The sequence below is a fragment of the Camellia sinensis genome, chromosome 4, assembly GCF_055761805.1.
Source record: "Camellia sinensis isolate YWXY chromosome 4, ASM5576180v1, whole genome shotgun sequence".
In the NCBI taxonomy this organism is placed as follows: domain Eukaryota; kingdom Viridiplantae; phylum Streptophyta; class Magnoliopsida; order Ericales; family Theaceae; genus Camellia; species Camellia sinensis.
In genome coordinates this window covers 65,794,567-65,866,655 of record NC_138964.1, presented here as the reverse complement: position 1 = coordinate 65,866,655, position 72,089 = coordinate 65,794,567, and the positions used below count along the sequence as shown (strand labels likewise).

At 35.9% G+C, this 72,089-nt stretch overlaps 2 protein-coding genes and 1 long non-coding RNA gene across 4 annotated transcripts in view; 2 read left to right on the top strand and 1 right to left on the bottom strand.

The window, feature by feature from the left end:
• Positions 1-1,103, top strand: part of LOC114289369 (uncharacterized) — a 7,591-nt gene extending 6,488 nt beyond the window's left edge. For both annotated transcript variants that reach the window (XR_014366653.1, XR_014366654.1), the window contains one exon: positions 925-1,103. This is a non-coding gene — a long non-coding RNA (uncharacterized LOC114289369). The remainder of the gene's footprint in view (positions 1-924) is intronic.
• Positions 1,104-2,921: 1,818 nt separating this feature from the next.
• On the bottom strand, positions 2,922-8,053 carry LOC114289355 (receptor-like protein Cf-9). The gene is made up of 3 exons (XM_028233075.2): positions 6,894-8,053; positions 5,291-6,802; positions 2,922-3,173 (listed from the first exon to the last, which is right to left on the bottom strand). Exons 1-2 carry the CDS (start codon positions 7,936-7,938, stop codon positions 5,319-5,321), a joined length of 2,529 nt encoding a protein of 842 aa, XP_028088876.1. The 5' UTR covers positions 7,939-8,053; the 3' UTR covers positions 2,922-3,173; positions 5,291-5,318.
• Positions 8,054-47,437: 39,384 nt separating this feature from the next.
• LOC114289306 (uncharacterized) lies at positions 47,438-71,503 on the top strand. The gene is made up of 6 exons (XM_082923337.1): positions 47,438-47,445; positions 63,599-64,081; positions 64,255-64,326; positions 70,454-70,518; positions 71,015-71,049; positions 71,143-71,503. Exons 1-6 carry the CDS (start codon positions 47,438-47,440, stop codon positions 71,311-71,313), a joined length of 834 nt encoding a protein of 277 aa, XP_082779463.1. The 3' UTR covers positions 71,314-71,503.
• The last annotated feature ends 586 nt before the right edge of the window (positions 71,504-72,089 follow it).

Genomic DNA, 72,089 nt, shown 5'->3' with positions numbered 1-72,089 from the left:
TTTTCCCTTAATTTGTGCAGTAGCCTAGGATTAGAAACACTCAGGATTATGCAAAATCTCACACACATTATAGGTTTTTCCTTTAATTTGTGCAGTAGCATATGATAGCATGCTCAAAGTACTGATTGATATATTACACATTTTTATGTGCTTGGGAATTAGTCAATATGAGTGGAGTAGTGGTGCTAGTTAATGAGGTTTAATGAGTGGAGTAGTGGTGCTAGTTAATGAGGTTTAAACTAACTTGTACAAGTATTGCAAGTTCATTTCATAGTTACAGAACTATGTGACACATGCTTGAAGTACTGATATATTGCACATTTTATGTGCTTGACATTAAGTCAATATAAATAGAGTTGTGGCCTGTGAGTGCTATTCATGGATGATTGGGATTTGAATAGCCTGATGATGTATCACTTTCTTTTCTTTTTGCTAGTGTAAAACATAGGTTACCAGCTCCTCATTCATGTCATATTTTGCGTAATATGGCTTACTGTAATAATACGTGTGTTAATATGATAGGATTAGAAACACTCAGGTTTAAATCATACAGTTCCATGGCCTAGTCAATTCATGATCTTCAAGAAATATATGATCTTCAAGATGTAATAGGAAGTATAGTTTCATGGCCTAGTTAATTCATTCTTTTAGACTAAATATTAGACTAATTGATTTACGATTTGTAGTTATACTTTTTGGATGTTTAAAGTCGTATTTTAGAGATTAGTGAATCTTATAATTTGGGTACTTTTTTTGGTTTGTATGTTTGAGGTTGTTATGAGCTTGATATGATAGAAGTTGAGGATGAAAGTTAATATGCAGGTTGTTTGGTGTATGGATATTTGATTTTTTTGCTTATTTTATAGTTAGTTTATTCATATGCTTTTAGTGGTTTCTGAATTAATTTTTATTTTTATTTTTCAGGTTAGAAATTTCTTGGAGAGATGCAAAATATGGTCAAAGAATTCAAGAACTTAATTTTTCAAGTTTTTTAATTTTTTAATATATGTAAGCACAGTTAAATTTTTTATTTAATTCCTTTGTATATACTTTTGAAAATATTTAACTTTTATTTATAAAATATTTAACTTTTATTTATGAAATATATGACGTTATTTCATTTAATATGGTTGTGATTCAAAGTATAATATATAGTGTGTATTACATTATTGAATTGTGCATACAAAAATAATATTAATTATTTTTCAAATATGTCGAAGTTGAGCAATTAATTAGTATCTCCATTAAAATGGCAACAATGATTTAGACTACTAAAAAATACACCACTAATAGCACTAATGTATTGGGAATGGTAAAGAAAAAAAAAAGAAAAAAGGCATAGAAAGTAGGCGGGTCCTAGTGCTCCTTCTAATGCTCCATTTTTAGTGCTCCCAAGCATTTTTCTCAAAATAGCGGTAAATAGAAAGAAAACCTACCTAGAACCCAGAGCAAATAAGCTGAAGTGCAATTAGAAGTTGAGCATCAACACATTTTTAGCTCATGTTTTGACTTTCACTAATATGAATTTTCGTTTCTTTTCTTTTCTTTGTTTATTTATTTATTTTTGGTTTTCAGTAAAGTTTAATAATAAATTGTGAACATCTTAACTTAAATTCAGAGTATACATACTTGAAATAGAAAAACATTTAAGCTGAAGCCCCTTCAAAAATTATACACCATCTTAAAAGTATCATCACCAGCTTTCTCGAGTGTTAATTTGTGACCTTAAAAGAAATGGTAGACTTAAAACCTAATGTAATACCCAAGACATGCATATAACTAATATATGAAGAGGTTAACTTTGTAATTTCAAAAAAATTAGGTTAATAACTTCATTAGGTTTTACAGTTATTCTCAAAAAATCCAAAGAAGGGGATCTCTTGAGGGTTCCAACAAAAGAGGTTGAAGAATCAATTCTTGGTACTAGGTCAATCTATTTATTCTTTAAGCTAAGAACTCTAGTACAACCTCTCCTTTCTATTATTTATTGTATGTCAATTTGGGGCTAAATTTCTTTAGGGTTTGGCTAGAACCCACAGATTATGTATGATGTTTGGGTAGTTTTTTTGGCGATTAACCCGTGAGAAGTGCCTGAGGTAGCGGAGCATGGCAACATTTGTACCTTGCTTGGGTCGGTGCAGGAAGCAAGGAGCCAAGGTGTGTTGTGTGGGATTCATATCACTTGCATGCATATTTGGCTGGTTGGATATCATAGAAACCAGAGTTGAAAAAAAAAAAAAAGAAAGGAAGAAAAAAAGAAAAAGGAACTTATGAACGAAATTGCTTAACCAAACTGGTGTGTGTATGGGCATTAATATTAATCAGCAAAGGTGATTGGATTATTATAAGTGGGTATGAGTTAAGGACATTTGCAAGACCTGAAGTAGATAGGATAGATGACTGTTGTGGACAATGAACAATCCTAGACTTTGCACAAACACTTATTAGGCAATGTTTTCTTTGATAATTATTGGGGAAATTATATATAAGTGTAAATTTAGAAAAATAATTACGGATTAGTAGTCAAAGTTTATGAAAATTAATAATTAAAATTATAAATTTTTAATGTATTTATAATTTTTTTACTTATTTATTTATAAATACACTGGAGTGTAATCCTTCCATAATTATTTATGTGGTGTTATATTTATTAGGACAATGAGATTGAAGTGGATCGTGGTATTTTGAAGTTAGTTTTGGGATTCTTTTAGCACTTGAGGTAAGTGACCCCCTACCACTGTCAGTGTTTTAGCCTCAATGTTCTACCTGCAAAATGCTTCTTTGAGTGAGGTCGAGGCCAATTTCTTCACTTGTTTTTTTGTTGATAATAAAAAATATTTTTCATTAATTTTCGTTTTCCATTATTCCAAACACGAGAAAATACAAACTACGCAAAAGGTTCCAATCCTAGATCTTCAATATGGGAAACAATATCTTTACTACTTAATAATAGCACACAACATATTCATTTTTAAATCAAAATTAAAATTTATATTTTACAAATTTAACAGCACACTCATCAAGTAGACACACACTCACTAACATATATATACATTCTAATATTTGATATTGTATCTGCAACTTCCCAGCATTGTGTAATGCATCAGCTTGACCAAAATTCGCCCTAGCTCCAAAAAGCTATGCCACTTGGATCAAATTGAAATGCACCGCAACTACATGACACAAATCAAATATTGCTACAATTACTGAATTTCCTGAGCATATTGGACTTGACATGCATGTCACCCAAATATATTTTGAAAACCATGTATATGCTGATTAGATAGCTTCAATTAATGTATGATAACAATGAAAAAAAAATGAAAACAATGAAAACACATTCGGTGTTGCTCAATTTGAATGGGAAGGATTCTCTCCCATCCACAATTTTACGGGTGTTGTTGGGATTTATAGAGCCACCGCATATCCTATTTTGATAATTTAAAAAATAAAAAATAAAAAAATAGATTTATTATATTCATAACTATATGATTTCATTATATTTGTTTAAAAAAACGAATGACAAGTATAATTTTGAAATTGTCCATTCATTTTTTTAAAGACCAATATGAAAAAAATTATATGGATATAAATATTGCATTAATCTAAATTTTATCCTAAATGATCTACACAATTTTTTTTTTTTATACAAATTGTACGATTCAGATCATCAAAATAAGATCTATAATGTATCTTACGAACCGATTATCACACTTGTAATTCAACAGCAACTTAGACAGAACTCTTTCCCATATTAATAATAGAAAGCAAAACATAAAAGAGGGCTTGTTTTCTTCAAATATTAAGAGAGACCTATGTAATTTACTCTAAACTGTACAACCAAAAACATATTTGTTTTATTCATTATTTGAGATCAGAGGTAGAGAGGAATATAAGTGTTTAGTTGTAAAGGGTGAGCTGTCTAGTAAGTGTGAATAAGAAAAAAATAGGGGTTAGTTGTACCATTCAAATTTTTTAAATTCTTAAATTATTTTTTTTACCCATTAGATTAAATTTTCACTATTGCTGATTTGCGGATATCGTATCCAATATGAACTGAAATAAGAAACAATAAATGGATGCAACTAATAAATTAGGAATGAAGTAACAAAAACGTGACAATAGTTTACTGTATAACAAAATATGAAAATGTATTGAATTTTAATATATATATATATATATATATTTGTATTTGTATTTTTTTTTTTTGTGTTTGGTGAATTTTTTATTTTATATTTTATAAATATTATACTTTTTAAGTGTATCTAAATTAGATATATTTAATAAATAAAAATTTTGCGTAAAATATTAAAAAAAATTCACTAAAAAGGAAAAAAAAAAAAAACTCAATTTTTTGAAAAGTGAATTAAACCAAACAAGGTAAAAAATTTGGGAAATTTTCTCTACAAATAAGTTTTTAAAAGTAATCAAACCAAACAAATTTTCCCAAAAAAATTTCTCAAAACTTGTAAACCAAACAAGTTTTCCAAACAAATCTCTCTCTCACACACATCAAATCAATCACTTTTTCCAAAACTCTCTCTCAAAATAATTTTCCAAAACATCTTTTGAAAAAAACCAAACCAAACAACTTTTCGTACTTTTTATCTCTAAAACACATCTCTCAAACACAAACCAAACATACCCATTATTTTTTTATTCATATAACTAATGAATTACTAATAAAAATAAACTATGTGTTAACCCACTATAATTAGGAGAGGTTGGTGTAAATTTACCTAACCAAGCAGTCATTTTCTTATTCATTATTTGAAGTAGAGAGAAATCTGGGTTTTTGGTGGTCTAAATTGTAAAATTATTTTTTTTAACCATCAGATTAGATTTTTAGCATTAATGATTTGGACAAATAATTTAAAAATGAACTGAAATCATGAACAATAAAGACTAAATAGATGCAATTAATAATTTAAAAATGAAGTAGAAAAAGTGACTATAGTTTAGGGTATAAAAGTAAATTTAAAAAGAAAATGAAAAACTATTAAAAAAGTGTCCAAGTCTTGTTCCTTTTGTCAATTGCAGCCATTAGAGTCAATAACAAACCTTTATTTTCACCACTCATTTATTACGTCCATGATTTTATTTTTTAATTTTTCGCGTGATGATTTCCAATCAAGTGCTTTGTATAAACATCAAAGGAAATAAACTAGCTTTATTATGCATGATACAATAAACTGCTAAGAAACTAAAAATAGACTAGATAACAACCATAACCAAGCCATAATTTTTCATAATCAAGCAAAAGGATGCAGAAATTCATTGTGACACTTACCAAAGGACATCATTTGCATTGGCTAATTTCACCTTCCTCTGTTCTTGTGAGCATGCTTTTTAAATCTCTTTCTGCTTTCGTTTCGTTCACCTTCAATGATCCTCACAAGCAATTGAGGTTTTCCTCTAGAGAACATAAGATATCCCATAACAAGTCCCCACACAAGTCCACATATATAACCTGGTAATATGACTTCCCAATTGAATCCACTTGAAGTATTGTCTTCTTGTTGAAACATCAAGGGTGGTGGTTGTGGTGTCCTTGGATTGCATGTATTAAGCAATGGAGGTCCACATAATGCCAAGTTGCCAATGTAGGAGTCATTTAAAAATGTATTAAATTGGTTGCCTTGTGGTATTGGCCCTATTAGTTGATTCTGCGAAAGGTTCAAGACTTCAAGGGATATCAAATTCCTTAGTTGTTGAGGGATCTCCCCAGTGAGTTTGTTGGAAGAGAGATCTAACCACTCAAGCATTGTCAAATTAGCAAGAGATGCTAGTATATGACCTGTAAGGCTATTATGAGATAAATTGAGCCCTTGGATTGAATTTAGCCTTCCAATGATTTCTGGAATCTCACCTTCAAAATTGTTTTTTGATAAATCAATGGCAATGAAAATGGTTAAGACTTTTTCCATTTTAGTGGTTGATCCTTTGATTACCATAGTCAAAAAATCATGATAATAATATATAGCATCAGCCCCATGTATCTCTATGTATTGCAATTGAAAATTGGCTTCTTTGACATTCATCATTGCATTGAAATTCTTGAAATATGTTTTTGGAAGTGGACCAGTAAAATAATTGTCTGACAAATCCATAACTCGCAAGCTAAGGAAGGGAAATTTGGCTTTGGAAGTTGGCATAGGTCCATGGAATTTGTTAGATCTCAAAATTAGAACTTGCAACCAATGTAGTTTTTCCAACCAATATGGGAATTTGTCAGAGAACTTGTTACATCCAAGATCTAGCACTCGTAGCATTTTGCAATTGACTAAAGATTTTGGTACTGTACCCTCAAATCCATTTCCATTAAGGTTGATAGTTTTGAAGGAATTTCCCTTTACAAATGTATTAGGAATTGTGCCAGAAAAATTATTCTTCCGCAGATCGAGCACAAAGAAATATGTGCTGAAGTTTCCTAAACATTGTGGAATAGAACCATTAAAGCTATTGCTAGACAGGACAAGAAATCGAAGGGAAATTGCATGACAGAGCATGTCTAGGTCACCACTGAAGTTATTTGATGAAAGAAGGAGAGCAGTAAGGTTCACGAGTTTGAAGGTTGAACTTGGAAACCTACCATGGAAGTTGTTATTTCTCAAATCAATAGTAGTTAAATGAGTGGATTTGAACTGTTTTACATGGCCAGTCAATTTGTTATTACTGATGTTGAAGCAATGCAATGCTGGTAAGCTGAAGACCCAAGATGGAATTGTGCCGTTGATTAAGTTATCAGCTAAATCCAACCACCATAGATTTGGAAGTCCAATTATTTGTGATGGAAGAGGTCCTGTTAACTGAGTAAATTAATAAAGAAGAAATTGAACCAATATATAAATAAAGAAGACTTTTTACATTAGGTAAAAAATCTGCGATTTTACCTTCAAACTTATTACCCCGAGCTGCCAAGTAGACGAGATTTCCCAGGTTTGAAAGTGAAGATGGGAGCATGCCAGTGAAATTGTTTTGTCCGATTTCTAATTCAATCATTTCCGTAAGGTTTCCGAGCGACGTAGGGATGGATCCATAAAATTTACAACGACCGGCATACAACGCTGTCAAGGACTTCAAATTCCCAATTGAGTCGGGTAGTTCTCCAGAGAAATTAGTGACTGAAAGCGCCAAGTACTGGAGAGGACTGCTCGAGTTTATAAACTCGGGAAAATAACCAGTGAGAGCAGGATTATCCCCTATCCACAACTCATTCAGATGTGGTAAATGGAATATTCCGTCAGGAAATTTTCCAAGCAATCCACACGAACCAAGATCGAGAAGTGTTAAAGAAGTCAGATTGAGCAAGGAATTCGAAACCACTGAAGATATGTTTACACTATCAAGATTAAGATCTCTTACCTTGGTTAAGTTTTGAACAAGTAATTCAAATCCCGGTTCTTCCAACGTCAAACCATAATTGCAAGAGAGATCAAGCGAGACCAATTTGCTCGGAAAGGAGACTTCTATAGGGACTTTGCCAGAAAAACTAGAGCCAGAGAGGTTGAGGTGTGTCAATCTGGTGAATCGACTAAATTCAGATGAGATTCGAGACATACCAAAGTCATTGAAAGCGAGGTTGAGCCTGTGGAGATGAGGAAAGTAGTAGAAGATGGTGCTATTGGGGTGGATGGTGCCGTTGAGCCAGCTGCAACTGAGGTCGAGGCCAATTACTTGACTTGTGTTGTTGTCACACTCGACCCCATCCCATGAGCAACAATCAGAACCCTCCTTCCACGACTCCGTCTTCGGGTAAGAATGGATTCCGGAAAGATCACACTGAAAGTAGGAAGCATATTTATAGAAGGAAAATTGTTGCTTAAATTGGAGCAATGCAGAGGTCTGTTGTTGAGTGCAGAGTTGGGCATGCAAACAAGTAATCTGGAATAAACAAAGAAACAAAAAGAGGTGAAAGAGTTGATTGTTAGAGGCCATGTTTGCTCCTAGATTCAAAAACAAAGGTTGTAATGCTTGCTGACTGTTAACAGGGGAGAGGCCAAATGCTTTTATAGGCAAATGTAGGTGCAATGCAAAGCCTACAAACAAGTAAACTGACTTTGACTAGTCAGTCTTCATTGATGTTTACACAGCTGGACTCCATAACTTTTCACTCGTCAAGGAAGACTTGGCTTTATAAATGTTGAGCATAGCTGCAATTTACAATTTATTATAAGTTGAAAGTTAATAATTAAAAAGTTAAAATAAAAAGTATTCTTTCTCTAACTTTTAAATAATTAATTTTTTTAATTTATTTAAGTTATTATAAAAGTGTGACAAATTGTCATGTTTTTTACTTTTTATGTATTCTGAAATTACTCTCCTAAATTTATTAAACATTAATAAAATCACAGACAACCATAGACATCTTTTCAAATTCAAACAACTTCAAAAATCAAACACCTTAAAATAACCAAACACCTTGAAACATCACAATCTACTATCAATCAAACACCATGGATGTTTGGGATCGGTTACCTCATGGAATTTACATGATCCTTAACATCAGTAGATAAACTATTCTAATTTTTTTAGATGTTGATCTACTCTCCACCATGTTCTTGTCTTCTTCAGAGCTCTACTTGTTTTTCGGGTATGTATTGTTTTATCTTCTTTCTCATCTCTACCTCAAACCCTCCTCTTTCTGTTTTTATTTTTTTTTGTTTATATTATTTATACATTGTTTGGTTTTGATCATACAAAGATATATATATACACGCATATATCATGTTCTTGTAAAACAATTGATTTTATCTGATTTACTAGAACAATGCAAGTAAATTTTATATTATTACTAGCAGTGGGTGCAAACACGATGAGTTTGCAATTGTAGGTCTAAACTTTTCGATGGTTTGATTAATGAGGAAGATGTTTTAATAATTTCACTACCATGGCCTGTTCAATATTTGTTTCATTCACTACCTTCTCATTTTTTTTTTTTTGATCAGCCAAAAAAGAATTTTATTGATGAATATTCAAGCAACTAGAGAAGATATATCAATAAAGAGGACAAATGCAAAAAGCGTCACAGCAGACCCATGTCATCCCAACAAGGTTGGCACCGCGAGGGCTACCCGGTCATATGCTAGCACCCCTTAAATGTTTGTGAGAAACCAACAAACACAGAAAACGGAGAAACAAGTTGAACACACATTCAGATCAAAACTCTATTGTGACCACCCCAACTTCAAATCAAAACTCTACTCCCCAAACACATCCTGATCTGCCTCAGATTGAAAATAAAATCTTGAACTGAAAAGTTGAACACCTTTAAGAATGGTTTCATCCACAAAGGAGTCCTAATCTTGATCAACTCATATAGCTTTGTCAGATTCAAATCAAGAAAAATCATGAAAATATATCAAGAAAATAAATATTTTTGCAATGATATACTCATCTGTAAGAGTTTCAGCTTTTAATGTTAAAAATACTTAAAGTTCTCATTATTACTACTCTTTGTTTAATTTTTTTAATCTAACTACAAAAAAAAAAAAAAAAAAAAATCTAACTGCTCTCCTATGCAACAACAAAATTATCAAAATTGTTCATCAAAAAATATTTCTCATATCACTAAAAATCATTAATTCACTTAATAATTTATTTACAAAAAAAAAAATGAATTATTAATATTGTATAAAAAAATTTAATTATTAATATTGCATACAAATCAAAAAATAAATTTTAAATTAAAATATTAAGATGTATAAAATTTATAATCATCCTTCATTTAAATATCAAGATGTATAAAGTGATAGTTTGAAAGAAGTTTTGTATCACAATTTTGGAACCACGTGAAATAAAATTTATTTTGAGATTTCAACGAAAATAATAGTTTAAAAGAAGTTTAATACTCCAATTTTGGAATCACACGAAAGTGAATTTTTGGGGCTAGCGAATGATTACATTACTATGATGTAATGGAAGTTGCGTATAAATCAATCCAAAAAATTGAAAGGTTTACATTTTTTATTTATTTTTTAATAGAGAGGACATAATTTATAAATAAAGAAAAACAAAATATAAAACGGTAGTAAGATTTAAAAGATTAAATTAATTTTTTATTAGATTTATAAGATGTAATTTGTTAGATTAAATTATTATTTTAAGTGAATTTAAATAGAATTGAAATGAATTTAATTAGATGAATTTATAATTTTGAGTTGAGTCTATCACATTTAATAATTGGTCAAGTTATTGCTATGACGAAGGGCAAGAAGTTTCACATGGTGATTCCATGAAGTTTCTTGTCCAACTAATCCACATATTAATAACTTAAAATTTAACATTGCTTCCTATTCAACTGATTTAAATAAAAATGAAAACTTCTAGCTGTATAGAATTAGTTATAGAATCAGATACAATATTATGGGGGAAAAAAATAGTTTAAATTTTATTAGCATTATTTTTACATTTTTCCTTCTCTTTTTCAAATTCTTATCCAAATTTATAATTTAAACCCAAAATATTTAAATATCACCTAATGTAAAAGAGTTGTGTCCAATCCTATAATCATGTAACAAAGTTAAAAAAAAACATATACAATTCAACAACTTTATTAAATGCCGTATTGGTTGCATAGATAAGAGGTGCTAAGTGTTATTTTTTTTTTTTTTTCTTCTAATACATTGTCAACCATAGTTTGGAAGAGAATGAATTGAACACTTAACTTGAGTGTAATTTTAAGCCTTATAAAAAGAAGATTTGACATTGGTTTTCTATATATATATATATATATATTTAGAGAAAATTGGTGAAAGTCCAACCCAAAGGGGTATAAATTATTAAATTCAAAGTAAAATTTTCATCATCATCATCATCATTCCAATTCCATAAAACCTAATATCATTTCCATTTCCTTTGTTAGATTATATTTTAGTGATTGTCCAAATTATTATGGTGTGTGCAGCTAAGTAGTTTGTAATGTTTTAGAGGTGGGATAGTTTTGGTATTACGTTGGGTCCCTAGAAACTTTATTAATGTTTAAATTTTATTAATGCGGATTCAAACAAATGGAATTCCATTAAAAAAAAAATAATAATAAAATTAATAATAATAATAATAATGATAAGCAGGGACTGTAAGCGCCACCCTAATATAATACTACTATACTAGTTTTCTCCATTATGGAGTGTGAAATGCTCTATGAAAAAAAAAACAAATCCAATAATCATATTTAAATAATTTTTTCATATGTATTTATTTTTTTAAAATGAATGACAACTGTTTTTTAAGTTAAATATAAAGAAATTATATGATTATAATTATCAAATCAATTTCAAATTTAAAAAATGTTATGGTGCGAGACATTCACCCAGAATTTTTTGAGTGAGTGATTATGTGGTGAAGATTAAATTTGTGTAGTGTGAGATTTATGTGTAGAATGAATATGAACCACAAGATAATAATTGTAAATAATTTTTGAGTATTTAATATTAAATTTATAATATTACTGTTAAAATTTTAACTAAATATAACTTAATAGATAAACCATCCAAATAATTAAAATTAGATCCGTAGCAAACATCACATATTCAAATAACATTCTCCAATATAAAAAGAAGACTGAAGAGGATCTTTCCACCCTAGAGCTTTTCATAAAGTATGAAGAGGATCTTTCCTGCTCCAATTTTCCATAAAATGTGTTTTACATGTCATATCTCGCTCAATGCCGGCCTTATTGGTGAAGTGCTCCTTGATGAGTGAAGCACGTTTTGGTTAATAATAAAATTATATATATCAATTGATATATTAATAGATGATTTAATATAATTTTAGAAATTTTAAATTTTTATAGTTTGAATAATGGATGAAATCTATAATTTTTAAATGACAATGTCTTAGTATGCGCTGGTACATAAATTGATATACTAATTGATATATGTAACACTATTGGTTAGTTAACTCGGTAGACCAACGTTGTTAAAATCAAATCATTGTGAGAGGCTCTTGGATTGAATCATAAAATTATATTGCGAATTGTAAGATTCTGTTTTCAGTGTAAAATAAAACAAAAATTTATCAATAATAATATGCCTGTTTGGTAATGTTTATGTTTTCAGTTTATATTTACAAAAATTTTATAAACTGGTTTTTGTTTATTTTTAGAAAAACATAAACTACAAACGCGTTTGGTTTAGACAAAATGTTTAAAAAAAATTTAAAAATATAAAAAAGAGTGAGAGATGACAAGTGGTGGTGGGTGAGACGAGTGGTAGTGGCGGAAGACAGTGGTGGAAAATGACGGCAGGTGGTGGTGGCGGAAGACGGTGGTGAAAATGGCAGCGAGTGGGTGGTATTGGTGGTGGTGGTTGGTGGGTGGCGGGTGGTAGCAAGTGGGTGGTGGTGGTGGTGGCGGCGGGTGATGGGTGGTGGTGGCAGGTGGGTGGCGGATAACGGGTGGTGGCGGGTGGTGGTGGTGGTGGCGAGTGGTGGCAGGTGGGGGGCGGATGGCGGTCGGTGGTGGGTAGGTGGCGGGTGGTAGTGGTGGGTGGGTGGGTAACGGTGGCAAGTGGGGGGTGGTAGCGAGTGGGTGGTGGTGGTGGTGGTTGCAGGTGGGTGGCGGTGGGTGGTGGGTGATGGTGGTGGTGGTGGTGACAGGTGGGTGGCAGGTGGGTGGTGGGTGGTGGCTAGTGGTGGCGCTGCTGGATGGTGGTGGCAGGTGGGTGGTGAGTGGTGGTGGCGGGTGGTGGCGGCGGCGGGCGGTGGATGGTAGTAGTGGGTGGTGGTGGGTGGGTGGCAGGTAGGTGGTGGGTGGTGGTGGTGGCGGCGGCGAGAGGTGGGTGGTGGTGGCGAGTGAGTGGGTGGTGGATGGCTGGTGGGTGGTGGTGGCAGGTGGTGGGTGGTGGTGACAGGTGGTTGGTGAGTGGTGGTGGTCGGTGGTGGTGGGGGGTGGATGGCGGGTGGTGGTGGCGAAAGACGGTGGTGGAAAATGATGGCGGGTGGTGGCTAGTGTTGGGTGGTAAAAAAAAAAAAAACTCAAAACTCAAAGCGTAAACTCATTTTTTTAGTTTACATTTTTTGGCTCAATTTATAAACCGAGACCATTGATTTATAAATCAAAAATTTACCAAATAAGTTTTTATTTGAGTTTTTAAAATTTTTGTAAATATAAACTAAAAACTGAAAACGTAAGTGTTATCAAAAGGCACAAATAATTGAAAATTTTACCCATAAATCACATATGGGAGAATGGTAATCCATTAAATACTAAGAGTTTTCTTATGAACCAATTAGCCATTTTTGTTTTAGAAAGTAATATCTATTTGATTTAGTGCCATTTGAGTTTAAGGAAATGTCCTTTTGTGATTCATTTATCAAATTAGTTCATTCTGTGATGACCGGTTATGTTGTGCGCCTCTTCCCTCATTGTGTACATTGGGTTTGCCCTTGTTAGAGTGGCGGGTGTAACTTGGAACCTTGTTAACCATTTGGGTTTGTTGTGTTCGAAATTTTTTCTCAAATTCTTGTTCTTGTTTATTTCGGTGTTGAGTTTCACTTGTTTCATAGGGTGCGGGGTCGGTTCCAGAGTGTTTGGGATTGAGCCGAGAAAATTCTGGGTTGAAGGACCACCACACGGGGGGCCTTGGGCCGCACATGCTGGAGAGGGGCGACACGTGGGGGAAGTGAGGCCACATATGCGGAAAACATGGGAGGGTTGAAAAGCACACTGCAATATATGTAGGTGCGGGAGTGGAAGTGCGAGGGAAAGGGCCGTACGTGCGGGGATGAAGGCCGCACGTGCGGAAGGCACGCTCGACACGTGAGGGCATAGGTGCCACACATGTGGTGGTAGGTGAAGTCCGAAAATTTCTCTATTTCTCCTCTTTGGGCTGAATGTTCCTTACTTTTGATATATATCTCTCTCTCTAAAAAACTATTTTCTCTCCCTTCTCTCTATATTTCTCTACACCAAATTGGATCAAAATTTTGATTTCTCTAGATCCATTAGAGTTTTGCCCTTAGTCCCTTTGTCAAAGTTGAAGAACTCCTCAAGGGCTACATTGTGTACGGTGAAGATCGGGTTTTGTCACCGTTGATTTTGGGGTTTTCATCTCTTTTTCCTCCAAAAAACTTGAGGTAGGGAGTTTCTTTGAGTTATATATATGTTTTAACAAGATTATGTTGATTTGGAACTCCTTTGGGTAGTATAGGAATTTGGTTTTGGTTTATGTGTTGTGGTGATTTCACAAATGGGTTTACCTCTTGTTTCTCTTACAATACTAAAGAACTTGACTATATTTATGGAAATGGGGGCTTTGGGAAAAAGGTTTCTCGTGAAAGATGAAGAAATGTTTAGTTTTGGACAAAAACCTAGAAATTTGAGACTTCGTGATAAATGTTGGAAATTTGTGGGTGTTTATATATCACCATGTTAAAATAAAAGAATTATTGGAAAATTTCTTGTTTTTACTTGGCAAAAGGTAAATTTTCTTTTTTGGAATATGAGAATTGGGGATTTTGGGAGGTTATTGACCAAAATGTAATGTAGCCATGAAATGGATAAATTATTGAGGATTGTAAGAAGCATGAGATTGTTGGCTAGTCATTGAAAAACTTAGATGAATCTATGGCTATGATGAGGAATAGCTTCAAAAAGGGAAATGAGTGTTGTGATTATTATGAGAACCTTGCCTGGAATAATTGAAAAATGGAAATTTTGATCACAAATGGAACATTTGTGTAGAAGTGTTGTGAATGGAAGCATGTTGCATCGCATGGTTAATTCTTTCATTGCGTGGATAATAATTCCATTAACCTTTCAATACTTTGTTTGTTATAAACATAGAATTGGGATTTGAAACTTGCATTGAAAATGAAATATTGTAAAAATGAAAATGAGATTTATTGAAATGTTTTGGGTAAATACGTTGGTAAATCCGGATATGAGGTGTAGATGAAATTGATTAAGTTGGCTGAGTGTCCGGGGTGAAAGACCGAAAACACACGTGGAGGATTCCTTTTCAATTAGCAACCGGTAAAGTGGGGTTTTGGTAGTGCTAGTTATGCCTACTTGTAGACACCAACCTTGGGATTATCTGAGTCGTATTTACTGCCCCTTGAATTAAATTGATAAACTTTGAATTTGTTGAAGATATCATGATATCATTGAGCATGATGGTTTTCAAAAGATGAGGAAATATGATTTTTTTAAAAAGAGCATAACATGGAATATGTATATCATACCTTGAGACTTGTATAAACGTATATACTTTGTTAAGAATTCTCTACTGGGCTTTATGCTCACCCTATGAGATTTTGGTGCAGGAAAAGACATGGTGATTCTGCCAAATTAGGGTGCGAACGTATGTGGTGGGAGCATAGGGCTCTTATTTTGTTGTGGTATATTTTGTTAGCCAAGGGCTATAACTATTTGGGTCCGAGAGACCATTTTTGCGTAACCGGGCATAAGCCTTAGAAGGTGTAAGCCCTTGAGGGCATTTTGTTTATTTCTTTTAACTTGATGTTCTACATGCTATATGTTCATGTATTTGAAGTCATTGAGTGTATAATTCGCATGTGGAACTACTTTTGTACAAACTTTAGTGATCGATGATGTAAAGGTTGTAGGATCACACCCTCTCTTACAATGAATATCGATTGATGTTAAAATTTTCTGGGCGTTACAGATTCGTTTTTGGGATGAGAATGGAAAGATGAGGTGTAAAAGATTCTTTTTGGTATTAACTGTCGAGTGTTGAAATCTACAATTCTATTAGTGTGATTTTCTAGTGTTACATTGGAGTGTTATGTTTGGAAAAAGTATATTAAGGAGTTTTTTGTATGTTACATTGATTGAAGTGTTATGTTTGAAAAAAAATATATTAAGCAGTTTTTTAATGCTGTAGGAGTTTGATTTTTGGGAAACGAGTAAATGTGTTGTGATTTTTGTCTTAGATTCAAGGTTTTTTTTGGTTGATGTAGAGGCTTGATCTCTCCTGCTAAATAATAAATATATTGATGGAGATTTGAAGTACTTTACCTTCAACTTATAAACATAGTTAATTCACAAGGTATTCCTCTAGCGAACCTTCAACCAGCGTGGAAGCGACAAAGAACAATAAGCTTCTCTCATGAATGCTAAAAGCAATTTATTTCTTGTTTTGTTTTATATTGAAGCGTGAACCATACCAGTCCCACACAACTTGATGACTTCATGATCATTTAATAGTTCAAGCCTTTTCTTGGGAGTATAAGGAACTTATCATTTTTTTTCCACACAAATGAGTACAGTTTTGCCTCATTTTAAGACAACGTGAAACACCAATGTGGGAAGATAAGACAAGCTGAAAATTTGGTAGCAAATGAAAACAAACCCTAAAACTAACATCATTTTATAAAGGATTCTACAACTAGGTAATATAATGATAATATTTCTAAAATTTCACTTGGATACACAATTATGATTTTGTTTCTAAACTCATAAGCTAGCAATTGCATTTAAAAAGTAGTGATGTGTTTCATATTTAATTATCGTTGAAAGTTTGAAACCTTTTGTAGCAAATATAGGAGAGAAATGAAACTCCTATTTATTTGTATTCTTTTTCAATATTTTTGTTGAGCCTACTACATATTGAGAAAAACATATTTCCTATGTATAATTGGTAATGGTAGTTAGTTGGACTTTTATGTTGCTTCAGGTATTGAGAGGGAAATCACTACCTTGCAATTGGAAGTATGTTAATGAGTTTATAGGTAATGTTTCTGTTGTAAGTTCTTGGTGTTTGATCTAATTATAAATTATTTGTTCAAACATAACAAACAATAGATCAAACAGAACATCAATATGCAATATATCTTCTCAAGTTAAATTTCAAGAGTAAATATAAGGATCCACACAAATAGAAGTAATCAGCCTTAAGTTTTTACTATCCAAACTTTGCTCTACTGCTGCTACTGTTATGGTCTAATAGTTTGGGGCAGGTGATCATTTGCTCTGCTGCTGCTGAGGGTCCTCTCTCTATTTTGGTTTGATCACTTCTATTTTGGTTTGTTTTTTATTTTGAAGGATGGCATTTGGGGGCAAAAATTGAAAACAACCCCTAAATAGCCCCGAGATCATCACGTTCATCTCGGACTAGATTAAACAAACTTGTGAGAGGAAGCGGCGCATCGATAGGACACACTGTTAGAGATTTAGACAAGAAAATGTGAGGAAAAAAAGGCAAAACTAGGCTGTTTGGGGGCAAAAATTGAAAACAGGCCTAAACAACCACGAGATCATAACAATCACTTCGGCCTAGATTAAACAAACTTGTAAGAGCAAGCAGCGCATTGATAGGACATACAGTTAGAGAATTAGAAAATAAAATGCGGAGAAAAAATGCAAAAACGAGCCATTTGGGGGTGAAAATTGAAAACGGCCCCCAAATAGTCCCGAGATCATCACAGTCACCTCGGCCTAGATTAAACAAAATTGTGAGAGCAAGCGTCACATTGCTAGGAAGCATTGTTAGAGAATTAGAGACAAAAATGTGAGGAAAAAAGGTGAAAAGTATCATTTTAATTACTTCATTTACTTTCTTGTTCATGTTACCTTTACTTTCCATGGAACTTTTTATTTTTTGTCCAATTTTACAATCATTTGATGTGCAAATATTTTCATAAAAACATTATTTGACAATTTTTTATCTTTTTCTTTTGTATAGATGGATGAACTCGTGTAACAACGTGAATTGTACAAGACTAGTTGGCACTTGTTATATTTTTTAAAGGATTATATATTTTTGGATAGATGTGTATAGAGAATATTTGGGTAGACTACTAGTTATATTTTGGTAAATTACCAATAGGTCCTAATAGTCAGACTTAATTCCTATCAAGTCCTATTGAAAATAAACCTTGGTAAAATTGTCGCTAAAAATATTTTTTTTGTGGCAATTTTTTACATACGTCGCTAAAAATTGACAATTAATGACTTTTTTTTGTCATGATTTTTATAAATTGTCGCTAAAACTTACAATTAGTGACTTTTTGTATGACAAATTTTTCTCATAAGACCTATTAAATAATAAGTCCACTTATTAGGACCTATTCTTTATATTTTTAGATAGATGTGCATGGATAAAAATTTAAAACATAATATATAGACTACTAGTTATGTTTAAAATTTTTACTCCCTTCGTCCCAAAATAATGAATCTAACTTTTTTTGGTAGTACAATTATTGCATTTGAAAAAAGTTGATTTTCCAAAATTACTCTTTTGATAGTGTACGGGAAAGAAATAAACCTTCTCGTATAATCCTGTTGATCAAATCTGCGCTCCTCCGTACGTCGTCGCTTTATCACCTGAAAACACAAATGTGAGCTAGCCGGCGGGTGTGTGCCGGAAACCTCTCCGATGCCTAAGTCAGTAAGCTTGACAAATAGACAAAAGCTCTGTGTATTCAGAAAACAAGGTTGTGTGTTACCTCTCCAAAGGTGATGTTTGTGAGCTTTTATAGGTTTCGTGTGGCACAATCCTAGTAGGACTTCTACTCCTCCATGCAGAGTCCTCCTAGGATTCATACTCCTGAAAGATAATGTTTATCCTTCAACACCTCCCTCACTGCTTAAACCAAGTGAGATGGTTTTTACCATGGTCGAACCACAACATGACCGAAATAAAACTGGCTATGTGTAGACACCCTATTTTTGACCGTCCTCAAGACTTGGACGTCACCGTTTGAACACTCGGTGATTATCCATGTTTGTGTTCGTTTGGAGTTCCCGGAGGTCTCGGCTCGCGCGCCTTGCCTCAGAATCTCCGAACTTGACCGTTTAGTGTCTGGTTTTGCACCAAACAGTTGCATCTTGCCTTTGAGAGGCAGGGTAGGGCTTGTAGACCATCCCCACCCACCACCGGCAGTGGCTAGAGGCCACCGGCTGGTGTTTGCTGCCACCGGCAATGTATATTGCCGGCCGGCACTATTTGTTGCCGGTCAGCACTTTTTAGTGCCGGCCGGCACTCTTTTTGGCCAAGATGGCATTTTTGGCCAGCCGATTGCTGTTCATCTGCTTTTGCAGATATTTTTAGACAGCTGTCTTGCTTTTGCATCCCTCCATACACGTGTATGGAGGGATCTCCCTCTTGTAAAGCTTGTCTTGTAAGCTTTACAAGACATATAGAGAGAGGCTCTCTCTTGGAGCAAAGAGAGGGACTTAGGTTAGAGACTTAGGATATTTTGAGAGCTTAGACAGCCATTGTTGAGCTCTGGTTCTAGGGTTTGAGTTACATACATTTTCTATCTCTCTTTCCCTCTCATTGGTGCACTAGGTGCTTTGTGTCTTACTATTGTACACAAACACCTAGTGTTTCACCTTCTTCTTGGAGCTGAGGTTCTAAGGGACTGATTTTGAAGTTTTTGTGTTGGATTCAAGCTAAAGGAGGCCATTGGAACACCATTTGTGAAGGGATCATCAAGGGTAAGAAACTTACACCTTTATTCCCCATTTTTGCATTGATTTTCCACCTATCTTAGAGCTGTTTTTGTGTTTATTGTATAACATAAAAAAGTTCTGTTTTTAGGCCCTCTTTGTTGTTTATTAAGGGTGTTTTGTTGTTTGAGGGTTGTTGACCACCCTTAGGCCTTAAAAGGCCTCATTTTGAGCCATTTTGTGCTAGCTCCGGGATTTTGGTGTTGAGGTCTCTTCACCACTGAAATCTTGAGGGATTTCAGTGGTGAAGATGATGCTTTGAAGTCCCAAGAAGGAGAGGGCCACCCCCTCTCCTTGTTGTCCTTAAAAAGGGCATGTTTTGGCCTCTTGAGAGAGCATTATGCTTGGATGTGTGTTGAGCATGTTTAGGTTATTTTTCATGCTTATATATCCATGATATAACATGATTTTAAGTTGGTTTTGGTACCCCATGCATGCTTAGCATAGTTGCCATGTAATGCCATGTTTATGCCTTGATATGCCTTAGGTTGTTAGCCTTAGTTCTAGCATGTTTTAGGCTTAGTCTTGTGAAGATTATGTGCTTATCTTGACATGTTTTAGGTCTGTCCATAAGTGTTTGGGTCGATTTCAGCATGCTTGGTATAGCCCCTTTGTATTTAGGCTTGTTGGCCTTGAGCATATGAATGTATAGCATGACATCTTTGCATTGATTTGGTGATTTGGGTCCACCCTACATGCTATTTCAGTCCCATTTTCATGCTTGCTAGATTGCCTTGCATGCCTCTTTGATGCTTTGAAAGTATGTGTTGCATGCTCTATGTTTTGACCATTGTGCATGCCTATGAATTTTGAGTCACTTAGATGCCATCTAAGTAGTCCTTTAGCTTTGTTTTAACATGCTAAACCTCTGATTTTGGTCCTTCCTTTCATGCCATGTTTGGTCTTGTTAAGTGTAGTTCAATGCCCCATTAGTTTACTTTGAACACTTGGACTATTTGTTGTATGTTTGGCTTGATTTTGTTGCTTGGTTTGACACCATCCTAACATGCATTTTCAGAGCTTATGTTGCATGTTAATAGTCCATGATTGTCCCTTTCAAGTGTGCTTGAGAGTTGTTCAATTTATGCCCAAGTGTTGGCCTTTCAATATGTGTATGTGTGCATGTGTATTTGGCCCCTCATTTTAGCATTTTGGCCACTGTTTTGGGCCTTATTAGAGCTGCCTAATTCATGTTTAAGTCCATCTTGCCATCCATTTGCATTGCCTCATGTTTGCTTGTATGCTTGCATAAGTTAGTTGCCATGCCATGTTGCATCCTTAGCTTGCATGCTTAGGTTGCATTGCATCTTGCATGCATGCCTTGTTCCTTGACTTGATGATAGGAATTGGGCCTTGTTTGGTTTGATTGGTTTGCATTGCATTTGAAATCAAAGTTGCATACTTGGTTCTTTGGGCCATCATGCATGGAAATGCGTGATTGGTGGTCCGAGAATCGAGGCACATCCTCCTTTGAGTCATTAACATGATAAGGAATGTGATAGGTGCATAAATTGCTTGAATTGCATTGCCATGCAAGATTTTGCCCTCTGCTGCTGTGAGTTGCAGGTTCTGCAGGAATTTATTGCCGGCCGGCAGTATTTAGTGCCGACCGACAGTCAATCGATGGCCGGTGGAATTATTTTGTGCCGGTGACTAAATGCTATTGCCGGTGGAAATTCTGCTCAGCCGATGATGTCTCCCAGTGTCCTGAGAGGCATCCCTGAGACTTTGGCAGTTTTCAGAGGAGCAGAGAAGGGAAAACAGAGGCGAACTATGCATGGCAGTGCGATTCCGAGCCAGTCCCGAGCATGTGTTGCATCTGGCCCTCGCTCCGAGGCGGTTTACTGTTTTTCTTTAATTTATTTAATTTGTTAATTAAATTAATTAATTTGTAATATTAATTAGCTTGCGTAGTTAATTAATTTGTAATATTTATTTGGTCCCTCCGAGTGAGGGTAAATATGTAATAAGTGTGCGTGAGTGTGTGCATGTCTTCCAACCCCCACTTCTTTCTTCCCTTTTATTTACCTGCTTATGATGGTAGATTATGGCACATTTATTTTAGCATACCTTATGCTATGCATGCGTGCATTCATGCATTTGTACTGCATGCATTAGGCTCGGTACATCACGCTAACTGCATTTGTATTTCAATTCGAAAATTGAATATGTGATAGTTGATCGCATTTCATATGCCATGCTTAGGTTAGCTGAGCCTATCTAATTGCATCCTGTATGCGTTGCATTAGGCAAATTAACATGAACTAGGACACGCATGTTTGCTAACTAGTTTACTGTTTTGGCACGGAGTACGATGTAAGTATTTATGCTTTAGCATCTCACATGTGTGTGAATGTTAACATGACAGTATGCTTGCCATGCGGCTAAATGCTTATGTGTTAAACTGTTTGAATGCCTGTGGATGGAGGTTGGATTGCTTAAGTTGGGAAAACTCGTTGAAATCCGTGTTTTAGCCTACTTACGAGTAGCAAATTCCAAAATATTTTCAAAACGAACGGATATGCAATGTTCATTTCCAAATTAGGCAATCTAGTCTATACTTGTTTGCTGCGCGCATAACATAGTAATTCTAGGCTAATAAATGGAGTAAGAACACATAGCGTTTTCAAAATCGGATATCATGGTTAGTAGAGGCCGGTTTTCGGACCGGGACCTTCCCCGATCGTACCCAAGCTCCCGAGCCGAGACAACTTCGGTGATGACGGACATGTGGCCTTCGGCACCGAGTCAGGGTTTCCTAAATTCCCCCGTAAAAAATATTTAGGTGGCGATTCTGTTATCTGGCAAAGCAGTCCATGTTTGGCACTACTTTTTCAAAAATCTGTTTTTCAAAACGATTTGCCAGATTTGGACTCTTTGGTTCAGATTAAGAACCGCGACAACAAAATCGCGAGTCCGAACTGTAGCATGAGGGCCCCCTCCGCGGGCGCGTCTACACTATGCTGAGCCACAGAGTAGGCCGAACTATACTTAGTTCGGTTCTTCCATTTACTCCTCCTTATCTCTGTTCTCTCTTGTACAACCCATGGTGTGTTCAGACCGAGCTACCGAGTAGCAAGGTTCTGACCGTTCTAACTACAATACTCCATGATCGGACTAATTCTGAGACTGGTCAAACTCCAAGTCGCTTTCGGACCGGAGTAACTTTACATTTCTCTTGGGCCGGAGTAATCTTTTACTTCTCTTGGGCCGGAGTAATTTTACGGCCTGTTTACCCAGCCCTTCGTATTTTGGGCCATAATGTCCATCTCATAGCTCGGCCCAATTTTCACCAAAATTACCTTCTCAATTGCCCCTTAATTCCATCTGCACAGCATGATTGGGATTACCTTTGCCAGTCAAGTCGAAGTTTTTAAGCCTTTCCAGCCGAGCTAATCTTATACCGGGCTCTGCTTGTCCAGTCAAAACGTCTCTTCAATCACAGTGACTGAATCGTTTCTCCTTCCCAGGACACGTGGCACGCTCTGATTGACTGAGGACGGCTGCCACGCCGTCTTCGTACTTCGTGAAATTTGAACAGTCCTGCCCTTTTTTCTTTTACCTAAAAACGAGCCTCTTCATTTTTGCCATATTTTGCAACTTCTCCCTCTCTGTGCCTCTACTACTTCTTCAGTCTTCTGAGCTCGTGTTCTTCATTATTCTTCGTCTTTTTGAAAGAGTTTGTGAACTGCTGTGTTTTGCTTCCATCTTCAGCTCCTGCTTCCTCATCTGGTTAGTATTGTACATCTCTCTTTGTTTTCATATTTTGCTTTCTGTATTTTTGCAAAACATATCTTTCCATTTCATTTTGCTCTGTACTTTTCTGGAAAAAACTTCATAAGAACCACTTGAATCTATGAAACCTGTAGAACACTGATTTTGATCCCAAAAACTTGTCCCAACCGAACTAGGACACTGTTTGTGCTATATATGTAGATCAATTCAGACAATAACCGAACTAGAACTCGTAGATATAACAGTAGTTTCAGTAAGTTACCAACTCCTGATTCACTTTAGCCGAGATAATCTCACCGAACGAAGTTCGAATTCAGTAAACTAGGAACCTCGGCCTTCAACCGAGCTAAGCCTTGGGGCTAAGCCAGCTTTCTTAGTTTCTAAACCAAACTCAGAAAGCTGCCCCTAGGGGCTCAACCGAAGTAACAAAGCCCATAGTTCAAACCGAGATAACCAACCTTATACAAAAACCGATCTCGCGAACCCTATGCTCAATCCGAGCTACCAAGCATTTTGCTGAACCGAGATATAGCATCCCCCATAGGCCGATGTAGGATTTTTTATCTTTTCTTTGATTTTGTAGCACGGTCTACGATCTGTGCTTAACACCTTTGTTTTCCACTTTGCAGACTTAGGTTGCCCAGGCACCCTTCTGCGCGCTCAACCGAACTACTGAGCTCATTCTTCCGACCGAACTAATTTATTAATAACTTATAAAACAAATTGGTAAATATAGATTTTTGGTAGAAACCCCTGGAGGCCTAGCCGAATTTCGTAAGGACTGCAATATCCCTGACGATGTCCACCTCAACCTAGCCAAACAAAATACCCTACCCTGGGGCAAAGCAGGCTTTGTACCCTTCACCCTTTTGTCCATAATAGAAACTGGACTACAATTTCCAGTCCAACCCTTGATTTGTGAGTTTCTTAGGCAAACCAGACTATGCCCGACCCAACTGTCCACCAACTCATATCGTATAATAATGGGGATAGCCGAACTCAACCGCCAAGCCGGTCTGAACCTCGGTTTAGCCGAAATTTTTCACCAATATTCCTTAGGATCAAAAGAAGACGGATGAGTTTACTATTTAAGAATACGCCGTCGTCGAGAGAAGATAATAAAAGATACACCGGATAAAGACTTAAATGACGATGACTTTTTCTGGGTGTCTGGAAATTTTGAAGATCAGCAAGCCCAGATCCCAGGCCGAAGTATAAATTGGAACAAAGGAGAACCTGGTATAATTACTTCGGTTTTAAGCATGCTTTTGTTTTATTTCGGTTTCCGATTTCGTAACCGATCTGACAGTCGTATCCTTCTTGCAGACTCAGCCCATCTTGCATCCTTGTATAGTTACCCCAACCTGAACACACTTCGAGCCGCATTACGTTTTGAAGAAAGGAGTTGGGCTAAGCTTCTAAATTTTGAGCTGACCTACAGATACAGCGGTCGCCGAAAAGCCAGAGTAACCGATTTCCTCCTTGAAGACGCACCAGAACCGGACCCAACCTTGCCCCAGATCAGACTAATCCCACTGATTGCCGAACAAGAAATGGCAAAGAGGAGCAGAGTAAGGGCCCTTCTGACCGAAACAAACCGGGCCGAAGTACCTGAAGCAAGCCAAGCATAAGAAACCGTTGTTGCCCTTCCCTCTCAACAGCCTTCTTTCTCTCACCGAGCTAAACGTGCCCGGACTACCCAGACCGGACAACGTTTGGTTGACGACGACGAGACTATCCTTCCACTGAGCCACCCTCCGAGTCCACAATCGGAGTCCTCTGACCGGGTTGACTCTTCAAAATGGGCTCCAATTCTCACCTTTCAAAACCAAAATATCGAGGAAAGTGACTTGGTTGTTGCTGAGAAGGATCACTTAATGGCTTTCAATCTAGCCAAGAGTGTTTGCCTTCCAAAAGATATGGAACACCACAACAAGCAACTCAACACCGAACTGAAGGCCATCCGGTCATCAACAAAGTCAATGATCCTGGTAAGTGGCTCTCCCTTTTCTTTGTCTAACTTTTCCCAACTGTTAGTCCGGCTAAAGAGAGTTATCACTCTTTTGCAGGCCATTCAGAAGAACAGTATTGCGCATAAGAAAGTGCTGGAGCTCCGCAAGACTACCAGGCAGGTCATGGCTGATGCCAAGGCAAAGACAGCCGAACTTGAGCAAGCCAAGAAGCAGATAGCCGAGCTACAGGTCGAGAACGGTCGCTTGACCGGACTTGTTAGCTCGGCTGAAGCTGAAAAACAAAAAATTGCAGCAACGGTGAAAGACAAATACTTGCGCGAGTTGGTCAAACTTGAGGGCAAAAAAGACGCCGAAATAGCCGATCTGAAGAAGAAGGCCGCTGCTGCCAATGCCCAAGGTTTCAAAGAAGCGGAGGGCCTCTACATTCCGCAGTGCGAGGGGGCGAAGGACTTATTCTTCAAGTGTGGCTGGAGGAGTGCTGTAGAGCAGCTCGGCTGTGGGCCTGAAACCGAGGTCTACAATGTTCCGCAGTACTTTATCCCGGCCTCACTAGTGGAATATGCTGCTTCGGTCCAAGAACAATTCTTGCAGGATTCAGATGATGAAGATGATGAAAACGAGCAAACTGTTACTCCGGTAGTCAACGAGCAAATCAACGATCAATCAGCTCGGTTGGAGGCAACGGTTGAAGACTTGACTATTGAGCCATCGACTGATATCGTTTTGCCAGTTGCTACTGAAACTGATCTTCCATCTGCAGCTGGCGTTCAAGTTAACATTGACGCCGAAATTGAAGACCTTTTTACTTGATTTTGTACTTTTCTTTTCTTGTTTTTTGCTCTTGTAACCGGGCTATGGCCCCCCTTTTGTAATTGCTCTTTTAATGAATGAAAATTTCCTTTTTCTTATTTCGGTTGATCTGTATGTTTGTACTGTAATATCTTCTATTACTCCAATTGCTATTTCGGTTTTCTGGTTGGTCAATCTATGCTTACCAGCCAACCACTCTTCAGCCTTAAACTTACTTCGGCTGAAGAGTAACAAGAGTTGGTTTAAACCAGCCAACCACTCTTCAGCCATACCCTTACTGCGGCTGAAGAGTAACAAGAGTTGGTTTAATCCAGCCAACCACTCCAGTCTTAAACTTACTTCGGCTGAAGAGTGACAAGAGTTGGTTTAATCCAGCCAACCACTCTTCAGCCTTAAACTTACTTCGGCTGAAGAGTAACAAGAGTTGGTTTAATCCAGCTAACCACTCTTCAGCCTTAAACTTACTTCGGCTGAAGAGTGACAAGAGTTGGTTTAATCCAGCCAACCACTTTTCAGCCATACCCTTACTTCGGCTGAAGAGTGACAACAGTTGGTTTAATCCAGCCAACCACTCTTCAGCCTTAAACTTACTTCAGCTGAAGAGTAACAAGAGTTGGTTTAATCCAGCCAACCACTCTTCAGCCATACCCTTACTTCGGCTGAAGAGTACAAAGAGTTTGTTTAATCCAGCCAACCACTCTTCAACCATACCCTTACTTCGGCTGAAGAGTAACAAGAGTTGGTTTAATCCAGCCAACCACTCTTCAGCCATGCCCTTACTTCGGCTGAAGAGTAACAAGAGTTAGTTTAATCCAGCCAACCACTCTTCAGTCTTAAACTTACTTCGGCTGAAGAGTGACAACAGTTGGTTTAATCCAGCCAACCACTCTTCAGCCATACACTTACTTCGGCTGAAGAGTAACAAGGGTTGGTTTAATCCAGCCAACCTCTAAGTTAGTTTTTCCAGCCAACTTAGAATAAAATGTTTGGTTATTTCGTCCAAACGTCCTGCAGCCTGGATTCTTATCCTGGGCTTAGGAGGGGTGTTGGTTTAATCTAGCCAACCTTTAAGTTGGTTTTTCCGGCCAACTTAGAATAAGAGTATTTACAAAGCTCCTGGCTTACTATCGTCTATTGAAAACAACCATACTGAAAAAGAATCGACTTGTTTTTATTAAAAAAGGAAAATTACATATGTTTGAAAGGAAGAAAGCTAAAAATAAAATAACTTGAGATTGGCCGTGTTCCATGGCCTAGGGATTGCTTTGCCATCCTTGTCTTCTAGGTGGTATGCCCCTTTGCCTGCTAATCCAACCACTTTGTAAGGACCTTCCTAATTAGGCCCTAGCTTGCCATCTCCTGGTACTAATGTATTTCCCATTACTTTGCGAAGTACCCAATCGCCGATCTTGAACTGTCTTGGATGTACTGTTTTGTTGTATTTCCTGGATAACTCTTGTTGGTACGAGGCAATGTGAACCAGTGCTTTTTCTCTTCTTTCTTCTGCAAGGTCAAGCTCCAATGCTATGGCGTCGCCATTTAAGTCTGGATCAAAATTTTCGCTTCGAATTGTGGGGAGGCCAATTTCTAGTGGAATTACTACTTCCATACCATAGGTTAAAGAAAATGGAGTTTCTCCTGTCGATCGTCGTGGTGTAGTGCAGTAAGCCCATAAAACATGAGGGAGTTCATCTGTCCACTTGCCCTTTGCCTTTTCTAACCTTTTCTTCAATCCGTCCAAGACCACTTTGTTTGATGCTTCTGCCTGGCCATTTGCTTGGGGATATGCCGGCGTAGAATTGTAGAACTCTATCTTGTACTCTTCACAAAAGTCTCTAAAGATTTTGCCGTCGAACTGGGTGCCATTGTCAGATATTAGTGCCTTGGGTATGCTGAACCTTGTAATGATATTCTGCCAGACGAATTTCTTCACATCTTTTTCCTTAATTGATGCCAAGGCTTCTGCTTCCACCCACTTTGTGAAGTAGTCCGTTGCTGCGAGAAAGAACTTTCTGTTGTCGGGTGCTGTTGGAAGGGGTTCTACTATGTCCAAGCCTCACATTGCGAAAGGCCATGGACTAGTCAATGGCAGGAGTTCTCTAGCTGGTTGATGTATTTGGTGCGCGAATTTCTGGCATTTCTCGCACTTCTTCACATATTTCTCCGAGTTCGCCTGCATGTATGGCCACTAGTATCCTTGTGAAATGGCCCTGTAAGCTAGCGATCTTCCTCCTTAATGGCTTCCGCACACCCCTTCGTGTATTTCGAACAAGAATGCTTCCACTTTGCTGGGATGAACACACTTTAGGTAAGGTCCCGAGAATGACTTTTTGTATAATGCCAAAGATGGGGAAAGCCAAAATCGCTGCGACTTCGTTCTTATTCTATTGGCTTCTTTTTTCTCTTCTGGTAAGATGTCGTCTTTTAAGAACAGGATGATGGGATCCATCCAGGAGGGGCCTAGTTCTGCGCAGCATACTTCTTCTGCTTCTGGGCCTTCGATGCTTGGTCTTGGTAAGTAGTCGAGGAGCAATGGATGAGGGAGGGATGTATCTGCCATTGAGGCAAAGCCTGCTAGTTCGTCCGCTCTGCTGTTTTCCTCCTTTCTGATTTGTTCTATCCTGACCACTTCAAATTTCTTGATCTCCGTTCTGACCAACTCTTGGTACTTAGCCATCCTATCATCTTTTGCTTCGTAGTCGCCAGATATTTGGTTCACCACGAGCTGTGAGTCGCTGTAAACCATTAATTCGGTGGCCTTCATGAAGAATGCTGATTTGAGGCCTGCAAGAAGTGCTTCATACTCTGCTTCATTGTTTGATGTTGGGAAGCCAAGATTGATTGCATGTTCCACTACTAGGCCGTCTGGAGAGATGAGGACTATGCCGAGCCCTGCTCCAAGCCGGTTGGATGCTCCATCCACAAAGAGCTTCCACATCTCTCCAACGAACAACTTCCAGCAAGTGGAAGGGTCAGATGACGTCGTGGGGTCTAAAATGTCGCTGGTGTTTTCTTCAAGGTCCCTGCTTGCTGTCTGCCCCTCGTTATCTGATTGAACCAAGTCTTTATTTGTTGGCAAGTCTTGGCTTGGTGCAGTATGGTTTGCTTCTTCCTTGTCCTCTTTACTTTGGTCTGCCTTGGAGTCTGATGGAGCATTCTGCACCAGGGGTTGCGCTATTTCGGCGTCAACTTCCGTCCCTAGTTCGGTCGCGTCAGTCAGGTTAACTGGGCAGATGTGATGATTTCCTGGAGTAAATTCTGCGACAAAATCCGCCAATGCTTAAGCTTTTATTGCGTTCTGGGTTGGAACTTGATGTCGAATTGTCCCAACTCTATTGCCCACTTCAAGATTTGCCCAGAAAAGTTAGCCTTCTGAAACAAAGCTTTTAATGGGAAAGCTGTTAGGACGACTATAGTGTAGGCGTGAAAGTAATGCGACAACTTCCTCGAGGCCATCATCAAGGCCAAGGCCAATTTTTCCAATGGCAAGTACCTTGTTTCAGCGCCCAGCAATGTCTTGCTGACATAATAGATATGCAGATGTTGGATTCCTTCCGCACGGACCAACACTGCGCTAATTGCGTGCTGAGAGACTGCTAGGTATAGGAATAGTTCTTCTCCAGGTATAGGGGTGACAAGCAGTGGTGGAGAGGACATATACTTCTTCAAGCTTTCCAGAGCGCGGTCGCATTCTTCGTCCCACTCAAACTTGGCTTTTAGTGCATGGAAGAACGGTCGTAGTCTATCCGATGACCGGCTAATGAATTGATTGAGTGTGGCTGCCATGCCGGTGAGATGCTGCACTTCCTTCACTGAGTTTGGTCTCTCCAAATCCTGGATTGCTTTGATCTGAGAGGGGTCTGCTTTTATACCTCGGTTGGTCACAAGGAATCCTAAGAATTTGCCAGATCCTACTTCGAATGCACACTTGGACGCATTGAGGCGCAACTTGTGCTTCTTCAGGATCTCAAACATCTCGTCTAGGTTCTTGAGATGGTCATTCTCATCCTTGCTTTTGACCACCATGTCATCGATGTAAGCTTCCATTGTTCTGCCTAACAATGGTTTAAACATTTTAGTGACCATCCGTTGGAATGTCGCCCCTGCGTTCTTTAGGCCAAAGGGCATGACCTTGTAACAGTACAGTCCTCTGGGAGTTGTAAAGGATGTGACCTCCTGGTCTGGTTCATGCATGGCATGGCGATTTGATGGTAGCCTCTGTATGCATCTAGAAAGCTAAGTCAGTTGTGCCCCGCCGTTAGGTCGACCAGTTGATCTATCCGTGGTAGAGGAAAGCTGTCTTTTGGGCACGCCTTGTTGACTGTTTTGTAGTCGACGCAGACACGCCACTTGTCATTCTTCTTTGGCACTACGACTGTGTTGGAGATCCATCTTGGGTAGTGCACTTCTCTGATCGCTCCTGCCTCCAGTAGGTTTCCCACTTTTTCCACCACTATCTCGGCGTGATGGAGTGCCGATCTGCGTGTGCGCTGAATGACTAGTCTGGCTGATGGGTGAACATTAAGTTGGTGACAGATGAAATTGGGATCAATGCCTGGCATGTCGTATGGCGTCCAGGCAAACACTTCGATGTTAGAGGTCAAAAATTCTAAGACCTCTAATCTCTCGGTGCTAGACAACGACGAACCGAGCAAAAAGAACTTATCCGGGTTCTTTTCATCTATATTTACCTTTACCAAGTCTTCCACCGCTTTTTGATCATCTTCTTTGCCGACATCCGCGAATAGCTCATTGCTCTCAGGTTCTTCCACCGAATGAACGTATCCTTTAGCGGCGCGGCTGCCGTTTACTGTAACGAAGCATTGTTTCGACATGATCTGATCTCTATAGACTTCTTCAATTACCCCGGCGTCATTGGGGAACCGCATCACTTGGTGACAGGATGACGCCACTGATCGCATGGCATGCAGCCAAGTTCTGCCCAAGATGATGTTATAAGTGGAGGGGACCTTCAACACCCAGAACTCCACCTGTTTCGTCACGCTTCTTGTTCTGACTGGAAGAATTATTTTGCCGACGGGCCACTCTGGCATGGAGTTAAATCCAATTAGGGGAGATACGGCAGGCGCCAGGTCTTTGTCTTGTAGCTTCAATTGTTTAAATGTTTCGTAGTACATGATCTCACATGAACTACCCTGGTCAATCAGAATCCGCTTGACGTCAAAATCCTTGACTCGGAGAGTGACGACCAGGGCATCATTGTGAGGGCAATATATCTGTTCCAAGTCTTTATCCGAAAAGGTCATGACGTTTGTGGCCTCTGTCTTCCCCTTCTTGATGGCAGGTTAGGCACTTAGCACCTCTCTGAAGTGTTCAGCTTTCTTGATTGATCCCCTGAGCTCACATACACGCTCAGGTTCAAAGACTCCATGTATCACATTAATAACGCCTTGAGGTGGGGCGTCGATTGGCATCCTGTCGGGCACATTCTGGTCCTGGGGTGCAGGTTGCGTTCCTCCTTCAATGTATTTATCCAAGTGACCTGCTGCCACCAACTCCTCTAGGTGCTGTCTCAACGGCGTGCAATTCTCAGTTCGGTGCCCCTTTTCTTTGTGGAAGGTGCATCGCGACCTTTCGTCGTAGTCTTTCTGTGCTTCTCCTAGCTTAGCTGGCCACTTGACGAAAGGTTCATCTCTTATTTCGCTTAGAATCCGATATATCGGTTTCTTAAACACTGTGGTTATGGCAGTGCGGATTCTCAACCATATTTTATCCGGGTCTTCTCCGTTATCTCGTCTGCCACGTCCGTTTCTGTTTGGTCAATCTACCGCGTTAACCTTTGCCGAGGTCTTCTTTTTTGGTGTTGTGGTCGTGCCAGATTTTGCTTTGGCGCGTGCGCCATCCTCTTCTACCCTGATGTGCTGATGTACTCTTTCCATCAAGGCTTCCATGGTGAGAGGTGGCGTCATGGTGATCGAGTCCCTTAGTCTGTTCCCGACTGGAAGGCCTCTTTTATACTGTGCAATGGCGAGATTGGTGGGGCAGTCCCCAATCTGATTGAATGTCTCCCAGTAGCGGCTGTTGTAAGACCTTAGGGTCTCTTTGTCACCCATGTCGATGGAGAGTAGCTGGTCAATCTCCACCGGGGTTTTAGTGTTTGTTCGGAACCTCGTTACGAATGCCTCCGCCAATTGCGCCCAAGAGGCTATGCTGCCTTCTGGGAGTTTCTCGAACCAAGTCAAGCCTAGGTCGCCAAGGCTAGATGGGAAGAGCATGCACATCAAGGTCTCGTTTCGCCTGTATACAGCCATGACCTGGCGAAAGTGGCTCAACTTTACATTTTTTGGAAATATCAATGTCATGATTGTACTTTTTATATTGTTTATTAATTTAAAAGAAGGGCAAAATAGAAAATTTATATTATTTTTGTACTTGATCTTTGAAGAGGGACTAATATTTTGGGACAATGAAAAATGGAATAAGGGACTAATATTTTGGGACGGAGGGAGTATACTAGATGGATGTGATTTTGGATGATTATATAGATTACACGATATTTTTAATTGGACAATTATGTAGTATGAAATTACTTGTGGGTGAAAACTTATTATAGTTGATGACTTTAATTAAACAGGTTAAGGATTGGATTATTTATGTATTTTATTAGATGTTCATGATTTAGTTAATTTTGCTGGTTTAAATGATTCTTGCAAATTACAGGTTATATTGAATGGATTTGATGAATTATCATATTTTGATAAACAAAAAGAATTGAATTGACGACCAAAAATTGGTTTTGTTTTTCCTCTTTTGGCAACCAAGTGATTAGTCAGGAAAGATAAGTAATACTTTTGCCGACTAAAGTTGTTAGTCGGTGTATCACCACTCACATTTGGCGACCAAAATGTTGGTAAGCGAAAGGGTACATTTGGCAACTAAATAATTAGTCGGTAAAATTATTAATTTTGACAACCAAAGAGTTTGGTTGCGAATAGGTCTATAGTCGACTAAAGTTTTAGTCGTGCAAACTTTGTGTTTTGGTGACTGATAGGTTTGGTCAGGGAATGTTACTTTTGGCGACTAACATGTTTGGTCGGGGAATGGTACAATTAACGACTAACATATTTAGTTGGGAAAATATCACTTTTGGCGACTGAAGTGTTTTAGCTACAAAATGGTTTAATCGCTGTTAGGTTTTTATTCTTGGCAATCCTGTTTGACAAAACTCTTTTCAGTTGTACTTGTTTTCGCACTTTTGATTTCAGTAAGGTTATGAATTTTTAGATGCAAATCCAACCCGAGTTGTGTCTTACAGAGAAGTTTGTGATGTTAATTCTTTCAAGATTGCCACTTCGCTGATTAGGACGGGGATCAAGCTGCCTGGTCAGCTCGCGGGGGTCCAGGGGGCAGCACCCCTTGGCGGGTCCGGGACAGTGCCATGGCGGAGTCAAGGGGCAGCGCCCCCGAAGCAAAATGCAAAAATGCATTCAAAGTTGCTTGTCCGCTCGAGCGAACATTCTCTCGCTCGAGCGGAGAATGCTAGGTTTCAGAAGTTTTTTTCGCCTGCAAAAATACTGGATGCTGTTTTTTCCTGCTCGAGCAGAACTTTCCGCGCTCGAGCGTAGGTCCGCTCGAGCGGCCAATCGAACGCTCGAGCGGAGATCGCGGGATAGATTTCTATAAATACATATTTCAGTTCAAATCTAGGGTTACGCCTCCAGATCTTCTTCTTGGGTTCTAGGGTTTATATCTGGCGCTATTTTGCTAGTTTTCTTTGGTGTTTCATTGAGTATTCAACTCATGGTTTAAGAAGGATACATCAAAGGATTGTTTATTTATTCTATACAAAAGAGAGAGTTGTTCTTTGGTGGATTCTGAAGAATTCGAGTCTGAAGTTTTGGTGGATTCTGGAGTGGCTCATCATCAAGACAATTCCGAGGTGAAGACGGGGTTGGAAGAGACACATAGGGGTTGGTTCAATTTGGGCGTGGATTCGCTAGGTAATTGAGAGTATACCTGTGTAATTCCTTTATTTCTTTTTAGTGGATTGTTTTGTGGCTTTTGCCCGTGGTTTTTTATCACAATTGGAGGTGTCCAATTATGGTTTTTCCACGTAAAATCGTTGTGTCGATTTGTCTTGATTGTTTGATTGGAATTGTTATATACTGCTTAAAATTGATACATAATCACAAATCAACATTTAGGGGATTTTTAGATTTTTCAATCGCGATAAATATATATTTAGCCAAAAATTTAGTTTGCAAATAGAACATTTTCCCGACTAAAAATTTGTTTTGGTCGCTAATTACTTTTCCCGACCTAAAATGGACTTTTGCCGACTAATTTGTTGGTCGGTAAAAGTGCAATTTCTTGTAGTCCGCAGTTCACAAATCGGGCAATAACCAAATGAGTATGAAAAGAGGCATCTTTTACCAATAAATATGTTAGTTATAGAGAGTTTACCGAAACAGTTAGTTTACAAACAATACAAAAAAAGTAAGGTTTTAGAGATCAAAATTTAGGGACAAAATTGTTTTTTAGGAACGAAATATTTTTGTTGCGAAAAGTATCGTTATTATATTTTTAGGAACAAAAATTAGACATTAGTAATAAATTATTATCCTTTTGAGACCAAATTTTTTGTCTAAAAAAATAAACCATTCTGAGACTAAATTATTTTGTCTCTAAAAGTCTATTTATTAGTGACATTTTCAAAATTTTGTCGCTAAAAGTCTTATTTTGGACTTTTTGGGATGACTTTTTAGCGACTATCCTCATGACGATAGAAATTGATTCTTAAATATCTTTTGTAACAAAATTTTTATTTTTAAAAACTAAAACATTTGATTTTTAAAACTCTTATTGTTGGAGTGGAAACAGGCGTTTGGAAGAAGATAACCAAGGACATAATGACCACAGCTCGCTTCACACAGTTTCCCATTGCATGGGTTACCGGTGACATCATTTGTAAGAATCCAAAAGGAATAATAACATGATACTTTCAAGTAAAGCTGATCAAATATATATGTATATATATATATATATATATATATATATTTGAATTCCAATTATTGTTTTTTCGCTAGAGAATGGACTCAAACAAATAAAAATAAAAATAAATGAAAAAAGAGAGTGATTATCATGTCGACAAAATGAGTGTTAGCACTGAATATCCATTGGTAAAACTGAAGTTTATTGTTTGATTGTTTAATTTCTTAACCTTTTCCATCAGTTTCGTTCAGCCCAGTGGATCGAAGAATGATAGATCATGTGCTTGGGTTTTCAATTTCATTGGATAGGGGTGGGTGTTCAATTTGATTTACTAGGGTTGAGTGTTTATTTTTTAGTATTATTTTTGTGAGGGTGTGTGTTTTATTTTAATTTATGTCTATTATAATAATTTTAATTGAATCTATAATTGTCATTAAAAAAAAAAACTATCAATAGGCAGGGGTCCTTAAAAAAATGGTGAGGGTTATTAGTGTCATCCTATTGATTATCAATAACATTTTATTATTAAAACTAGTGATTGACATATACGATGCGTATTAAATTTAAATAAGTAAAAATAAAATAAAATATTTACTATATATTGTATGTCAATCAAGTGGTAAAATTTTTCTTGAGCAAATCTAAGATCCAAGGTTTAAGTCTCATTTATTTTTTGTTTTAATATGTGGCATAAGTATTATTAGTTAGCACACGTAATGTGTGTACAATTCAAAGAAATAAAAGAAAAATAAATTATTTACTATATCATATGTTGTGTGTTAGTCGATCGGTAACTTTTATCTAATTTTTTGTTTTATATATAGTAAGTATAAATATAGATAGGTAGAAGACAGAATGAGGAAAAGAAATTGGAGAAAAAGCTATCACTTGGGAAAGTTTTCCTGAGAACGTGTTTGAAGCGTCAATTAAGAATTATTGACACCACAAAATGTGAACATATGGAAAGTTTTCATGACAACGTGTTTGAAGCGTCAATTAGGAATTTTCGACACCACAAAATGTGAACATATGGAAAGTTTTCCTGACAACGTGTTTGAAGCGTTAATTAGGAATTATTGACACCACAAAATGTGAACATATGAAAAGTTTTCCTGACAACGTGTTTGAAGCGTCAATTAGGAATTATTGACACCACAAAATGCGAACATATGGAAAATTTTCATGACAACATGTTTGAAGCGTCAATTAAGAATTATTGATACCACAAAATGTGAACATATGGAAAAAGACTACATGGAAAAAGTATGAGCAGTGAAATAAAATAAAAAAAACAAATTAACCACTGCCGTGTTACATGATGATAACAAACACTTCAACATACAAAATATAATTTTGCGTCATTTGCGCCTAAAGCTCTTGAGGCCTGAAGTATTTTTCTTTTTACATTGTATTTTTTTTTGATATTATAATTTTTATTTAAAATTCATAACATTCTCAATCAAAATAATTTTATTTATTTATATTGATACTAGCGTAAAACCCGTGTTATGCACGGTCTTAAACAAATAATTAAAATTTTATTTTTGAATTTAAATAGTAACAATTTTAAAAGTTAAAAGTAAAATAGTTAAAATAATGTAAATTAAGTTGTTTTTGAACTATACTCAAAAGAAGTTTTAAATCAAAGGGGTTGGCTTAGTGGATGTAACTTGGGGTCTATGATATACTCTCTCCAGTTGTCAGATTCAACTCTCAGTAGGTGCTATCAACTCCTTGGGGGTACAATCAACTCCTTGGGTCACGCCTATAGATTTTGCCTGAGATTTACCCGATTCACATGATGTGGGGCACTTTTCATGTGTTCCGAAATTAATCGAGGTGCGCATAAATATTAAAACAATAAAAAAAATTTCACTTAGAATTAAAAGTAAATTTATTGTTTCAAATCAATTTCTTGTCCCATAGCAACGTACAACTTTTAATTTACCACATATTGAAACTCAAATTAGAGAATCAAATGAAAAAAAATTAAGTATCAAATGAAAAAAAATTAAGTAGTACTGACCCATTTTCCTCCACTACCTATAAATTATTTTACCAATTTCTCACTGCTTTCAATTGCCTTTTTTAGTCTCCTTAGTCAACCACCCTTTTTTCTCATGCCTTTCTCTAGCCACCTTTACGACTTTCAACCCAACTCAACAATTTGCTAGAGCCCCTGCCTATATTCTCCAATCTATACCCTAGTAACTAACTTACTCTTTGTCAATAACATCATCAAATGTAGTTTCAAAATTTTAAAAAAATTAAAAAATTAAAAAAATCATCAAATGGTTATTTTTAAAGTTAAAGGAAATTTTTGTAATTTACAAAATATCATGGAATGGTTGGGCTTCAGAGAGCGTGTGGAGTAAGATTAAAATTAAGTCAATAAAAATATATATGTATATATATAAACCAAAAGTCAAAATTAACTTTAAGATTGGTTTGGAAATATATGTTTTAGTAATTTTTTAATTTTTTGATTAAAATACGAAGTAAAAAAAGTAGTAAGTTTGGAATATTTTTTGACTTTTTATAAAAAAATATATATATAAAAAGTAGAGAGGACATATTTGACTTTTTTGATATTATTTTTGACTTCTTTTAGTGTTTTTGTAAAATTTTTGACTATTATAGTAATTTAACTTTCCAAACTTGCCTTTAGTTTGGCACATTTGAGTCGATTTCTTTTGGCCTAAGTTCAACTATTTTAAGCTATATGCATTTAAGAAATTTAGTCAAAAACTTTTCAATTGGACCGTTATTTGGTGAAAATAATAACCGAATATATTTTGCTTCGTAAACCCCATAAGGAGAAAACACATAATTAAGTAAGAACAAAGTAAAATATCTTTTTTTTTTCTTAGACAATATTGTTAGAGTAACATATTACTATCAAACAGAATAACATGTTACTGTTTACATCAATTTCGACGGTAAATTTTATTTATTTATTTATTTATTTTTATTTTAAGAATTTCATAGTTAATATAGATCTTATTTGATAGATCTTAATGAGAGAAATCTAAAAATACTAATTTTATTAAAAATTGACATTTACATCAAAAGTTATATTATTTTAAAGTTTAATATTTGATAATAGTGGTATGTGTTGGACTCTTTAAGAAAAATTTTTTGTACTTTGCATTAAAGTTTTATTATGAGAGGTTTTAACCAAATTCCCTTATATATTTTTGGGAAGGTTCTATTTACACACCATGAATTTTCTCAATACATACCATTTGACTATTAAATTTATATGACAATAATAGTTTCAAGTAAAATGACTATTAAACCAATTTGGGTGTATATGTACTCATTTAAGTAATTCACATATGAAAATACAAATCTCTCTTTGCACACCATCATCTATATACTATATTTGGAACAAATCTCGATTCCAACACTTATCCAACATTGTTCATCTTTACTATTATAATCTAACACAGTACACTTATCATCTTCACCATTATAATCTAACATTACACTCATCATCTTCGCCATTACAATTTTCGTCATTATTTTCTCAACTCAAAACATTATTGCTTTTGAAGATTTAGGATTTTAAGAATATTGAAATCAATCGATTTTGGTTTCAAGATTTGCACACCATGGATGATATTGTTGATTTGAAACAATATTTTTTTTTCGATTCAAAGGAAATTAGAGAACAAAGAGTAAAGGCATGAAGCCTTGATTACACAAATGATGTTCCTAGTATATCTGCAACAAACAGATTAGAAATCTCACTAGGTGGGTCATTCAAAAAAACAAAAGGTTCTAGGTGAGTCACCCCTAAATTAGCCAAACCATCAGCAGCTTTGTTTCCATCTTTGAGGATGTGTTGGATGGTGCATTTGCACCTCTGTAGTAGGAACTTAGAATCCTCAAGGAGGGCCCTATGCTGGAAAGTTGGGCTAGAGTCTTCATGGAGGAGTTTGACCATTTGTACTGAATCAGTCTCAATAACAATGTCTCTCATTCCTTTCTCAAGGATGATAGTGAGGCCCCTATACACACCCCAAAGTTCTGCTTCTAGACTGATGGCTTCCTCCAGTCTTCCATGATAGCCATGAACCCAAGCTCCTCTCTCATCCCTGAATAGACCTCTATAACCAGCTGGTCCAGGGTTGCCCTTGGAGCATCCATCAGAGTTGAGTTTAATTGTACCTGCAAAAGGCAAACTCCAGTTAGATTTATGGTGTAAAAACTAGCCTATAAGGTGATCAGAGTGGAAAGCTTCGTAAGTTTCAATGGCCTGTTGCTGAATGTATTAGGTAGCTTCATACATAGTGCAATCTTCATGTTTGAAAATGAAATTGTTTCTATCTTTCCAGATTTTCCACATAACGTATAAAAATACCATACCCCAAGGGATTTGGTAAATTATTCTGTCCTTGCATTTTAGGTTAGCTTGGAGCCACAGATTCCATGGTTGATGTTCACTGGTCTAAAGCCATCTATGGTCTCTAATGGCTAGCCAGACCTCCTTAGCTTTAGGGCAATCCTTGAAAATATGGCATAGGTCTTCTTGAGTTGAATTGCACCTGGGACAACTTTCATCCATTGTCAGGCCTCTAGATTTTCTATGATGGTTGGACAACAGTCTCTCATGAAAGAGCAGCCAGCAAAAGCCCTTTAGTTTTTGTGGGAGTTTTTGTTTCCAGATCCACTGCCAGTTAACATGCTCACTGTCATGTTCCATGTGTGTTAAAAGGTCATAGGCTGCACTTACAGTAAAATTACTAGTAGGAGCTCATTTCCATTAGGGGTTATCTGGAACTTCAACAAATTGGGGCAGATGGATTTGGGATATGTCAAACAAGATGGATTGTGGGATGAGCTTAGGAACTGTATCAATGTTCCAGGACCTATCTTCATTAATAACATCAGCAACTTTCAAATGGGTAGATGTATGATGAACTGGGCATTGGGAAGCAATAGTGGCCTCACCACACCACCAATCATTCCAGAAGGATATATTCTTGCCATTACCAACCGACCACTTCACACCTTTTATAAGAATGTCCCTAGTTTTGACAATGCTTCTCCAAGTATGAGAAGCCAATCTGTTACTAGGTCAATCCATCAAAGAAACTTTTTGGAGATACTTGCCTCGGAGGACAGTAGACCAGATAGACTCCTTGTCACTTATTAATTTCCAACCAAGCTTAGTTAGAAGGGCTAGATTTTGGTCCTCAGCTCTTTTGATTCCAAGGCCTCCCTCTTGTTTACTCTTGCAAACTTGTCTCCAGTTAACAAGATGGATTCTCTTCTTAGTTACTTGGTCTCCCCAAAGGAAATTTCTGTTGAGTTTGTCAAGTTGATTGCATACACTCTGAGGGAATTTATTAGTTTGCATGATATAAGAAGGTATGGCTGAGGTTACTGATTGGATAAGGGTAGTTCAACCAGCTAGGGAAAGGGTATTGGCTTTCCAGGCGGAGAGTTTTTTTTGAACTTTCTCCAAAATATCATTATACATACCCTTTTGAACTCTACTATGGAGAAGGGGCACTCCTAGATATTTGCCCAAATTTTTTGTAAGGCCGATTCCACAAAACTGACTCAGATCTTTAGCCTTCCTACTGTCCACATTTGGAGAAATGAACTTTTTAGATTTATGTAAGCTGAGTTGCTGGCCAGATATGAGGCTGAATTCATTGATGGTATTCATAATGGTCTCACAATTGGGTTGGTCAGCTTGAGCAAAAAGGAGGAGGTCATCCGCGAAGAAAAGATGAGATATAGTTGGGCCCTCTCTAGCTACTTTAAGACCCTTCCACTGCTTTTTCTCCACTTTGCAATGAATCATATTGGACAAGCGTTCCATACAGAGAACGAAAAGGTAGGGGGATAAAGGGTCACCCTGTCTCAAGCCTCGGCCAGGTGTAAATTCATCCATGGTTTCCCCATTCTATAACAAAGAAAATCTAACGAAAGAAACACAGGACATAACAAGATCAATCTAGTGATGATTCAAATTAAATTCATAAACGGTATCATGGAGGAAATCCCAAGAAATCTTATCATAGGCTTTTTCAAGGTCTAATTTAAGGATAAGGCCACCAGTTTACCTTTTCTATGGTGTAGGGTATGGATTATCTCTTGGGTTATAATGATCTTATAATGAGTAGTGCGACCAAGAAGAAAACTACTTTGGCTAGGACTGATAAGATTATGAAGAAGGGTCCGATTCGATTAACAAGGATTTTAGTGATGATTTTGTAAGACACATTACACAGGCTAATGGGGCGAAACTGTTTAATAGTTTCAGGGTTATCAATCTTAGGAATAAGGGCAATGAGGGTTTTATTGATGTCAGATGGTATGGTATTTTTAGTGTAATAATTTTTAACAAAGACACAAGCATCCTAATCAATAATATCCCAAAATTTGTGATAAAATAAGGCTTGGAAGCCATCTCTGCCAGGAGCTTTGAAAGCATTAATATGCTTAGTGGCTTCCCAAATCTCATGACTAGTTAAGACCTTAGAAAGCCTGTGGTTCTCTTCAGGTGAAATGGTGTGAGGTGTAATATTGTTCCAGTGACTAAGATTGGTAACAGGTGTAGCTTGGAACATATCTATAAAATAGGCTTGAATGTGAGCTTTGACAACTTGGGCTTCCATTATCCAAGTCCCAGTGTCAGACCGTAGGGATTCAATTTTTAGCCTCTTCTTTTTAGAAATAGTAGACACATGAAAATATTTGGTGTTTTTTTCATCTTGAGTAATCCAATTAACCCTAGATTTTTGAAACCAAAGGACCTCCTCTTGCAAGAGGGTTTTATTATACTGACTAATTAAGTCTTTTTCAAGTAAAAATAGGTTGTGGGAGAAATGGTTATCAAGAGCTTTTTGAATTCCTTTAATGCGAGAAAGGAGATGCCTTTTCCTTTAAAAAATATTACCAAAAAATTTCTTATTCCAATGAAAGGAGTCATCAGCAACATGCAAAAGATTATTACTTAAAGAATGATTATGATTCCACGAGGAAGAAACCACTTCTTTGTATTGGGGGTGCGAAAGCCAAGCTGCCTCAAAACGAAAAGGACGAGTACAAGGAGAAAGTTTAGAAATACCTTCTGTGTAGACAATGAGAGGAGAATGATCAGAGTAGGTCCGAGGCAGGTTACGGATTGTGCCTTCTGGAAAGAGAGTGTTCCATTCAGCATTGCACAGGGTGCGATCCAAGCGTTCCATAGTGTTGGAGAGGCCTTTTCTGTTGTTAGTCTAGGTGAATTTAGGCCTTGAGCAACCAAGATCCATGAGACCACAACGGTTTATTTGGTTTAAGAATCTGCAACTACGATTCTGTTGAGTAGTTTGGGTGAAGCTCCGCCTTTCATGGTGGCTACTAATATCATTAAAATCACCAGCAATGAGCCAAGGCTTGGTCATAGAGCTGGCTGTGTCTTCCAAGTCCTGCCATAGGTTATGCCGGAGTCTGATGTTGGGGCTCGCATAAACTACACCTAACACCCAATCTTCATAGTCTTGCCTTTTGACTGTGGCTTGAATCACTTGGTGGTTTGCTACATGAGCACTAACGGAGACATGTGTAGGATTCCAGAGAAGCCAAATTCCTCCTATACGACCCACATGATCTACAATTGTAGAAGCAGTGTAGTCCACGTTGTTGAAAAACAGCCCCATAGAATTGAACAAGACTTTGGTTTCGAAAAGGGCTACCACCTCTGGTCTATGAGTTCTGGTGATCTCCCTGAAGTTCCTTCTGAAGGTTTTGTTGCCGGCTCCCTAGCAGTTCCATAGCATGATATTCATAGATGGACAGTTGGAGAGGTGAGGTAATGGTTCTTAGGGACTTAGACCACCCATATCACGCACGAGTGTCTAGCTTAGAGCCGTTGACCTCAGGGCTGCCATTTGCGTCACTTGAAGAGGTCGACCAGCTGCGCTCATCCATCTGGGCTTTAAATTTAGCCTGATTTCGTCTATCTACCAAACGATGCTTACTTGGTGAATTGCTTCGTTCACGGGTTCGAGGTATGAGCCCACTGTACTGTGTGTCAATTCGGGCAACTGAACTTCCAGTACCTCCATTTCTTCGTTGGTGATGTTGTGACTCATGTTTAGGGTCTGGTGGTTTCTTTTTATGTTTAGTGTTTACTGGAGAGGGGGTGGGATTATGATCTTCTAGGGAAGAATGGGGGTATGGTGTTAAAGGAGTGGGAGGACAGGAGGTAGTTGTGGTAGTGGTGGCCAACTCATGCATTGAGCTATCTGACCCAGTGGCAGGTTGTAGCACAGGACTAGGTTCTGTAGTAGTCGAACTCTTCACATGGCTATCTTGTAGGAGTAAGTCAGAGCTAGCAATAGTATGGTGTAAAGCAGAAGGAGTAGACTGATTGGGATAAGTTGCAACCTCAAAGTTGGCGTGTAAGAGATTAACACTGGAAGAGGCTTGGTGGGGGTTTAAGGGCTAATGTCACGCCCCACTTTTTATTACTCGAATTCATTACCAAATCCATTAATTTAATTCAATTTCAGAGATAACATGCAGAAGAAACTCTTTAGTTCAACGGGTAGGAATAAATAACAATTCTCTTATCCGAATGCAAATTAAATACAACATGAGCATACTAGATAAACTGCCCGTAGGCTTACATCACAAAAAAAATCAAGAAGAAGGGTGTAACCCCTTTACATCAATGGCATTCGGCCAACACAAAAGAGGCCCCGTGGCCAACAAATAAGAAGATCCAAGGTCTTGTAGCACGTCCTGATTATTACCTGAAAAAGATTCAACAACGTGGGATGAACATATAGGCCAGTAGGGATTTCAACATGATCCTCAACAATAACAACTTACAGATAGCTATGATCATGAATGCTCAATCTCATACTAGAATAGTAATATGGTAGTTTATACAAAAATATACATAGGTATGAACTTTTTTCAAAATCAGTCATTTCATTCAACACTGTAAGTGATTCACCTTTTTATTCTTTTCATTACCCCTTATTCCCAAATTTTCATGACAACTACAATTTTAGAAAACAATTTCACTAAGCCTATTTATTTTCTCCCATTTTCCAAACTTACAACAGATTTGCCTTTCTCAAAACATGTTTACAAATACCCAATTTCCTTCACACTTTCCAAAATCTCAAAATAGAATTCATAACTGTTCCCAACACATTTATATCTATATATGCATGCCTTCAGTAAAACGGAAACAACAAATCATCCACAAATATGTGATCAACAAATGAGGCAACTCGGCCTTTCAAAACTATAACCATCATAACCCTTGCAAAATCACAATTCATTATAATACATGATACATAATCGAAATGAAACATTAATGATACACAACCCCGGCTCTACCTGTCATAGCACAATAGGCTAATGACATAACTCTCCACAACAACATGCCAGTTTACCAGACACAAGCTGGAAGGGAATGGTACCTTTGCCTCTATTTCTCCAGGGCTAGCTGGAAGGGAATGGTACCTCTGATTCTCAACGCAACCAATTCTCCAGGCGTTAGTTGGAAGGTAATTGTACCCCTCATTCGAAGCGCGGTATATAACACCAATCATTTCAACACGACAAAGCACAACCAATAAGTGTAATACATACACATGAATTATACCATAATGCTCAACCAACGCAAGTGTAATGCATACACAACAATTCAACACAACAATGTCATCCTCCACTGATGACCAAAGACAAAACCTCTAGATGCATGTATTCAATACACCTATTAAAAGACTCAACTCTCATGAGATCTTAAACCCAACAACGACACTAGTACGATAGTTAAAGATAAAACCCCCAAATATGTGTATTCAACACTCATGATATAATAGTCCAATTCTCATATTTATTTTCTGAGACTCACATAGAGTTATCATTTCATTTTCCATTTTCATGATCAACTTTCATAATTTTCCAAGCCAACATATTCCACCACTTATTCCAAAACACTTTTCCCATTTCACAAAACCAATTCCATTCTTTTCATTTTCACAAAACCAATTCCACGGATAATAAAGCCATAACTCATCTCATTCCAATACATTCATTTCAAAATAACCTCAATGCCATAGTTAATCCCTTAGCCATTAACACTTTTACACAACCCAAATTAACACTAGTAATTTACAAACATTGTTAAACCATCCTCCCTTTTAATTTACCGAATCAAAATATAATTTAGGGTTTTCTCTTCTTTTAACAATAATCATGCTAGATTACTCCCCAATTTGCCCAAAATATAATCAATGATAACAAACTCATTCTCAAACAACCAACCCTAGGTTCCCTTACATGATTTTCAAAGAAATCCAACATGAACATGATTTTCATGCAATATAAATTTACCATATGTCTATCTATGAACGGGGTATTGAAAAAGAGCAAGGAAATCCCTACCTCAAGCTTAGGAGAGAAAACCACCCAAAAATCACCGGCGACGAAATCACGAACTACTTGGACCAAAGGGAAGCTCTTGACGAGATCTACAATCCATCTCAAAGGACCATGGTGAAAAGATCACTCTAGGTGAGTAGATCTAGATATCTTTGAGCAAAAAGTGATTTTGGAGAGGGAGAGAGAGTGATACGGTTTAGAGGGAGAAAAGAGAAGAAGAAAATAAAGAAAAGGGTCAAGTGTGAGCCTATTTATAGCACTAGGAAAAATTAGAAATAAGCCCCAAAGTCAATCCAAAATACAAGTCAAAACCCCTAAAAAGTAGGGCCAATAGTCAGACTAAAATCTGAAAAAAAAAAAAAAGAAAAAAAAAAACTGCAGGGGTCGACCCCTGCAACAGTGATGTCAACACCAAAGAAGAGAAATCTGAAAAAACTAAGCTTGACTGCACTACTGGTGTCGACCCTACCCCAGACTGGTGTCGACCCTACCCCGGACTGGTGTCTATCCTATGTTCCAATAACCAACACACAGATAGAAGAGGGTCGACCCTCTCGCAGTCTGGTGTCTACCCTATTTTCCAGCAACACCTCCAGAACTTCATCAACAGGTAAGGGTCGACCCCAAGAAGGCTGGTGTCAACCCTAGAACGGAATTTCTAAGTCTCCAAGGAACTTTTGACAAGAATAAGTGCGAACAACGAAACCCAACAAGTTTAAATCAATTTGTACTCCTCCAAAACTAAAGTACAACAACACCAAAGGTTCCCACAATAGAATAAAGGGTCCAAATACATTTACCAAAAGCTTTAAAAGGCACAAGTGCTACAGCTAAGGTACTTGGATCTCCTTACCTTTAGTTAACACAGAGGTTCCTTCTTTACTGGGCTTAGTAGTGAGGGCTGAATCTATTATTAGGCTTTTTGTGCATTATGGGCCTCGAGTTACGGTTAGTAGGAGTGGGCTTGCGAGTTCTTCGATTAACAATCATCCATGGGCCAAACTCTGCTTCATCACCAGGGTGGTGGACAACTTTTTGGCCTGATGTATTAGCCGTTGAGAGTTGTTCAGGGGGCACTGCTGTGCTGCTGGTGTTGACCCCTCCTTGGTGTACCGGAGACGGTAGTGGAATAGGTTTAAGGCTGCAGTATTCTTTACGGTGGCCAATCTTACCACATGTAAAACAAAAGTAATGAAGATGTTCATATTCTATTATATAATATTTACCAATAGCAAATCTAGATACAAGAGGCTTTGTAAGATCAACTTCAACACATACCCTGGCATACCGACCTTGAGTAGACATGGCTGTATTTAGATCCGCTTTAAGAGCGGCTTTCCAATCACCTTGGCGATGTGATAAAGGACTTTTTCATTGCAATATTCAATGGGTAGTTGTGGGAATCTAACCCAAAGGGCTGTAGCAACTTCTTTAGCTTCCGAAGGCTTAAAATCGTGTTCCCACCTACGAATAGTTAAGTAGTGATCCATGATTATCCATGGCCCTTCAGTATAAACTCTGTTGCAGTCAGCTAACATTTCAAATTTCACAAGAAAAAAATCAAGCCCCAGATCTGTGGCTTCAAAATCCCCTTGTAAGCCCCAAATTTTCTTTAATTTGTTGACAAGAAACTTGAACCCCACCGTTTTCCCCAAAAATCGGACTATGAGGCAATCCTTCCAAGGTTTGCGCATCAATTTCACCAACCGTGGGGGTAGCTTGATTCTGGGAATTATGGGAGCTAGGTCTTGCGCTTGTTCATCTTCTGATAGGGCCTCGTTATCCTCTTCATCGGTGAGGAATTCATCATCAGTGGATAGCCGATCCAAATCATTGTCGAAGGCCCTTTCATTATGTTTAGTTGCTGTGAGAGTTTGATAGAAAGATTTCTTCTGGGGTACCTCAGATGGTGTGGAAAGCATTTCCACTTCTTGGGTTGCTTGAATAGCCTCAGATGGTGCCACGATCTCCTCCATCAATTGATCTCCCTCAACAATTGTAGAGCTCTTGACCTTTTTGGTGCTACGTACCAGATGATTCTCCTCCTCGATAGATCGGCCATTGTTACTGTTGTTTAGAGAGAGAGTTTCTTAAGAGAGGGTTTCTTGAGACGCCATCAGATTAGATGATTTGAAACAATATAACAATGAAAAGGTCAGTTTACTTTTTTATTTATCTCGTACATATAGAAGATAACTTTTCGTTCGTCGTGTATTCAGAGAACCATAAATGAACATTTATAAAATGTTCAATTATTTATATTTGAACAAAAATTATTTTGTTCATTTATTAAGGGTGATCAAATATTAAATGTTCGTAGATAAAAAATTGAACATTTTGATTGTGGTGTGTACCAATTTATTAGCATAGGGTTAAAAAGTAGAGTAGTGCTAGAGAGCTCGAATTGAGCCCCCCCGAATCCCCCTAATTACGAAACGACGTCGTTTCGTCATTTGATTTTTTTTTTTTTTTTCAATCAGAAAATCAGAATCAGACGCAGAAAGAAGGAAGAGAAGAAGAAAGAAGAAGAAAGAAAGAAGAAAAAAGAAGAAGAGAAGGCAGGGGCGGAGGAAGAAGGCAGACGCGGACGCTCGGCCGGAATGCGACGATCGGCGGAGCTCGACGATCAGCGGAGCTCGACGATTGGACGAACTCGACGATCGGCCGCTCGGCCGGAATGCAGGGGCCATTTGTGTGTGTGTCTCCCTCTTCTCTCTTCTCTCCCTCTCTTTCCCTCTCTCCTCTCCACTCTCCCTTTCTCTCTCTCCCTCTCCCTCATCCCCTGCGTTTGAGCTCGAAAAATGGTCGAAAATGGAAGAAAAAAAAGAAGAAGAAAAAAAAACCTAATGCCCAAAACGACGCCGTTTTGGGCATTAGGGGGATTCGGGGGGACAATGTTTCGAGCTCCCAAACATTATCCTAAAAAGTAAAAGTTTTGGTGTGAACCAAGATATTTTCACAATCTAAAAATTATTATGTATGTGTATTAAGTAGTGGTGTGTATTAAAAAAATCGTGGGTGTGTAAATAGAATTACCCATATCTTTGAAATGTATAATTACATATTAACCATGACATTCTTTTATATGACATTTATGTTTTGTTTGAATAATGAATTTAGGTGAAACAAAATGAAATTAACTAAACAAAAAATAGATTGCATTTTTTTTTATAGCAATTATCTTCTTCTTTTTCTGTTTCTTTTTTTTTTAACATTTGATTAACCTAAAAAAAAAAAAAAAACCTTCCTTCGCTTCATTTATTTTCTTCTGGTCTTTTTGGTTTTCATGGTTCTTTCATAATAAAAATGTAAGATCCAACCAAATTTTAAATCTGTCATAATAAATTTATAATACTATGATAATTCAAATTATCTTATCTTAACATGAAACATAAAAGTGGCAAATTATTCTCGCTTGAATAATAACTTTGCGTCTACTTAATAAATTATTATCTATATGCATATTTGCTTCTTTTTTTTTCTTTTTTCTTTCCTTCTTTCTCTCCTCTTTTCTTTTTTCTTTTTTTTTTCTTTTTGAGAAGCATATTAATTTGCTTGTTGTAGTAAATAATAAAAAAAAAAATCATATTTGCTTGAATTAATTTATCTAATAATATTTAGTTTGTCTTATACTTATAATTGGGTAATATAAGATTAATAAGTAATTTTCAATTTTGGATGGACCATTTTGATCAAGTGACTCATTTGGCTCATACTCGTACCTAACTAATTTTTTTAATAATAATTTATAAAAATAGCTTGTTAATATTGCAAAATAAATAAATAGTAAGCTCATCCAGGTTCCATTACTTAAAAAATTAATTTCAAGCATAATAGAGTTACGGTATAATTTTAACTCAAGGTACTTACTTGGCTCATATTCTTACATAATAAAATAAAAATTACGATTATTGGCTCGGGTTAATTTTTTTTATAAATAATATATATTATATATTAATGGCTTATAAAACAAATTATTTGGATTATCAAAACTGGTATGTGGTGGGTCCCATGGACCCTTAAATTCTGTCAAGTAGAGATTTAAAATCGAGAAACCAAACCCAATGAAAATTAGATAATAGTAAACTAAACTAATTTTTTATACTAAATTTGAAGGAAATTAAATATTTTAGATTGTACACTACCAAGAATTTAAAGAAGTGAAATATTATGGTAAAATTAGCATTATTTAGAAAGAATAAAAATTTGGGCAATTAGTCCATAAATCCAATTTTGATTTTTTTTTTTTCAAAGGTCTACACTCTAAAATACTTTATACATAAGGACAAATTTATGTAAAATGACCAAACTATCATATATATATATATATAGATATACTGTTAATAAAAGTGAACACCTCACTTGTTTCTATGAACTTCTTTCTCTCCTTTTATTAAGTGGTCTTTTCTTCTTGCATCAAGTGTCAATTTCTCTGTCCAAAAAGAAAAATTAAAAATTAAAAGAGGCACACAAGATTTGAACATAAGATTATTCACTTAACTTACTAAAAAACATTTTCATCACTAAACAATATAGAAAGTACGTTATGAATTCAAAATTAAAATTTATATTTTAAGCACACCCATCACCCCTAATATATATATATATATATATATATATATATATATTATAACCGATGGAAAGTTGAAACAAACCAAACTTTTCTTTCTCATCCTCTCTCTCTCTCTCTCTCTCCGTCTTCCTCCCAACACCACATATGTTGGAACAATCTTCTGTGTAAATAAAATAAATTGAAATTAATCAAACAAACAAATAAATAACGTACCAAATTTATTTATTGAACCAAGTTAGAAGAAAATTCAAAGACCAAGTCGAATGTGTGACACTCTGTCCTTAAGACAGATTCACCCCGCTACGGTACTTACGGTCGGGTGGCGTCTATCTCCCAGGATACAATGATCTTCACAAATTGTAGTAGTACTCCAAACAATTTGTTCGGCGAACCAAACCTGTGTTCTAACTCTCTGAAATTTATACTAAAACTAATATGAAGAATAATGCAAAAAATGCAGAATTTCAGAATTTAGGACAGCAAAAAGACAATAATCAGACTGAATTTCGGAGTCCCCGGATTGCTGGATTTAAGGCTATATATATAGGCAAAAAACTCTGCCCCGAACAGGTTCCAAAAAGTAGTGAAAAGGTGTACAATAAATTTAAACCGTTGCTTGAACTCTTTTTCAAAAAGTTTGAAAAAGGTACCGTTGGTAAGAACAAATTTTCAACCAATTTGAAAAGTGATCCGTTGGAGAACAGTTACAGTAACTGTTGGACCTTTATTATTTAAACCATTTGAAATATATATATATATATATTAAACCATTTGAAATATATATATATATAAACTATTAGAATAGTTTAATAAATAAAGGAAGAGGTAGAAACTTTAGGAAACCACTTAGGAACCTAAAATTTGAATTTAGAATTAAATTAAATTCTCACAATAATTTTTATTGACAAAATTCAAATGAATTTTATCTAAAAAATTAATGTTAGACCTGAAAATGACGTCAACTTCTCATTCACTCATAAATGGTTTTGACGTTCCGTCTTCACCGTGTGACTTGCCATGCGGCAAGGAACACTTCACCTCTTCGGACCCACCCCAAAAGACGTTTGGGGCCCACTCAAATTTGGGCTAAAAAATATGCCTATATTAAACCATTTTTCCAACAATCCCCCACATGAATGGAATTTGACGGAGAGAAAATGCAACAACATGATCTAATTACAGAGAGTACATAAATAGGAAATATTCTACAAAGGATAGGTAGCTTTTGGCTTTGAACCTTCCCTTGTGAGACACTATCGGATTTACTAGCTAACCAGTGAACATGATGTCTTGAACTGTTCAACCGTTTGTGTAAACCAAGACAATAGAACTCACACAGTATATTCCCAAACACAGTTTAGTTCTCACTATTGTGTTCATTTTGGCCCTGAACAACTTGGTCTTTCATGAGTGCTCTAGAGAATTGTAGCCCTTCACAAATCTCATAGAACCGGCCCAGTTCACACTTACATAGGTGATTTTTATAAAGAGTATCCTGCCATACTCCACTAGGTTTACCTAGATATAAGAATCATTAAAATTTTACTTAACCTCAAACGCTACAGACATCACTATTTCATCAAAGAAATGGGTAGGAGTTAGACTCCCCAGTTATCCTTCTGAGTCATTCACAACTCGGTTGTCCCTTTGAACCTAGATCTTAGGATCTCCAGTCAACTAGGTTGGGTTGCCGTTGTGGTAACTCTTATGTAATAGGCTTAAGTCCCATTCCCCTTGATGAATTCTCAACTAACTATCTTGCTAATCCTTTGGTTAGTGGATCCGCTATGTTGTCTTTAGACTTAACATATTCTATGGAAATAATTCCATTAGAGAGCAGTTGTCTTACGGTGTTATGTCGACGACGAATGTGTCGTGACTTACCGTTATACATATGACTCTGTGCTCTACCTATAGCTGATTGACTATCATAATGTATGCATATAGCAGGCACCGGTTTTGGCGATATTGGAATATCTTCAAGGAAGTGGCGAAGCCATTCTGTCTTTTCCCCTACTTTGTCTAAAGCTATGAATTCTGATTCCATAGTAGGCCTAGCAATACTAGTTTGTTTGGAAGATTTCCAAGATACAGCCACCCCACCAAGAGTAAAGACATACCCATTGGTGGACTTCGAGTCTCTAGTATCCGATATCCAATTTGAATTACAGTATCCTTCAGGTACTGCTGGATATCTAGTATAATTAAGCCTAATGTTACGAGTAAATCGGAGATATCTCAGAACCCTTATCATTGCTTTCCAGTGTATTATTCCTGGATTACTCGTATATCTACTTAATTCACTTACTGCATAAGCTATATCTGGGCGAGTGCAGTTCATCAAGTACATTAAGCTTCCAATAATTTGGGCATACTGTAATTGAGAAATACTTTCCTATACATTCTTAGAAAGATACAAATTAACATCTACAGGTGTTCTAACAAGATGATCATCATCTTTGCTGAATTTATCAAGTATTTTCTCAATGTAATGAGATTGTGACAAAGCATAACCTTCTGATGTTTTGGTAATTTTTATACCAAGAATTACATCAGCAATGCCCATGTCCTTCATGTCAAAATGTTTATTTAACATTTTCTTGGTAGTTTTAATCATGTCATTATTACTACCTATGATGAGCATATTATCTACATAAAGACATACAATGACATAACCTTTGTTTGTATTTTTAATATAAACACATTTATCACACTCATTAATTTTAAATCCATTTGACATCATTGCCTTGTCAAATTTCTCATGCCATTGCCTTGGTGCTTGTTTTAAACCATATAGTGATTTAACCAATTTATACACTTTCTTCTCTTTTCCTAGAACAGAAAAACATTCTGGTTGTTCCATATAAATTTCTTCATTTAACTCACCATTTAAGAAAGCGGTTTTCACATCCATTTGATGAATTTCTAGATTGTATAGAGATGCAATGGCAATTAGCATTCTAATGGATGTTATTCTAGTAACTGGTGAGTATGTGTCAAAGTAATCAAGACCTTCTTTTTGTCTAAATCCTTTGACCACAAGTCTTACCTTATATTTATCAATTGATCCATCCGCTTTCAATTTTCTTTTCAAATCCACTTGTACCCAAGAGGTTTACAACCTGGTGGCAAGTCCACCAATTCCCAAGTGTGTTGCACGATGGATTCAACTTCACTATTGATAGCTTCTTTTCATAAAGGAGCTTCAGGACTGGACATAGCCTCTTTAAAAGTTAAAGGCTCATTTTCTAACAAAAATATTAGAAAATCTAGACCAAAAGATTTTGAGGTTCCAGCACGTTTACTACGCCTAGGTTCCTCTTCCCCATTTTGATCTAACTCTTGTTCTTGATCATGTTCTTGATCTTGACTAGTAATAGCATCATGAGATCTCTTATTGTTACTAGTCTCTTGTCTAGTCTTATTTGGAAATACAAGTTTAAAGAATGATACATTCCGAGACTCAATAATAGTATTTACATGAATTTCAGTATGTTCTGATTTATAAATCAAAAACCGATATGCACTACTATTCTTAGCATAATCAATGAAAATGCAATCAATGGTCTTAGGACCTATCTTAGTCTTTTTAGGACTAGGAATAGCCACTTTTGCCAAACACCCCCACACTTTTAAGTATTTGTAGGATGGTACTCTACCATGCCACGTTTCATAAGGTGTTTGATTCATTTTCCTTCCGGATACTTTATTTAGTATATAATTAGCAGAAAGTATTGCTTCCCCCCATAAGTTCTGAGGTAATCCAGAACTTATTAACATGGCATTCATCATTTCTTTTAAAATCCTATTTTTCCTTTCAGCAATTCTATTTTGCTGAGGTGAGTAAGGAGCGGTGTTTGACGGATTATTCCATGTTCTTTACAAAACTCACCAAAAGGTGATTCATATTCACCACCTCTATCACTTCTAAGTTTCTTGATTTTCTTACCAAGTTGATTTTCAACTTCATTCTTATATTGAATGAAAGTTTCCAAAGCTTCATCCTTGGTTCGAATTAAATAAACATAACTATATCTAGTATAGTCATCTATAAAAGTGATAAAATATTTTTTCCCACCTCTAGTTTGAATTGATTTAAAATTACAAATGTCACTATGAATTAATTCAAGTGGTTCCGTACTTCTTTCAATTGAATGAAAAAGAGTTTTAGATAATTTTGCCTCAACACAAATTTTACATTTATGATTTGAATCAATATCAAATTTAGGTAAACATTCCATATTAATTAATCTACATAAAGATCCATAATTAACATGTCCTAATCTACCATGCCATAAATTTGAAGACTCAAGCAAGTAAGAAGAAGATGTAGTATTATTAATAACTGAGGGTACAACGGTCATTACATTTAACTTGAAAATGCCATCAGACATGTAATCTTTTCCTACATACATCACATTCTTAGTAAGTACAAATTTATCACTCTCAAATACTAGCCTAAACCCATTCTTACTCAACAAAGATCCGGAAACAAGATTCTTACGAATGTCCGGTACATGCAGCACATTGTTGAGAGTGAATTCCTTTCCAGATGTCATTTTGAGTACAATCTTTCCTTGTCCTTTAACTTTGGAAGTTGAGGAGTTGCCCATAAAAAGTTGTTCACCATTGTCCACTGTAGAATAAGATGTGAACATCTTTTTGTCAGCACAAATATGGCGAGTAGCACCAGTGTCCACCCACCATTCTTTAGGATTTCCGACAAGATTTGCCTCGGATATAACTGCAGAAAGATTGATATCATCTAAACCATTGAAAATATTGTCTACTTCAGCCATATGGGCTTGAGCAGGTTTCTTGCTTGTTCTTCTTTTGCTTTTGCCTTTGCTACGGCAATCTTTCGCCTGATGTCCCTCTTTGTCACAGATGTAACATTTGCCATTAAACTTGCACTTTTTCCCCCCTCTTTAGAGCCTTGTGATGAACTTTCTCCAGAAGACTTTTGTTTCTTGGTTTTTGAAGCATGTTCCACCACATTTGCCTTAGACTCCGTAGAGTGCTTACTAGCCCGCTTTTCAGAATTGCGGTTGTCCTCCTCAATCCTCAAACGCACAATTAATTCTTCCATAGAAATTTCTTTGCACTTGTATTTGAGGTAGTTCTTGAATTCCTTTCAGCCTTTTGGTAATTTTTCAATTAAGGCTGCAACTTGGAAGGATTCACTGAGAGACATGTCTTCTGCGTGAATGTCATGCAGAATGAGTTGGAAATCTTGAACTTGGCTGATCACAGTTTTTGAATCAACCATTACAAAATCCAAGAATCTGCCAACCACAAATTTCTTTGAGCCGGTATCTTCCGTTTTGTATTTTTTCTCCAAAGACTCCCAAAGTTTCTTTGCTGTCTTGATAGAACTGTAGACGTTGTATAATGTGTTGTCAAGTCCGTTCAAGATGTAGTTTCGGCAAAGGAAATTAGCATGTTTCCAGGCAACAACTGCAGAACCACTTGTCAGTTGGTTTCATTCTCTTTCAAGATAGGAGCATCTTCATGGAGGAAACGAGCCAGGTTCAGAGTTGTAAGATAGAACAGCATTTTCTGTTGCCATCTTTTAAAGTCAGTTCCTGAAAACTTCTCTGGCTTCTCTCCATGATTTATTGGTACTGTCACCACAGCAGAGGGGGTTGGTGCAATTGCAGCCACCACAGTAGTACTTGTTTGGGCATTTGTTTTTGTAGCCATCAATTCTAATTTATAAAACAAAATTAAAATTTGAATTTACACTACATAGAAAATTAAAACCAAAAACCACAAAATTTTAAACTCCGTAAAAATAAAAGAAACAAGAATTGTAACTTTTATTTCCAATTAATTTGAAAATAAAATAAAATTTTATTTAACCAAATTAAACCAAAACTACATAAATAAATGCTGTTAAAATAAAATAAACAAAACAAAATGTAACTTTTATTTTCAATTAATTTGGAAATAAAATAAAATAAAATTTTATTTAACCAAATTAATTTCACACAGAAAACTAATTCAAATTCACAGAATTAAATTCTGTAAAACTAAAAGAAACAAAAATGTAACTTTTATTTTCCAATTAATTTGGAAATAAAATAAAATTTTATTTAACCAAATTAATTCCATACAGAAAATTAATTTCTGTAACACATCAATAATTAAAATACTAAAACAGAATTTTAATTAATGAAAACTCATAAAATAATTTCTAAAAACCCAAAATTAATTTCTGAAAAAATTCCACAAAAATATATTCTTAATTGTTAATGACACTAGTATCGTATTACTAGTTGTCAAAGAAAATAGACAGAATATTACTGCTATCTGTTAAATAGCATATAATTACTATATGTTTTTCCAACCAGAATATTATTTTGTAAATCCACAAAAAATATTTTTTTTAAAAGAAGAAAGAGAAAATGAAACAAACAAAAAATTCTGTAAACAAAATAATTCGAATCTGTCTTAAGATTGTTGGAACAATCTTCTGTGTAAATAAAATAAACCGAAATTAATCAAGCAAATAAATAAATAACGTACCGAATTTATTTATTGAACCGAGTTAGAAGAAAATTTAAAGACCAAGTCGAGTGTGTGACACTTTGTTCTTAAGACAGATTCGCCCCGCTACGGTACTTACGGTTGAGTGGCGTCTATCTCCTAGGATACAATGATCTACACAAATTGTAGTAGTACTCCAAACAATTTGTTCGGCGAACCAAACCTGTGTTCTAACTTTCTGAAATTTATACTAAAACTAATAAGAAGAATAATGCAAAAAATGTAGAATTTAGGACAGCAAAAAGTCAATAATCAGACTGAATTTCGGAGTCCCCGGATTGCTGGATTTAAGGCTATATATATAGGCAAAAAACTTTGCCCCGAACAGGTTCCAAAAAGTAGTGAAAAGGTGCACAATAAATTTGAGCCGTTGCTTGAACTCTTTTTCAAAAAGTTTGAAAAAGGTACCGTTGGTAAAAACAAATTTTCAACCAATTTGAAAAGTGATCCGTTGGAGAACAGTTATAGTAACTGTTGGACCTTTATTATTTAAACCATTTGAAATATATATATATATATATATATTAAACTATTTGAATATATATATATATATATTAAACTATTAGAATAGTTTAATAAATAAAGGAAGAGGTAGAAACTTTAGGAAACCACTTAGGAACCTAAAATTTGAATTTAGAATTAAATTAAATTTCCATAATTACAAATTTTAGGAAACCACTCAGGAACCCAAAATTAGAAATTAGAATTTAGAATTAAATTAAATTCCCACAATAATTTTTATTGACAAAATTCAAATGAATTTTATCTAAAAAATTAATGTTAGACCCGAAAACGACGTCAACTTCCCATTCACTCATAAAATGGTTTTGACGTTCCGTCTTCACCGTGTGACTTGCCACGCGGCAAGGAACACTTCACCTCTTCGGACCCACTTCAAAAGACGTTTGGGACCCACTCAAATTTGAACTAAAAAATATACCTATATTAAACCGTTTTCCCAACAACATCATCATCTTCTCATCTTACTCCTCCGCCACTGTCGCCATGACTACCATGACCACCATTGTAGTGGTAGCGATGGCGGTAATTGAAGTGGTGGTGATGGCAGTGATAGTAGGAGTAGTAGTGGTGGCGGTGGTTGTGGTGGTGTGGTAGTACTAGCAATGGTAGTGGTAGTGGTGGTGATAGTGATGGTGATAATAAATTTATAATAATGTATATTAATACTTATATTTAATATTTTTAAATTCAATCAGAATTAAGTAATTTTATATGATTTAAAGTTTTCAAGTGATATTAATTGTAATTATTAAACGGATTTAATTGATTATTATTTATAATACATTTAATTTTTAAGGCCAAGTTTGATATATTCTAAAAGTCAAAAAGTCACTATTCTATTTAAGTCACATCATTTTATTTAAATCACATCACCTCTCTAACACATCACATCAAACTCAATCCAAACCCAACCATAAGCTAATAAATCAAAAAATACACTTTCTTAAAACATTCCAAACCAACCCTAAATATTGAATCAAATTATCAAGCATCCCCTCAATAAGAAATGACAGGTAAAAAGCACTTTATGAAAAGCTACGGCAATAAATCATCTCCGGTCCACCCTTTACGTTGGTGGATGTTGTTTGGATCACCAGTCCATTTTTTATAGTCAAACTTTGCTGATCTAAAAATCTTATCAATTTTTTTTTCTTATTATTGATTATATATATATATATATATATATATTTATATAAAAAAATTTGACTATAAATTATTTCTTCAAATATCTCCTCTAATTTGTATTATCATTAAAGATATATTATATCAAATTAATCATATATTTTTTTTAATAATTTTAAAATTATTTAAGGTGAAGTACCAATAAATCTCAAATTGTAATCTTATGAGCTGTTTGATCTTATTTTATTTTATTTTATTTTATGGACCCAAAAGTCTTCTTCTAATATAAATTACATAAAGAGCCAAATATAAATATGCGTGTATTATGTGTTGAGAGACAAATATAAATTTTCTCATAATATTAAAATTACTAAACGTAACACTTAAAAAAAAAACTTGTTAGTATACTTTTATTCTAAACGTAACACTTCAATGTAACACATTAAAAAATTCCTTAGTATACTTTTCTCAAACATAATAACGCAACATTTAAAAAAGCTCCTTAATGTATTTTTTCCAAACATAACATTTCAATCAATGTAACACACAAAAACTCCTTAATGTACATTTTTCAAATATAGCATTATAATATAACACTCCAATGTAATACCAAAAAATCACACTAATAGAAATGTAAATTTCAACACTCAACAGTCAACACTTCAGCCACTAATCCATCCAAAAAGAATCTTTTACATCGAATCTTTCTATTCTCATCCAAAAAACGAATCAAAAAATTTGAAAATAAATCACAAAAGGGCATTTACTTAAACTCAAATGGTACTAAATCAAAAAACATATAACTTTCCAAAACAGAAAGGATTAATTGGTTTATGAGAAAACTTTTAGTACTAGGGTGTGCTTGATTGGACGGACTGGAAAAGGGGGGATTAGAATCCATCGGACTTGAGTCTTGGGACTGTGAATCCCCCGGACTATTTGGTCGGATTAGATATGTATCCTGTGTTTGTTTTTTCGTGGGATTAGATGTCTGGAAAAGACTATTTTTAGTGAATTCAACGTTTGGTTAGACAGACTGGATAGGATAAATGAACAAATGACTATTTTACCCTTTTTCAATTATTTACTAAGTAATAGCAATATTAAACATATCTTTAATATTTTTATTATTTTTAGCTAGATTAAATAAAAATTTATTTTATTTTATTTTTTACACAATTAAATAAATTTATTATTTTAAAAAATAAATAAATAAATAAAATATCAATAAAAATATATATTATTATTTTTAATTAAAATTTTAAATAAATTTGTTTTTAAAAATAATAATCAAAAAATGAAATTAAATAAAACATCTATTAAATTTAAATAATGAAATTAAATAAAACATAAACAAAATTTTAAAATAAAACATCAATAAAATATCCATAAAAAATTATTTCAAAAAATTAAATAAATAAAACATCAATAAAAAGTTAAATAAAATTATTTTATTTTTAAATTGAGACATTTAAATTTTATTGAATTTTATTAAATATAATACATAATTAAATAGTAGAAGGTCAAAATGGTCATTTTATCATCTAATCCAAACAGTGATTAGTCTCCCCAAAACAATCCCACCCCCCCGGACAGAATAGTCCCCCATATGGGGGACATGGAGTCCGGCGGACTAAAAAAAAAATCAAACGGCGGATAAGGAGCACTATTTGGATTACAATCCAAATAGTGGATAGTCCCTCCCTTATCCCTCAATCAAACACGCCAATGGATTAACATTCTCCCATATGAGATTTATGGGTAAAATTTTCAATTATTTAAGGTTAAATTACAAATACACCCCTGAGGTTTACTTAAAGTACAGATTGTCCTATGTGATTTGGAAAATTATAAATACCTCTATGTTAGAATTTTTATTTAACAAAATTAACGAAAAATAAATAAAATTCATAATTGCCCTCCTATGCAATATCACAATTATCTAAATTATTAATTGAAATATATTTCTAACATCATTAAAAACTGTTAGTTAAGTTGATGATTTATTAATAAAAAGAGTGATTTGTTATGAAATTAGAAAACTCAGGGGTGAAATGTAATTTCTAGAACTACCCGAAGTGATTCGTATTTTAATCAGACCTCATGAGGTGTATTGGTAATTTATCCATTATTTAACATATATTATTATTATTGATAAATTTTTATTTTATTTTACACTGAAAATAAAATCTTACAACTCTCAACATAATTTTAGATCCAATCCAAGAGCCTCTCACAATAATTCGATTTTAACAACGATGGTCTACCGAGTTTAACCGACCAGTGATGTTATATATATCAATTAATATATTAATTAGTGTATCAACGTATGCTAAGACATTGTCATTTTAAAATTATGGACTCCATCCATTATATGAATTATAAAGACTTAAAACCTCTAAAATTATATCAAATCATCTATTAATACATTAATTAATATATCAATTGATACATATAATTTTATTATTAACCCAAAACGTGCTTCACTCATCAAGGACCACTTCACCAATAAGGCCGGCATTGAGCGAGATATGGCATGTAAAACACATTTTATGGAAAACTGCAGCAGTAAAGATCCTCTTTAGTCTTCTTTTTATATTGGAGAATGCTGTTTGAATATGTATGCTTATTACGGATCTAATTTTAATTGTTTGAATTGTTTATCTATTAAGTTATCTTTAGTTAAACTTTTAATAGTAATATTATAAATTTAAACTTAATTACTCAAAAATTATTTTAAATTATCATTTTGTGATTCATATCATTCTATACATAAACTCCACACTACATAAATTTAATTTCCACCACATAACCCACCCACCCAGAAAATTTTGGGTGAATATGTCTGGCACCATAGCATTTTTCAAATTTTAAGTTGATTTGATAATTATGATCATAAAATTTCTTTATATTTATCTTTAAAAAAAACAGTTGTCATTCATTTAAATAAATAAATAAATATGAAATTACTTAAATATAATTATTGGATTTTTTTTCGTAGAGCATTTCACACTCCATAATGTGAATAATGGCGAAAGCTAGTATAGCAGTATTATATTGATTAGTGCCATCCTATTGATTATCAATAAAATTTATTATTAAAATTAGTGATTGACACATACGATACATGTTAAATTTGAATAAGTAAAAATAAAATAAAATATTTATTATATATTGTATGCCAATTAAGTGGTAAAACTTTTCTTAAACAAATCTAAGATCTAATATTTAAGTCTCATTTATTTTTTATTTTAATATGTGACATATAAGTACTATCGGTTAGCACATGTGACGTGTGCACAATTTAAAGAAATAAAAGAAAATTAAATTATTTACTATATCATATGTTGTGTGTTAGTTGAGTGGTAACTGTTATCTAATTTTTTGTTTTATAAATAGCAAATATAAATATAGATAGATAGAAGACAAAATGAGGAAAAGAAAAAAAAAATCAATTAATTGGATAAAAAGATATCACTTGGGAAAGTTTTCATGACAACGTGTTTGAAGGATCAATTAGGAATTATTGACACCACAAAATGTGAACATATGGAAAAAGACTACATGGAAAGTATGAGCAGTGACAAAAAAAAAAAAAAAACAAAAAACAAATTAACCACCTACAACAAACACTTCAACATGCAAAATATAATTTTATAATGATAGGTAACAAACACTATAATATATTTAATTTTTTTTCATCAAAATGATTCATAGTATTATTTGTCACAAATAATTTGCAACATTTATAGCACAAAACCCAAAGTGAAAATTTTAATAATGGCCCTTAATAATTTTTTACATTGTAATTTTTTTTTGATATTATAATTTTAAAATTCATAGCATTTTCGATCAAAATAATTTATTTTTTTTATATTGATACTAATGTGAAACCCGTATTATGCACGGTCTTAAACAAATAATTAAAATTTTATTTTTGAATTTAAATAGTAACAACTTTAAAAGTTTAAGTTAAATGGTTAAAATCATTTAAATTAAGGCCTCGTTTGAAAACATGTTTTTTTAGTAATTTTTTGACTTTTTAGCTAAAATATGATATTAAAAAAACTGATATGTTTGGGATTATTTTTTGATTTTTTATAAAAAGATGTGTAAAAAGTAGAGAAAAAAAGAGGAATATTTGACTTTCTGGTATAGATTATTGGTTTTTTAATTTTTTAGTGACTTTTTAACTTTTTAGCTAAAATCACCACTTGCCAAACGAGGCCTAAGTTGTTTTTGAACTACACTCAAATGATATTTTAACTGTGTTACAATTAATGTTATATTTTAAGTATTATCTAACAACCCCAAGGGATTGGCCCACTGGGTGTGACTTGGGGTCTGTGAGTGTATTCTCCTCAGTTGTTAGATTCAACTCTCATTAGGTGCTATTAAATTCTTGGAGGTACGCTTATGGGTTTGCCTGAGATTTGTCCAATTCACGTGATAGAGACATGTTACATATGTTCTGGAATTAATTAAAGTACACATAAATATTAAAGCAACAAAAAAAATTCATTTAAAATTAAAAGTAAATATATTGTTTTAAGTCAATTTCTTGTCCATAGCAACGTACAACTTTTAATTTACAATGACATATTGAAACTCAAATTAGAGAATCAAATGAAAGAAAGTTAAGTAGTACTGACCCATTTTCCTCCACTATCTATAAATTATTTCACTAATTTCTCACCGCTTTCAATTGCCTTTTTTAGTCTCTTTAGTCAGCCACGTTTTTTTCTAACGCCCTTCTTCAGCCACCTTTATGACTTTCAACCCAACTCAACAATTTGCTACAGCTCCTGCCTATATTTTCCAATCTATCCCCGATTAACTAATTAAAGGGTTGTTTGGGATGACTTAAATAAGTGTACTTTTTATCTTTTTACGAAAAGATGTGCAGAAAAATAGAAAGATGATGTGATAAAAAAAAGATAAAAAGATAAAAAGTGTGTACTTATTTAGGATAGCCAAACTTAACCTAACTCTTTGTGAATAACATCATCAAATGTAGTTTTAAATTTTTTTATAAAAAAAATATCATCAAATGGTTATTTTTAAAGTTAAAGGAGATATTTGTAATTTACAAAATATCATGGAATGGTCGGCCTACGGAGAGTGTGTGGAATAAGATTAAAATTAAAATTAAGCCAATAAAAATAATTATATATATATGTATAATAAAACAAAATGATTTTTAAAAATATATAAAATGTATCAGAGATACATTTCATTTGAATGATCTAAATCAATCCCAATTAATATCTAACAATTTTTTTTCTGCCCAAACACTTTCTGCTCTCTCTCGCTGATGTCTCTTCAACTCTCTCTCTCTCTACACGTTCTCTCTCACGTCTCTTCAAAATGTATCAGAGATGAAAAATGTTTGAGAGCACTAATTAGTGCTCCCACTAATTAGGTGGTAGTGGATTCCGCCATTAATGATGTGATGTTTTAGTTTTGGAGTTGTATTTTTTTTTTAATGTATTAGTGCTATTAGTGGTGATGTTTTTAATGGGATGAATCATTGTTGATCAGAGATCAGGTTCTATTTCTCACGTCTCTCACGTTCTCTCTGCGATCATTGGCGGAAGCAAAAGAAATAGAAGCGGCAACAGAAGCCACTGTTCTTACATTTCCCTTTCTTCATCCTTTACCAATCGGTGCCCACGACTATGGCCAATCGCCGACAATCATCCGATACTCCTCTGAGCGCAAAAAAAACTGTATAATCCTCTCTCTTTCAACGCCGCTCACCACTGAAAAGGAAGATCAGCAAACAACAAAAACCCACATCTCCTTGCGACGACCACCGCTATTGCCAGAGACCCAAACCCGAACCCCCTATTTCCTATCCTCCTCCCTCTTTCCTCACCCCCCTTCGTCACTTCAGTCCTCTTCTCCTCCTTCCCTTCGAACTGGCAAGGTAAGATTGTTTGTTTTGATTTTGATTGTTTTGGAATCAGAAATTACGAAATCATTGTTGTTTTGTTGTTCAGCATCGACACCCACCCTTGCAAGGTAAGATTGAAGCCTCTCCTCTTCTCTATCTGTTTTTGTTTTTGTGGCTGTGTCTGTTTTAATATTTACAATTAATTAAACCCATTGAATAATAAATTAGTTTATCTGTACATTAATTGTTTAATTTTTGAATAAAAAGAAACGTAGTGAGGTTATAGAGTTTTTGATTGAAGGATTGAAGAGATATGTAGTCTAAAGTGGAAACAGAGGAATGGACTTGATAGCCGCGGACATGGAAAAGAAAGGTAATAGGAGACCTTGATTGTCATATTCTTTGTGATTGTAAAGATATAACGATTTGGGTTTGACCATTTTCATGGTTTTTAAGTTTCCTGTTATTTCTGACCATGAAGACGGGTAATTGTTCATAGTGATTTGAAGATTTATATAGCATCATATATGTAATGTAATGTAATGTTCATACTTAAAGATGGCAAGGCTGTTATTTGCTGAATTGTATGTACGTTTCTGTTGTGCTTTGACATAACCATGAAATGAAGGTTTGTTTGTGTGGAACTGAATTTGATTTTTGTTTAATTTCTTTACATTCTCAGTGATTATACCGTACTAAGTGTTGGCTCCATCCACTACCCACATGGTAATGAGCCCACCATTCACATAGTGTAGGTAGCACCATGTTGTAAAAGAAGGTGGTGGAGGGCTACACCAACTCACTAAAGGAAGATAGTGAGGGTGGCACTACCTTGGCCAATTATGGCTAGCACTTCACCTACTCCTCCTCTCTTGGTTATAAATTGAGATGAGTGAGGAGAGGTTTGGATCATCAGAAATTGGAGAGTGAGAGCTGTGAGTTGAGTGAGTTTCATCTCCTCCTCTGTAATTGTATTTTTGCTCCATTTTAGTGATAATTCTCATTTCTGTCCGTGGATGTAGGCATTGGGCCGAACCACGTAAATATTGTGTTCTCTGTGTGTGTGAGATAATTCTCTGGGTGTCTTTGATCCTAACAAGTGGTATCAGAGCCTCGTTGGTGGCGTTTTGGAACAAAAACAACGTGTTGTTCGAAACTGCCCAGAAATCGTATTGCTCGAAATCAGTTTTTGAGCATACTAAGAGAAAGGGCTCGACGAGAGGAGTCCAGAAATATAAAGCAGACACCCAACGGAGGCCGGACGCACCTTCACGCGCCCTTGGAAGTTGGCGCGTGAATCCCAGTCGTGACACGCGCCTCCACGCGCCGTTCAGGCACCCGGCGCGTGATCCCAGTCTCACCTACGCGCTCCACACGCGGACAGAGGAAGAAGACGCGTGATTGCACGCGCGACACGCGCCACACGCGCGCGCACCAAGCCGCCCGAGCCGGAGCCGCGTTGACCGAGCCGGAGCCGCTGACCAAGCTGCTGACTGAGCCGATGACGTCAGCCTGACGTCAGCAGAACCAGAGGAGTAATCTGGTGCTTCGCAGGCGCACCAGATTCTGCCGATCTGAACCGTTAAAATTGTTTTGGCTTAATCTAAGCCATTTGAGGTCCGATTTGGATGATCCAATAGTGCTTTCCAACTATTTAGAATATTTCGGACACATCCGTACGGTCAGATTTTTCAAATAAGCTTTCAAAAATTTGCAGTTTTTATTTTGGCAATCCGAAGTGATTTTCCGGCTAATTTGAGCCGTCCGGACTTCACAGCAAAGCCTATTTTTCAAACAGAGATTAGTTTCTGGATGATGGAGGATTCCACATCAGTTTCAGGGCCGATGATACGGTTGAACGCTTCTAATTATGCGATATGGAAGCCGCGGATGGAGGACGTCCTGTATTGTAGAGATTTGTTTGACCCTATAGCGCTAAAGGGGGTCAAACCAGATGGAGACAAGGATGGAGACTGGATAAAAACCAACCGGAAGACTGTCGGTCAAATCAGACAGTGGATTGACCACAGTGTGTTCTACCATGTTGCCCAAGAGACAGACGCCTATGCCCTATGGATGAAATTGGAGGGCATGTACCAGTCCAAGACCGCACGGAACAAAGCCTTGATAATGAGAAGGCTTATAAACCTGAAGCTGAAGAATGGTGTGTCTGTTGCTGAACACACCAGTGAATTCCACAGCCTTGTGAACCAGCTTGCATCAATCAAAATGGAGTTGGAGGATGAGATGCAAGCATTATTATTACTCAGTTCCTTACCAGACAGCTGGGAGACGTTGGTGGTTTCTCTCAGTAATTCTGCACCCGAAGGGAAGCTGACCATGGGGATGGTCACAGACGCCTTATTCAACGAGGAGGCAAGGAAGAAAGAGATGGAAGGAGAGCAGTCCCATGCCCTTGTCACAGAAAGTAGAGGCAGAGATAGAGAAAGGGGCAGAGGTAGAGGAAGAAGTAAAAGCAGAGGGCGTTCACAGTCCAGACAGGACAACACGAGGAGGTGTTTTTACTGTGATCAAGAGGATCACGTAATAAGAGATTGCCCAGAGAAGAAGGCGGACAGACAAGCCAAAGAGAAGGCTAAGGGACACGGAGGTCCCTCAACTACAGCAGTTGCAGTGCATTCCTCTGACGATGAAGAAGTGATGCTTACAATCTCGTCAGAGTTGGAAACACCCGGCTGGATTTTGGATTCAGGGTGTACGTTCCACATATGTGCGGATAGGAAGCTTTTCTCCACTTACCGAAGAGTCAGCGGTAGCATTATCCGGATGGCCAACAACACAGTGAACAGAGTTGTCGGCATAGGGACAGTGCGATTCCTTACTAAGGATGGAAGAAAAGTAATTTTATCTGAGGTCCGACATGTGCCAGGGGTACGGAGGAATCTAATCTCCCTGAGTATGCTAGATCTAAAAGGAAATTGTTTCTCATCTAGTGGCGGGGTTCTTCATGTACACAGAGGTGATAAAGAATTGTTGCAAGGCAAATTATGCAACAAATTGTACAGACTGGAAGGAGAAGTTTTGACAAAGATGAGTGTTGTCAAATGCCAGTCGAAGGGTACAAAGAGAGAACATACGCAACCAAAGCGTATGATTGAGCAAGGCTTTCATCAGGAATGGCGAAAACGGTGCACGGGAACGCAAAGAGGCAGTTCAAAGGTGCACAGAGCTGAGCCAGTGAAGCCAATCTTAAAGAAAGTTTAGAGCAAAGAAACCAAGTCTGTAGAGACTATGCCAGTGAAGAAGAGAGTTTCTTTTGCTTCCGTGTTAGAGACATTTTGCAACCTCTCAAAAGATGCATGGAAAGGAGGGATGCAATCTCGAGTCGCAAAGTGAGCGTTGCAATGCACTCCAATAAGGGGGTGCGAGCACTATGCACGGAGTTGCATAGTGATAACTTGTACAGACCGATGGAAGTTGTCTTGGCAGAAGGGCTAACTGTCAAACATCAGTACGGACGTACAAGTGAGACTGAACCGAACATCAGGGATTGCAGCACAGACAACGGGCGTATGAGATCGCTGGGAAGTTGTTCTAAAGTGCAGAAAGCAAAGGCTGGTTGTTCAGAAATAAGCTCCGAGCAAGGAAAATTGAGGATGTTGATGTGTCACACTCTGAAGTTTTCTAGTTGCTCCCGTGTTCATCATGCAAGGAGTTGCACGGTAATGCAAGGGTATCCCGAGCAGGGGGTACAGGGCATCCAATCAGGGGGAGCTGTGTCTTGGCAGTCCAAGCTGAGAAGTCAGTTGTCCATGTGGGCGTGGAGGGGGAGAATTGTTGGCTCCATCCACTACCCACATGGTAATGAGCCCACCATTCACATAGTGTAGGTAGCACCATGTTGTAAAAGAAGGTGGTGGAGGGCTACACCAACTCACTAAAGGAAGATAGTGAGGGTGGCACTACCTTGGCCAATTATGGCTAGCACTTCACCTACTCCTCCTCTCTTGGTTATAAATTGAGATGAGTGAGGAGAGGTTTGGATCATCAGAAATTGGAGAGTGAGAGCTGTGAGTTGAGTGAGTTTCATCTCCTCCTCTGTAATTGTATTTTTGCTCCATTTTAGTGATAATTCTCATTTCTGTCCGTGGATGTAGGCATTGGGCCGAACCACGTAAATATTGTGTTCTCTGTGTGTGTGAGATAATTCTCTGGGTGTCTTTGATCCTAACACTAAGTCAGATTTGATCAATGTATTGTAAGCAGAACTAGAGTGCAAATAGGTCTTATTTTCTTGCTTGGTGTAAATTACATTTTTTTCGAGAAATGGTGTAAATTACATTGATGTGTCTTCTTCTTCTGTTAACTTTATTTGAATACACTCACTGCCAATCTGTTGGTTATGTTGTTTCAGTACTGACGCTGCTCCCTTCGAACTCACACTCGGTTAGTAATTTCACTATTTTTTTTTCAGTCGCTGTTGATTATATTGATTATGTTGTTTCTCTCCTCCTTCTTCCCTTATAACCCTTCGAACTCGGCTGTTGATTTTTGTTTTTGGCTGTGTTGGGTATGGCTGGGTTTGTTTTTTGTGAGGGAAATAACAGGGAAAATTGTTTTCTATGAGGGAAAACAAAATTGTTTTTTACTTCCCTGTATCATCCCAAGGTTTAGTCATGGAATTCTTGGGTGCTTCAGTTTATTACTTCCCTGTGTGCTTCAGTTTATCAGTTTATTACTTCCTTGTATCAGTTTTTTGCTTCAGTTTATCAATTTATAGAAAATCTGTTATTGTTTGTTGTGAGGGAAAGGTAAGAAAAATTATTTACTTCCCAAAATTGTTTTCTGTTATTTAGTGCAGGCATATTAATCTGTCCTTCACAATAACCTATTTTTCTATATATTAATTTGTCCTTCACAAGAACCTATTGTGCTTGAGTTTATTAAATAAATTATTAGATGTTTTTGTTGTTTTATTTTATTTAAATTTTGTCCTTCACAAACTTCACAAATTATAGTACTGACATTGCTCCTTTCGCTGCTCCCTTCGAACTCGCACTCAGTTAGTAATTTTAGTATTTTTTTTCCTGATCGCTGTTGATTAAGTTGATTATGTTTAGTCATGGAATTCTTGGGGCATACCCCAAATACAAGGGGCATACCCCAAGACCTAAAAATATACAAAGCTCAGTTGAAGCAAAACAAAATAAGGAAACTAACAAAAAAACTAACCAGACAAACAAAAAAGAAAGCACCACAGATTTGTTCAATCACTACATGTAATATAGGGAAAACAAAATTGTTTTTCACTTCCCTGTATAATCCAAAGGTTTAGTTATGGAATTCTTGGGTGCCTCAATTTATTACTTCCCTATGTGCTTCAGTTTATCAGTTTATTACTTCCCTGTATCAATTTATTGCTTCAGTTTATCAGTTTATAGAAAATCTATTATTGTTTTCTACGAGGGAAAGGTAGGAAAAATTGTTTACTTCCCAAAATTGTTTTCGGTTATTTAGTGCAGACATATTAATTTGTCCTTTACAAGAACCTATCGTGCTTGAGTTTATTATAGAAAATAAATTATTAGATGTTTTTGTAGTTTTATTGTATTTAAATGTTGTCCATCCCACTCGCTGCTCTCGAACTCGGCTCGCACGGTAAGTTTTTTTTTTTTTCCCACTTCAAACAGGCTATTTTAGGGTTTTGTTGGCTGGTTCTGTTTTTCAGCATTGTTTGGTGTCTATGTCTATTCCTCTTTCTGTTTTTCAAACAGGTTGTTTTTCAGCATTATTTGGTGGCTGAAATTGTAAATAAATTGTGAAATTGGGCATCACATTTTTTTCCTCTCAGTTTTTTTTTTTTTTTTTTTTTTTTTTTGAGTGTGTGTGTGTCTATTCTTTGTGGCTTCAGTTCTTTAGTTTTTTGCTTCCACATTTGGTTCTATCTGTTAGATTTGTCTGGGTTTTGTTTTTACGCCTTGAATTTTTGGTCAACTAGTGATTATTAGGTTGAATTAGGGTGGGTTCGATTTGGTGCGATTTGTAATGGACAATTGTGATTTTGATTTGAAGTGGTTATGATGAATTGTTTATTTTGATTTTAGTTTGGATGGTGAATATATTTTTTGGTCAACTGGTGATTATTGGGTTGAATTAGGGTGGGTTGAAATTAAAAATCTAGATATTTGATAGATTGGGGTAAATAGTAGGCTGGTTCTGTTTTTTATTAAATAGAATGATCATTTTTTTGTTTTCTAATTTGTGGATGTGTCTGTTCAAACCCCAAAACACAGGTACTTCAGTTCTTCAGTTTTTTGCTTCCAAAGTGATTTTTTGGCACTAGGTTAGTTAATTTTGTGTAATGATTATCAAGTAAGCTCTGGTTATTTGTGAATATTGACGCTGCTTGTGGAATTGAATGTTTAATTTTCTGTTCTGTGGACATCATAGCTGAGGCAATGTCATAGATCAGATTATTTATTCTCATCAAAGTTCAGATTACCTAATTTCCCTCATACTTTTGTTTCCCATTGTCACAGGTTTTTGTTCTCTTGGTTTAATGACAGCAGTGCTGGTATATTTGCTGTGTCAATTTTTGTGTTTGGTAATTTGATTTCTCTTTCTCTCATTTTCTCTCTATCTCTATTTGTTTTGGGCTCTCATTTCTGGAATAGTTATGTTCACATTTTCTGCAAAAAAAAAAAAAAAAAAAAAAAAAAAAAAAAAATGAAGAGTAATTGAGTAAAAAAAGAAGAATAATTGAGTAATTGAAGTTCGCATGTTTACATTTTCTGCAATAGCTATGTTTTGATGATATGGTTGCTTATGCTCTTAAGAGTGAAGGATTATGTGTGGGCATGTAAGAATAATGATGGAGATGTTCAGAGTGATCTTTTAGCACAAGGTTAGTTAATTTTGTGGTAATGATTATCAAGTAAGCTCTCGTTATTTGTGAATATTAATGCTGCTTGTGGAATTGAATGTTTAATTTTTTGTTTTGGGAACATCATAGCTGAGGCAATGCCATAGATCAGATTATTTTTCTCATCAAAGTTCAAATTACCTAATTTCCCTCAGACTTTTATTTCCCATTGTCACAGGTTTTGGTTCTCTTGGTTTGATAGCATCAGTGCTGGTATATCTGTTGTGTCAATTTTTGTGTTTCTCTTCAAATGCATTCTTTTATGTGCTTCCTCACTAAGTGTTTAAGGATATGGATGGGCTGCAGGTGTGGCCAGATGGAAAGACCATTGAAGCCGAGGCAGCCCATGGCATAGTCACCCGTCATTATAAGGTTCATCAGAAAGGAGGTGAAACTAGCACAAATAGCATAGCATTTATTTTTGCTTGGTCAAGAGGACTTGCGCGCAGGTGTAAGATTGTTATGGCTAGATTTTAAGTGCTACTGCTGGTTTATGCTATTCTAGATCCTCCTAGACTTAAATTTAGTTTGCCCTGCAACCTTGGATTGAAAATAGCCATGTTGATCTTAAACTGTTGGATTTTACTCAAAAATTGGAAGCAATTACTACAACAAAAGGTATTTTTAATAACATTTTTTTATAGCATTTTTTTATATTTGCTATCTAATATGACACATCTACAGCATTTTCTAATAAAATAGTATTAGGTGATAACACTATATTTTTTATGTCATTTATTCTAATTTTAATAGCTTACAATTGTTGTTAAAAATTAAGCATGCTTATGATTTTAATGGCATTTTGTAAATGTTATAAATGAAAATATACTGCTATCTGAAATATTAAAATTTAAATTCCAAAATTTTAGCACTAAATGACTTTAAAAAATGACAATACTATATTTGTTAGTTTATTTTTTTTAATATCTTTATCAAAAAATGACATAAACTTCACAAATTTCAACATGATACGTATAAATTACAATTCACCGTTTATTTTTTTTATACAAAATTGATTTGATCACGTAACTATCGATGTCTGATCAACGTAATATTTTACAAGCATATAGTACTCAGCAAGTTCTACATATTAAACGGTTCGGATTATCGAAATGAGATCTGCGGTGGGCCCACCATGGGACTGGATGGAAGCCAGGCCCTTAAAACAATATGGATGTATATGTACTCATTTAAGTAATTCACATATGAAAGTACAAATCTCTCCATACACACCATCATCTATACACTATATT

Coding starts and splice junctions, on each gene's coding strand:
- LOC114289355 (XM_028233075.2), bottom strand. CDS start 7,938: ATGGCCTCTAACAATCAACTCTTTCACCTCTTTTTGTTTCTTTGTTTA. Junction 6,803..6,893: donor TCGGGGTAATAAGTTTGAAG/GTAAAATCGCAG, acceptor CTCAGTTAACAG/GACCTCTTCCATCACAAATA.
- LOC114289306 (XM_082923337.1), top strand. Junction 64,082..64,254: donor TCGACACCCACCCTTGCAAG/GTAAGATTGAAG, acceptor TTTTGATTGAAG/GATTGAAGAGATATGTAGTC. Junction 70,519..71,014: donor TGTGTCAATTTTTGTGTTTG/GTAATTTGATTT, acceptor CCATTGTCACAG/GTTTTGGTTCTCTTGGTTTG.